Source organism: Macadamia integrifolia, chromosome 11 (assembly GCF_013358625.1).
Source record: "Macadamia integrifolia cultivar HAES 741 chromosome 11, SCU_Mint_v3, whole genome shotgun sequence".
NCBI lineage: Eukaryota > Viridiplantae > Streptophyta > Magnoliopsida > Proteales > Proteaceae > Macadamia > Macadamia integrifolia.
The window spans coordinates 14,798,375-14,870,463 of record NC_056567.1 but is presented as its reverse complement, the minus strand read 5'-3'; the positions used below and the strand labels follow the sequence as shown (position 1 = coordinate 14,870,463).

The 72,089-nt window shown below is 40.2% G+C and overlaps 1 long non-coding RNA gene and 1 other non-coding gene across 2 annotated transcripts; both read left to right on the top strand.

Moving 5' to 3' along the window:
* Positions 1-32,680: 32,680 nt before the first annotated feature.
* LOC122092850 lies at positions 32,681-56,316 on the top strand. Its single transcript, XR_006144351.1, has 3 exons — positions 32,681-32,933; positions 33,935-34,009; positions 56,138-56,316. It is a non-coding gene; the product is annotated as an uncharacterized LOC122092850 (long non-coding RNA).
* Positions 56,317-70,522: 14,206 nt separating this feature from the next.
* Positions 70,523-70,629, top strand: LOC122094527. Its single transcript, XR_006144842.1, has one exon. It is a non-coding gene; the product is annotated as a small nucleolar RNA R71 (small nucleolar RNA).
* Positions 70,630-72,089: the final 1,460 nt, after the last annotated feature.

Sequence of the window (72,089 nt, the reverse complement as noted above, 5' to 3'; positions counted from 1 at the left end):
TTAGGGTCTTCCCACTTCTTATTTAAGCTAAAGAAATCAATTTTTCACTGAGTCATTTGGGAGATATGACAATTAAATGGTTGAAACTCCCAACTTGGTCAAAATGTTGCCAAAACTTGATTGGCTTGGTTTGAGCTCAACAAATACATGGGTGAGTGCATTACACACTATCCCAATGGCCGGAAAGCACTGAGGCTGAGGCTCACTATTTGAGATTTAAAAATAACCACAAGTATATGGATCAGTGTAGCTAATAGGTCGAACACAAGGAGAGAAACCACTTATTTTAGCTTCTTTTAGTAATGCGAAAGTGTACGGTTTGATGATTTTGATCTACTCCTAACTACCGCCCTAAAACACATGCATCTAAAAGCATCCTAACCAACACATCTAGGGAAATTAGAATTGCAATTGAAATTAAAAACCTAACCATTCGTCATCTAGGAATTTAAATACTCAAACTACATAAATAAAAAGTAAAAGAAAAGTGCTGAAATGAAATAAATAAAATAAAAAGGGGAATCAAGCTAGAGAGAGGCACACAAGTAGGTATCTCTACTTATCCCGAGGGATGCACCATAAATAATACGAGCTTTCCTACTTGACCAGAGAGTACTCTTACAAGGGCTTTTCTACTTGGCTTTAGGGAAAGGGATGTAATATAAATAATAAAAGTAAAACGATGGTTCCATAGCTAGATAGAGGCAAAGCCAACACATGCATCTAGCCAAGGACCTTGGGGAAAAGGAAAAATAACAAAATAAAACTAAAAATTAAAAACCTAAATTAATAATGAATGGGTAGTAAGAAGGGGGAAAGAGAGGGGGTGTGAGAAGAATTATGTAGAAGCCTACTTACCTGAACTTCAATCCTTGAATTAAACTTGATCGATTTGAAATACTACCAGCCCTAAAAACCAGATCTGGAATAAACCAAATCTGAAATTGCTAGGCCTGAAGAAAACAAATCTTGACGAAAAACTTGCACTTGAACAGAGATGCTTCAAAGCTTGGTTCTTGTCACCCAGATCTAAGCCTTGAACTAGTAAATTAAAATTATTACACCTTTAAATAACTTGAATAACATAAACAAATAAAAGTAGAAGACATTGCATTTATTAAATAAAAACCAAATACAAAAGTGTTTAAAGAAAAAACAAAAAACTAGAACTAGAGCTAAAGAGAGAGCATAACAAAAACTAGAGGAAAAATAGCAAGAGAAGGACTAGAGAACAAGAGAGGGATGCCCCTTTCTCCTTGGTCGACTCCCTTTTTATAGAGAATATAAAGAGAGGAGGACATCCAAGGGTGGATCCCTTGGACGATTTTGTGTGATGAGGTGGAGGGAAGAGAGAAGAGAGAAAAGAGAGAAAATAGGAAAGAGAAGGGGAGTATGTTTTGGGAGGTCCCTCTTGACTTGGTCGATTGTGATGTGGAGGGTAGGAGAGAAGAAAAAAAGGAGAGAAAATGGGGGAGAAAAGGAAAGAAAAGGAGTTGATTAGTGGGTTTCCTATTTGGTGTAGATTGGGAGAGATAGGGAGATAAAATAGGAAACTTTTATTCCCTTTTTTTTTCTCTTTTTTTTTTCTTTTCTTCAAATGTGGCCAGCCTCCTCTGTTGGACAATTTTTCAAGATTTGGATAATCTTCTAAATTATTTGGAATTTTTGTCTATGCCCATTGTCTTTAAGTGGAAATTAGGAGACAGAAAATCTTCACAAAATCTCCAAAAAGAGAGAATCGCCCAAGGTGAGAGAAGGTGGTGCCCAAGGTGGGTCTCTCTTATTTTGTTGGCATCTGGAATGTTCTCTTGTACCCCTGGGACAACTGCAAATGGACTAGGCCTACATCTTAGTTCCCACTCCACCCCAGTCAAGGGTATCAATCTCACTAATGTAGAGAAATAGGGCCACCATACGGATATCAACCGCACCTCAGAGGTTGCTAAAGAGACACTGTCTGACGGCATATAGTAAAAAGGGATGAAGGACTTGGAGGGTCTTGATAGGGTCCAGTAGCCCCTGAGACACATCCCACCATCGATTAACAATATCACCCAAGGAGATCACTCTCTGGGATGCAGAAATACGGATCCCTATCAGGTCCAGGAACTCGCTCGCCTCCATGGTCTCGAGTAGGACAAGGAGCTTGTTGCTAAACAAAACACTCGTCAAGGCATAGAAACAGAAGGGAGTGATCCTGACCTCACTAATTGGTAGGTGGAAGGAGTGCGTACTAGGCCACCACTGCTCGATGATCTCCTAAATTAACTCGAGGTCTAATTTTCTATTCTCCAGTGTGACCAAGCGATGCAGGCATGTGTTATCGACCTGGCACATAAGCCTCGGAGCAAGTACACTAAACCATTCCTGGAATTTTGTTGGGCTCAAATGTAAGCCACACTAATTATACAAACCGCATGAGCACAGTGTCAGCTGTAGCTACGAGTTGAACTCAGGGAGGCCAAATGCTTAACTAACACACTTCCAAATTAGGCAGAGTGTAAATAAAAAGAGATTTGACTATACTAGTTTAACTAAATGTGCAAGATAATTATAACAATAAAATATCAAATTAAATTAATGCAATTAAACTAACCAATGGAGAATAATGGAGTAAAACTAATGGGGAAGATTCATTCAGGATTGGGATTCACCATGGGAATAAATTGAATTAACAATAGGCATGGGGCTATATTACACATAATATGATCTAGGTCTATGGGAGATGCAGTAATGGCTAACATACCCCATGAGTATCACCATTCAACATGCAATATTAAGATAAACATCATAAATCCTAATTAGTGTCACTATGGCTACAGCGGCTATCATGTATATGGTCCTATTGGATGACATACACAATGCGATAGTCAACCGTAGTAAGTCTAACTAGGTTCATGTCCATTAAAATAAAGTATGCCCATTATTTATTCATACTAACTACCCATGGCTTTACCCAAATCCCAAAAGAATGGATTTAGCTAGCCATGGGGGTGGTGGTGATCATGCTACTTGAATAAAAAATAAAAGATATAGAAATTAAAAATAAAAGAACCTGAATTGAAGAACAATTGAAGAATTTTATTGGAGAAGAGAATAAATTTCAAGCTTTCGCATATCCAAATTTCAAAGATGTTTCTAAATCTTCAATTACAACTTTAATGGCTCTAATGAAATTTTTCAGAGAAAGTAAAAAAATAAAAACTTGTAAGAAGAAAGATAGGGGAGAGAGGGAGCTTTTTTTTAGAGAGTAGAACTTCTCTATATGTAGAGTTCAGCTACCTAAAGAATGAGAAGAAGAAAAATAGAAAGCAAATAAACATCAAAACCTATAATAGAAACATTCCAATATTTGATAATCCAATTCCCTTTACAATATTTCCCTTAATCCCAAAATAGAATATATGACATGATTCTTCTAGAATATTGTCCAATATAGAAGGTCCATGAATATGGAACTACTAAATTTCATCCTAGCATGTGGTTAAAATCCAAAATAGAAGGTTGACTCAGCATAAACCTTCCTTGTAGAGATCATTCACCTCATGGGAAATCCTTGGAATTTATTTAGCAAATTTTGTCAAGAAGGAATCTTCTAGGCTCTGGCCAGACTGGCTAGAATTTGGTTCTTTGGGCTGAATTTGACACTTGTACTCCACTTGGCCCACTTTTGGCCTGAATTCTAAAAACAAGAGAAAATACATAACATAGCCCTGTTCTGGGAATTAAATGATGTAAATAATTGCCCTAATTTGCACATAAAAAAAAATGCTCAACAACTTTATTTGGGTGTCCATATCGTGCTAAGATTGGGGCCACACCCTTAGGGGGCACCTAATAATAATATAAAAAATAAAAAAATAAAAAATGAATGAATGAAAAAATTAACAGTTAATCAAGTAACAAAAAAATAATAAACAAGGGAAAAATAAAAAATAACTTACCCACTTATTCCATGCGGAATTGCATATGTGGCTCTGCATACCCTGAAGTGTGTGTCCCATGTACTAGGTGGCGGGCCCCTCCGCTCCCTCAACTACTAGGTCATGCCTTAAAATCCCCTCAAGCATGTGAACCCCGTGGGTCCTCTTCCCGATCTCTTGGCCATAAAACTCAAAAATTATATAAAATCCCAAAGAATCCCAGAAAGTATAGAAAATCCCAAAGAATCCCAGAAAGTATAGAAAATCCCAAAGAATCCCAGAAATTATAGAAAATCCCAAAGAATCTCAAAAATTACAAAAAAGCCCAAAGAATCAAAAAATTACAAAAAAGACCAAATAATCCCAAAAATTATAGAAAAACCCAAAAAATCTAAGAAGTCTCAAGACTCTGAAAATCCCAGTAAACTTCACCCAAACTCTGGAGAACTCAGAGAAATCACTTAGAAACTCGGGCAAACTCGGAGAGACTCGAAAAAATTGGAGGAGAAATATGAGCCCAAATGTGGGGGGGGACCCTTTCATAAGGGACCACAATCTGGAGGTCCTTTCAGGACTCCTGGCAACCCCTCCAGGAATCTAGGTGGCCCCTCTGGGGTCTTGGCAGCCCCTCCATCCAAAAAACTAAATCGGTGGAAATTCCCACCCTTATGTCAAAACAAACTAAAAAAAATAAAATACAATAACAAATTCAAGAAAATCAAAAATAAAAAATCAAGTTTCAAAAATAAAAGTTAAAAAATCAAATTTCAAGAATCAAAAATAAAAATCAATCAAGAATCAAAAGATCAAAAATCAAATCAAGAATCAAACTTCAACGTTCAAAAATCAAGTCTCAAAAATCAAATTTCAAATCAAGAATCAAAATTCAATGATAAAAAATCAAGTCTCAAAAATCAAAGACCAAAAAATCAAATTTCATTACTGCAACAGCCCCGAATGGGCCACAATCATTGGCACCGGCCCTAGGAGGCCTGGTTCATTGTATTTGTCCCAGGTGATCAAAATCAAGATATTTTCGGTCTTCTAGTCCCAAGGAGACTATGACCACCTTGCAGCCCCAAAGGGCCCAAAATCAAGACTTAAGTCAAAATTGATCCCAAGCAAGATGCCCGATCCTATGGTCTGAGAGACCTAAGACCAAACCCCTAAACTAGTCTCTGGAGACCTAGCCTAGGAAAACCAAGATCAAGATGCCTGGTCATATGGTGTGAGAGACCCAAGACCAAACCCCTAGATTAGTTCGTGAAGACCTAGCCTAGGAAAACCAAGATTAAGATGCCTGGTCCTATGGTCCAAGAGACCCAAGACCAAACCCCTAGACTAGTTCATGGAGACCTAGCCAAGGAAAACCAAGATCAAGATGCTTGGTCCTATGGTCCGAGAGACCCAAGACCGAACCCCTAGACTAGTCCGTGGAGACCTAGCCTAGGGAAACCAAGATCAAGATGCTTGGTCTTATGATCCAAGAGACCTAAGACCAAACCCCTCGACTTGTCCATGGAGACCTAGCATAGGAAAATCAAACCATTTGTTTGCTAACATCTTTTGCAAGGAAGGCTCAAATCTCTGCAAATGATGGTGCAAGATCAAAATCATATACTAACATCCTTTGTAGGGAGGGCTCAAATCTTTACAAACGATGGCTCAAGATCAAAATAAGATACTAACATCCTTTGTAGGGAGGGCTCAAATCTCTACAAATGATGGCTTAAGAACCAAATCAGATACTAACATCTTTTGCAGGATTGGGAGGTCTCAAATTCCTTCCTATAATTGATGGTTCAAGAATGGCATGATTAAGGATTGCCACTCAAATTCCAGGTAAATGCTAACATCTTTTACAGAACCGAAAGGGCTCAAATTTCTTTCCTATAATCGATGGTCTAGGTATGACTCTAAAACTTTGAGTAGTTAAAAGATATTTCCTGCTACATTTGCACCTCTGCCATCCTTGAGCAAGATGACGGCAGTATATGCTCTGGATGACAAAATCTAATCGTTCTTTTCTTTACCCTTTGGCTGTGGCACAGGCACAGGCCTCGACCAAAGAGGGGGCAATCTGTAGACACCCAATTTTGTCACCCTCCCCCGGCTATGATGACTCATGGATCATTGATGCAGCCTTTCACTTCCAATCAATAAAGATGATAATTGGCTGAGGTAGTCCTGCCCCGACACCCTCCCTCTACATCGGAAACCCTAAAACTAAAGAAAAAAGAGGTCCAATTATGACATCACATATACGAAGGAATCTGGTCCAAAGTGACTATACAGATGGATAGTGCTCAGAATTATGATTCCAATGATATATGGTACATCAAAATTGAACCATCGAATCTCCCATAATCATTCTCAAAAGACTGAACCTATAAGAACCACTAGATCGGGATCTGGGAATATTATGTAAAATATTCCCTCGCGGCCCCTCCAACACCCCATGCGGCCCCTCCAACATCCTATAAGGCCCCTCCAACACCCTATATAGCCTCGCGACCCTTGCACCCCTTCCAGCACCTACACGGCCCAATAGGTGCACCCCGCGGCCCTACTACCCTTTTGGTGAAAATTCAAAATTTTCACCCCTTGGGATCCAAGAACCTATAAATAGGGCACTATTCAGCTCCTAAAAACACACTTGGTTGGTATACCTACCCCCCTCCCTTGGGTGATTTGATCCCATCCCCCTCTTACCCTTGTTGGCACCCCTTCTAGCCCCTCCCCTTGGCCAACTTAATCCCCTCTAGCCCCTTCCCTTGGCTTGTTTGGCCCTTCTTTTGATGGTTAGATTTTTGGGATCCGTGCTGGGATGTTAGTTACTAGACCCATGGTCTAATCAGATTTTGAAGTGCCATCCAAGCCTTGGCCTTCTAATAGCCCTCCCCTAGTTGACGCTCTGCCTAAGTGCCACCTAAGCCTTAGCCTCCTAGTAGCCCTTCCCTAGCTGAAGCTCTACCGAAATACTGATCCCAGAACTAGCCTTCCCTAGCTAGAGCTCTGCCGAAGTTCTTCCAGACTACCAACTTGGGAATCACTCTTCCCTCGCCGAAACTTTGTCCAAATATCCAAAGACCAACACAATCAACATCTCTATGATACCCTACTTTTAAAACCTGGTTTACTTATACGGTTGACCCGGTTTAACCATGTAGGACCTGAACCAGAGAGGGTTAAGGCGGGTTCCCTATGGACCATGATGGCGAGGGTGACATTGAACACAGGTTGGCCAGACAAGTCCGAGTCAGTGCCAAAGGAGATGGGTGTACCCAAGTCGTGTACATGCACGTATCATAAGGCCATGTACGGGTAATGCTGGTATGTAGTCGTATCCTAAAGTGTATACATACTATATATCTTGTGCCGAGAGTGAGATACATGCTGAGAGTTGAATTCCATCGAAATCTTAATTGTTTAGCTAAGTTTTGACCAACAGGTGGGTGAACCCGCCCATCAGTATGACCCACCCATGTGGTTACTAAATATTGTCTAGTATAAATAGTACTTGTTGTTTTTTTTTCTCTCATTTAATGCCTTAAAGAGTGGGTGAGAAGAGTAAAGAAGCGAGAGAAAAGAAAGGAAGAAAAGAGAACGAAGAAGAAGAAAGGAAAAGAAAAAGAGGAAGAAATGATTTTAAGCGACGCCGAGGTTTGATTTTCTCATTCCGGAACCGGAAAAGTGATCTCCAACACGAGACCTACGATTTGAGGTGAGTGAAGGCTATACTTCTTAAACTTTCACAAAACCCCAAGTGAAACCCTTGATTTGGGTAGAGTTCCATGAGATCTTGTTAATCCCACTTGAGAAGATGAATCTAAGGTTTAATAGATGGTCCATATGTTGATTTTGAAGGTTTAAAGAAGTGTTTGTAATATTTGAGAAGCATTAGTGATTTCTCGAGTTAAAAGGTGATTTTGGGATTTTGGAAGAGTTCTTGAGCAAAGAAGGTAAGATTGCTTTTCAATCCTTAAGATTGCTTTTCAATCCTTAAATCTAACTTAGATCTAGGTTAGAATCATCTTATGAGACCTTAAATGTGTGAAAAATGTGATTGGAATAGCCCCATTTGATTTTCCCAAGGTTGAGGAGTGTTTTAAGAGAGAAAACCAATTTTCACACCAACAGGTGAGTGAAGACTGCTGGGTGAACCCACCCACCTATAGGGGCCTGCCTGTTGGGGTAGAACCTTTATTCCAACAAGTGGGCAAGGACTGGCGGGTAAGCCCACCTACCTGTTGAACCGGTGGGTGAAGACCAGTGGGCCATCCGGCTTGCCTGTTGAACCGGTGGGCGAAGACTGGTGGGCCATCTGGCCCACCTGTTGGCCCACCTGTCATATTTTTTAGCCCGAATGGGCCCAAAATGGGCGGGCAACCTTCTTTTATGATTTTAAACATGATTTAAACATTAAAACTCATTAGTTTTGACCCAAAGGTGGTGAAATACTAACCTCATTCGCTTATGATAAGTTCCACTAGAATTTACATTTCTCACGCCGGATCTCACCTGTACCGAACATGAGCTTTTGGACCCAACAATAAGTGGGGAGAGGAAATTTGAATTCATTTTAAGGTGTGTTTTTTGCATCATTAAATTGTATCTAGACTAGCCATATCATTAAGCAAATTATGTGTAGATTAGTCATCCTCGTATGCCATTCGCACGCATTGTTTGTGCATTCTAAACAAAAGATTTATGATATGTGTGTTGTGTTTTACATTTTCAATGCTAAATGATTGATGTGCTTATGTGATGAATGGTTGGATTACTGTGCGTGATGCATTATTAGACTAGACGCCATAGTCGGTTTGAAAACGAATGCATTAGTGGGCCATGGTATGGGGCGCAGTGGCACTATGCAATCGTACTTTGTCATATAGGAGCATACGGTTTAGAATTATCATTCCCTATGCTACAACCCTTCCTAATAGGGGTTGAGGTGTTGGGTTATCACTTGGGGGGAACCAGTGGTCACAGTTGTCAGGTCATTGTGGCGGTTAGACATACGCTCGACTGGTCATTAGGACAGTCGGCAACCTCAGTGGTATATTCAAGAGGGTCAATTGTACTACTTTTAAATTGTCGGGGTCGACACCTTTACATTTCTGTCATTTACTTTTATGTTGAGAGCCGGTGGTCGACATGCTTTACTTTTCTGAGTACTCATGGTGGGCCTTCTCTGACAACCCTATGGGCGTATCGCGGGATGGAGTTCATGACTCGTTCCCAGGGCATTAGCTCACTGTGGGTGTGAGTAGCACATAACCTAAGACTTAGTAATGTTGTTTAGGTGGATAAGATTAAAATAAATCCCATTGCATATTGTGCATATGGATGTGAATGTTTGTGTGGTCTTTCTTTTTCACTTACTGAGCTAGTGAGCTCATTCCACGTGCACACCTCTTTTAGATGATTTTTCAGGTCACCCACCTGAAGATCACGAGTCTGACCCCACAGTCGAGTTTTCTATTGGGGATTGGTGGGTCCCTAAGGAGTATGAGCATGTTGTTGATTGCATATGCGAGGGCTGTGCTGTAGGACCGCAGTAATGACACCGTACAGGATTTCACTTATTGATTTTTGATGATCTCCCCTTTTGTGTACTTGATATGTAAATTGTTATTCTTTTTGTGTAAATATCATGCCTGCAGGCCCACATGTACTTAGCTATATACTACAATTTGGGTATCAAGTATATTGGGGATATTTATAGGTAATTTAAGTCTCTCACTGAAATTTTGAACACTTATCTTAAATGTCGGTATGCTATGGTGGGGTACTGTATCAGATGATCCTGGTAGGTTTTGGGTTAACCAGAGTTAACTCGATCATCGATCCGGTTCTGTGTGAACGGGGGTGTGACAACGGAGGTATCAGAGCATAATGCTCTATCCACTCACAGCATACCATTTAAACCCCATAGAATCTATAATAGGAAATGGGGGTTGGGTAAATGTAAAACACTTTAAAGAATTAAAAAAAAAATATCATTGCATTTATTTATTGCATTTCATGCCATGCATGAGAGAAAGTTTGCTTGGAATAAATAAAGATTAGTTATTTGATTGCATTACCCATCGAGTACGGATTTAACAAAATTTCGGCAGCATAACAACGCTAAAATAAGATTTTCCAAAATTTTCAAATATAAGCACCTGATAGACAACATACATATATAAATAAGCATAATCAACAAAGGCTAACTAACGTTGTTACAACCAAATTACAATAAGTTTATCAAACAGACAAAACTAACCAAAAGTCACCAACATCATAACACCGTACTAGCAAGTCCAAATCACAGAGAAAAGTACAAAAAAAAAAAATAGTCCACCATAAACACATAAACAACATAGAGACAAGTAAAAAGCTGATTAGGATAGGCAAGCTAAGTCCTCAAAGACCCTTATCATCATCTAGCTTTACTACTCCATCCCTCCTAGGTCTCAATCTAACATTGAGCCGACGGTGATAGTAATCAAACCTCGCATTCAGTAGTTGCACATCCCTCCAGAGTCGGGTAAAGTCCACTGAAATAGTGTTGGTCGTTGTGTCCAAATCCTTGCTCAATCTTAGGAAGGAATTCTCTAATGTAGCTTGCCTTTCTAAGATATTTTCCTCTCTAGTAGCACTCTCATCTAGTCTTCTCAAAAGCTGATCTTGTCCATATTTTAAGGCCCTCATGCTGGTCATCATTCTCTCAAAGTCAAATGCACCACTCTCATATGGTGGGGCTCTATGTTGTGGGTCTGCAGCCCTAGCAAAGTCAGGATCAACATCTCTCAAATCAAGAGGCTCCTCCTCGAGGATATCCTCATCTAGAAATTCCTCCTCCTCGAATTGAGGAATATAATCCTCATCCTCCTCACTATTCTCCTCCTCCTCCATAGGGACATTCTCTCTGTTCTTGACTCCTTGAGCTCCTGCCCTCTGAGGTACATCTATAAGAGCTTGGAGACCCATCCTGCGTAGATTTTCCCTGCTAAATTTTTCCGCTGGTGTCTTTCCCTCCTCACCACACAAACCCACGCCAAAGGACTCGAAAACCCTGGTGAGGGTCCTACCATATGGGAAACCTCCATCCTCAGGATGTGTGGCATGATGCTTCATAGTCTTAAGCATGATGTAGGGAAAGCATAAATGCTCGGCACCTCTCTCCAAGGCCTTATAGATGCAGAAGGCTATATAGGCTACCATGAAGCTCACTTGGTTCCTTTGACCTCCTCTAGGGAGAAAATTAAACTGAACCAAATGAGCAAATACATGAGCCTCTGGGTTGTATGTTGCCTCAGAATCTAGACGCACCTTGCTGCCACTAATGGTCTCGTAAATGTGGTCCTACATCTCCGAACTTAAGGATGGGCCCACGGGCTTACTCCTTGGGGGGCTATAGAATTGATGCCCAACTGATAACATATCTAAAATACTAGCAAGAATGTCCACAGTCAAACGAATGTTCACCCCTTTCACCATGCTGGTGATTGAGTACTCCCCATACTGGTAAGAGACCTCCAAATTATAATAAAATCTTCGAACAAAGTGTTTATAGCATGGGCGGTCAATATTAAGGATGGACTGCCAACCCAGTGCAGTAAATCTCTCTTGTAGTTGAATCTTATTGAAATCACAAACTACCATAGTTTTCTCCATCATTACAAACCTTTTTAGGAAGGTTTGCCAATTCATTGTTGCCCTCATATTCCGGAAGAGTCTCTCATCATAGTCTAGAAGATCTATTGGGGCATGTTCTTGTTGTCTTGTGCGATTAGCTAAGAAACTAGTCCCTACACCTTTCCTTTTTAAAGTTGTGGCCCTACGTCTATTAGAAGAGGATGCAGGTTTCTTACCCTCACTAGAAGACATCCTAGTAAGAAAAGAGAAGAAATAGTGATAAGTAAGAATGTTACATGACAAAGGAAGTAAACAGGAGGGTGAGCAGGCACATGTAAATGCATCCAAATACATAATGTGGATCATTATAAAAAGAGGGTTGGTTAAGCCATGGAGAAATGAATAGAAGGAAATCCCCAAACATGGCATCCACTAGCATGTTGCAAAATAGAAGAGTAACAAAGGAGTATAAAGCATGGCAAGTGAGAAGTGATGAAAAGCCTTATAAGAATTTCCTCAAGTGGGGTAATTAGTGTCAAATGGTAGAAAGACCCCAATGTTAATGTATAAGTTCAATCCAAGAGAATGAAAATCCCATAAAAGTGTGGAAATTGAAGCTTACATGTCGCTTACATGTCAATGATAGTAATACCTATCATTATACAACCAAGAATATGTAAACATTTCTATTATGACATTGAAGTGCAAGGAATGAGAAAGAGATTTCCAATTTTGGAGAAAAAATAAAATAAAATTCATGATCATAGGGGTAATAGAGGCATACAACCAACATGTGTAAATCAAATATCATTGCACCAACAATTAATGGCAAGTGATTCAAAGTTGTTCACAAGTATGGAATGAAGTGAAGAGAATCATAGAAACCCTAAAATTTTTTTTCTCAAGAAACCTAACTCAAAAGAAATGGATTTTCATAGAAATGAGATGGAATTTCAAGCATATACAAGTTTCCATGATCTTTCTAACAATGTAAGTGCAAATCAAGGATAAGATATCCCAATTGAGTTGTTAGTTGGGCAGAAAAGAGAAGAAATAGAAGAAAACCACAAATTGGAGGAGCACCACTTGGTACGACACCACATGAGCAAGCCAGAGGTACACCTCCAATTCTGCCACTCAGCACTCCTCCATATATGGTGCCCCTTCCGTACCCTTACTATCCGGCATATGCACCCAGTTACCCATCGACGAATAGTACTACAAGGGTAGTGGAATCTTTCAAGAAGAACTTGCCACCTGTATTCTCTAAGGTGGGGAGTGATCCTCTAGATCCAAACCAGTGGATCCAAGAGTTGGAAAAGATATTTGAGGTAGTTGAGTGCACTGAGGGGCAAAAGCTTATTTGTGCAGGGCTGCAATTCAAGAATGAAGCCAACTCTTGGTGGCAAGTCTCTAAGCCTATATTGTTTACCGCACATTCAGAACCCATATAGGAGCAGTTCAAGGAGTTGTTTTTGGAAAACCATTACCCTCGTAGCTTCAGAGACCATAAAGAGACGGAATTCATGGCCTTAACTCAAGGGAATAAGACTATCCTTGAGTATCAATTGCAGTTTGAAAGCTTGTTCCATTTTGCCCCTAAGCATATGAGGTCAGCTGAGGAAAAGGCTGCAAGGTTTCTGAAGGGATTAAAGGCATCTATTGGGTCAGTGATTGAGGTCTTAGATTTGACAGATTATGGCCAGATTATGCAAAAAGCTAAAACCATAGAAGATAAGCAGAAGGGAGAACAATCCCTCACACCTGGATTGTGGAAGAGGACTAATCCATTTTCGGACATGGGCAACTCATCCAAGGTATACCGTGGGTCGTATAGTTCTAGGCCTGCATACAGATAGCCCTATAGGCCATCTGGATACCTTCCTCGACCAACTAGTGGTCCGGGCTCTACATCTTTTTGCCCGAACACTAGTACGGTGCCTACAGTCACAAGGCCACCCCATCCCCCTTTTACATCAGCTCAAGTACAATGGGTCCCTACCCTAGTTTCGGCGTCACAGAGCCATTGCTTTAATTGCCAATCTTATGGGCATTTTACCAAAGATTTTCAAGTCAGACCAGCCTTACCATCCAGTCAGCCCTTTGTGTACAGACCTCCCTTAACTCGAGGGAATCAACCACAAGGAAGAATGTATGCCTTATTAGCTGAGGAAGCTGAGGCCAGCATAGAAGTGGTAGCAGGTACATTTTAATTTAAGATTTTCCTTATGCTAAATTTTGATGATCTACTATACTTATATGCATTGTTACACTAGGTGTTCTACCTATATCGGGTATACCAGCCTATGTCTTGTTTGATTTAGGAGCCACACATTCGTTCATATCTAAGAGATTTACTGAGAAACTTGGTATGTCACCCAGGACACTAGATCATGAGATGATTGTTAGTATGCCTATAGGTAAAGTTACACAGTTGAAGGAGGTGTATGGGCCATGCCCAATTGAAATCAGTGGAAAGAAATTGGATGCACAACTTATCAAATTCAACATGCAGAATTTTGACGTTATATTGGGCATGGATTGGTTGTCGGCCTATCGAGCAAATGTGATGTGTGCCAAAAACTAATTAGGGTGACAAATGAGGAAAGGAAAGAACTAGTATACCAAGCAGATAAAATAAAATAGGCTAGAAAGTTGTTGGAAAGTTGATGTCAGGGTTACTTAGCATTGGTACTTGATGTTGATGCAAAGGTTACACCTCTAGTAAAGGTAGAGGTGGTTAAAGAATTTCCCGACGTCTTTCCAGATGACCTGATGCAGCTACCGCCTGATAGAGAGTTGGAATTTGCCATATACTTGATTCCTGGAGCAGCTCTAGTGTTTAAAGCTCCATATAGGATGGCACCAGTCGAATTGAGGGAGTTACAGACCAGTTGCAAGAATTATTAGAGAAGGGGTTTATTCACCCAAGTGTTTCACCTTGGGGTGCCCCAGTATTGTTTGTCAAGAAGAAGGATGGCAGCTTGCGTATGTGCATCGATTATCGGGAATTGAATAAGGTAACCATTAAGAATCGGTATCCATTGCCATGCATTGATGATTTGTTTGAACAACTACAAGGTGCAAAGGTACTTTCAAAGATAGACCTTAGATCAGGCTATTATCATCTCAAGATAAAGAGCAACGACATACCCAAGATAGCGTTTAGGACTCAGTATGGTCACCATGAGTTCCTAGAGTTATCTTTTGGGTTAACCAATGCACCAGTAGCATTCATGGATTTAATGAATCGAGTATTTCATGATGTCCTTGATAAATGGGTAATTATTTTTATTGATGACATCTTGATCTACTCTAAGAAGGAAGAGGAGCACACTCAACACCTGAGGATGGTATTACAGAGGCTAGAGAACAACAATTGTTTGCCAAATACAGCAATCGTGAATTTTGGCTTAAGCAAGTTGGATTCCTGGGACACATAATGTCTAAGGATGGAATCGAGGTGGATCCTGATAAGGTGAAAGTAGTAGTAGAGTGGGAAAACCCTAAGAACATTATAGAAATTAGAAGTTTCTTAGGTTTAGCTGGGTACTACCGGCGCTTCATTGAGAATTTTGCTTGGATCTTAGCACCAATGACTAAGTTAACCGAAAAGGGCTAAAATTTGAATGGACAAAGGAATGTGAGAAGAGTTTTCATGAATTGAAGAAACGGTTGGTGTCAGCCCCTGTGTTGACCATCCCTGAAGGCACAGGTGGAATGACAGTCTACACTGATGCTTCTAAGGTCAGGTTGGGTTGTGTTCTTATGCAATGCGGTAAGGTGATAGCATATGCATCTCAACAGCTAAAGGAATATGAGAAGAACTACCCCACTCATGACCTGGAATTAGCCGCAGTCATTTTTTCCCTAAAGATTTGGAGACATTATTTGTATGGGGAGAAGTGCGAGATATACAGTGATCACAAAAGCCTTAAGTACTTTTTCACCCAAAGAGATTTGAATATGAGGCAGAGGAAATGGCTTGAGCTCATGAAGGATTATGACTGTGACATTCATTATCATCCTGGCAAGGCTAATGTAGTGGCAGATGCGTTGAGTTGGAAGGCACAGACTGTGTCACTCTCACACTTAGCAGTCAGCCCACAACTCATACCAGAGGCGATGCTAATGGATGAAACCCTCTTATATGAAGGAGAAAACTTAGAGCTTGAACATCAGCTAGAAAACATTAAATGGTTAACTATATCCCTGGTAGCTTTACCGGTGCATTCATCTATTAGGCAAGAGGCGATAATGAAACAACCTTTGGATCCTGAGTTACAATGGATCAGAGTCAAGATTCAAAAGTAAACAATGAATAACCCTGACTTCGTTTTAGCCAGCGACGGGGCATTATTGTTTCGAGGTAGGTTGTGTGTGCCCAATGATTTGGAGATACAAGACAAGATAGTGTAGGAAGCACATAGCTCTGAGTACTCACTCCACCCAAGAAGTACAAAGATGTATAAGGACCTCAAACAAAACTACTAGTGGCCAAACATGAAAATCACAATAGCCCTATATGTGGCGACTTGCCTTACATGCCAAAAAGTAAAAGCTGAGAGGCATCAACCTTATGGTGCTCTTCAGCCACTCCTAGTACCAGATTGGAAGTGGGATAGGATTATGATGGACTCTGTCACTGGACTACCACGCACACCTAAGGGGATGGATGCGATTTGGGTGATAGTTGATCGGCTTACTAAGACTACCCATTTCATTCCCATCAAGACCAAATTCTCTATGGCCAAGTTAGCACAACTTTATATGGATAACATAGTGCGCTTGCATGGAGTTCCAGTGAGCATTGTGTCAGATAGGGACCCAAGATTCACTTCTAGATTTTGGAAAAGTTTTCAAGATGCTTTGGGATCACAAGTGAACTTGAGTATTGCTTTCCACCCACAGACTGATGGTTAGTCAAAGCGAACCATACAGATATTAGAAGACATGCTCAGGGCATGTGCAATGGAAATGAGTGGTAGTTGGGAAGAATATTTACCCCTTATAGAGTTTGCTTATAATAACAGTTATCAAGCTACAATTGGGATGGCTCCATATGAGGCATTATATGGTATGAAGTGTAGAACTCCTCTGTATTGGAATGAGGTAGGCGAACGCTGAATGTTAGGACTCGAAATGATACAGATGACATGTGACAAGGTCGATGTTATTCGAGAAAGGATTAAGGCAGCTCAGTCACGTCAAAAGAGCTATGCAGACACCCGCAGGAAAGATATTGAGTTTCAAGCAGGAGAAAAGGTGTTTCTTAAGATTTCTCCTACTAAAGGGTTACATAGGTTCCATAGAAAGGGTAAGTTAAGCCCGAGATACATTGGCCCATTTGAGATTTTGACTCGGGTTGGTTCAGTAGCCTACATGCTTGCTCTTCCACCTTCGCTCAGAAATGTTTATAATATATTCCATGTATCCATACTGAAGTGGTATGCTCACGATCCATCGCATGTGTTACCCATGGAACCAAAATATCTAGAAGCTAATATAACCTATAAAGAATAGCCAGCCGAAAATCTTGGACCAAAAAGTGAAAACCCTTCGCAACCGCTCCATTTCCTTCATAAAGGTGCGATGGGCTAACCATTCACTTGAAGAAACATCTTGGGAGAAAGAAGATGAAATCCAAGCCAAGTACCCTCATCGTTTTGAACAACCAAGTACGCTAATTTCGACAATGAAACTTTCAAAAAGGGGGGTAAATGTGATACCCTACTTTTAAAACCTGGTTTACTTATACAGTTGACCCGGTTTAACCATGCAGGACCCAAACCAGAGAGGGTTAAGGCGGGTTCCCTATGGACCATGATGGCAAGGATGACTTTGAACACAGGTTGGCTAGACAAGTCTGAGTCAGTGCCAAAGGAGACGGGTGTACCCAAGCCGTGTACATGCACGTATCATAAGGCCATATACGAGTAATACTGGTATGTAGCCGTATCCTAAAGAGTATATGTATTATATATATTATGCCGAGAGTGAGATACATGTTGAGAGTCAAATTCCATCGAAATCTTAATTGTTTGGTGAAGTTTTGACCAACAGGTGGGCAGTCACAGGTGGGTGAACCCACCCACCAGTGTGACCCACCCATGTGGTTACTAAATATTGTCTAGTATAAATAGTACTTATTGTTTTTCTTTTTCTCATTTAATGCCTTAAAGAGTGGGTGAGAAGAATGAAGAAGAGAGAGAAAAGAAAGGAAGAAAAGAGAACGAAGAAGAAGAAAGGAAAAGAAAAAGAGGAAGAAATGATTTTAAGTGACGCCGAGGTTTGATCTTCTCATTCCGGAACCGAAAAAGTGATCCCCAACACGAGACCTACGATTTGAGGTGACTGAAGGCTATACTTCTTAAACTTTCAAAAAACTCCAAGTGAAACCCTTGATTTGGGTAGAGTTCCATGAGATCTTGTTAATCCCACTTGAGATGATGAATCTAAGGTTTAATAGATGGTCTATGTGTTGATTTTGAAGGTTTAAAGAAGTATTTGCAAGATTTGATAAGCATTGGTGATTTTTTGAGTTAAGAGGTGATTTTGGGGTTTTGGAAGAGTTCTTGAGCAAAAAAGGTAAGATTGCTTTTCAATCCTTAAATCTAACTTAGATCTAGGTTAGAATCATCTTATGAGACCGTAGATATGTGAAAAATGTGATTGGAATAGCCCCATTTAGTTTTCCCAAGGTTGAGGAGTGTTTTAAGAGAGAAAACCAATTTTCGCACCAACAGGTGGGTGAAGACCAAAGGGCGAACCCGCCCACCTGTAGGGGCCCGCCTTTTGGGGCAGAACCTTAATTCCAATAGGTGGGCAAAGACCGACGGGCGAACCCACCCGCCTGTTGGGGCAGAACCTTAATTCAAATAGGTGGGAAAGGATCGGTGGGCTATCTGGCCCGCCTGTTAAACCGGTGGGTGAAGACCACTGGGCTATCCAACCTGCCTATTGAATCGGTGGGCGAAGACTGATGGGCTGTCTGGCCCAACTGTTGGCCCACCTGTTAGATTTTTTAGCCCGAATGGGCCCAAAACGGGTGGGCAACCTTATTTTATGATTTTAAACATGATTTAATTATTAAACCTCATTATTTTTTACCCCAGGGTGGTGAAATGCTAACCTCATTCGGTTATGATAGGTTCCACTAGAATTTACATTTCTCATGCCGGATCTCACCCGTATCAAACGTGAGCTTTTGTACCCAACAAGTAAGTGGGGTGAGGACATTTGACTTTATTTTAAGGTGTGTTTTTGCATCATTAAATTGTATCTAGACTAGCCATGTCATCATGCAAATTATGTGTAGATTAGTTATCCTCGTATGCCATTCGCACGCATTGCTTGTGCATTCTAAACAAATGATTTATGATTTATGATATATGTTATGCTTTACATTCTCAATGCTAAATGATTGATGTGCTTATGTGATGAATGGTTGGATTACTGTGTGTGACGCATTATTAGACTAGATGCCGTAGTTGGTTTGGAAACGAGTGCATTGCTGGCCCGTGGTATGGGATGCGGTGGCACGATGCAATCGTACTTTGTCATATAGAAGCATGCGGTTTAGGATTATCATTCCCTGTGCTATGACCCTTCCCAACAAGGGTTGAGGTGTTGGGTTATCACTTGGGAGGAAGTAGTGGTCTCAGTTGTCAGGTCATTGTGGCGGTTAGACATACGCCCGACTGGTCATTAGGATAGTCGACAACCTCAGTGGTATATTCAAGAGGGTCAATCGTACTACTTTTAAATTGTCCGGGTCGACACCTTTACATTTCTGTCATTTACTTTTATGTTGAGAGCCAGTGGTCGGCACACTTTACTTTTCTGAGTATCATGGTGGGCCTTCTCTGACAACCCTATGGGCATATCGCGGGATGGAGTTCGCGACTCGTTCCTAGGGCATTAGTGCACTGTGGGTGTGAGTAGCACATAACCTAAGACTTAGTAATGTTGTTTAGGTTGATAAGATTAAAATAAATCTCATTGCATATAGTGCATATGGATGTGAATGTTTGTGTGGTCTTTCTTTTTCACTTACTGAGCTAGTGAGCTCATCCCACGTGCACACCTCTTTTAGATGATTTTTCAGGTCACCCGCCTGAAGATCACGAGTCAAGCCCCACAATCGAGTTTTCTATTGAGGATTGGTGGGTCCCTAAGGAGTATGAGCATGGTGTTGATTGCATGTGCGAGGGCTATGTTATGGGACCGCAGTAAGGACACCGTACAGGATTTTTCTTTTTGATTTTTGATGACCTCCCCTTTGTGTACTTGATATGTAAATTATTATTCTTTTTGTATAAATATCATGCCTGCGGGTCCACATGTACTTAGCTGTATAATACAATTTGGATATCAAGTATATTGAGGATATTTACAGTTAATTTAAGTCTTCCGCTGAACTTTTGAACACTTATCTTAGATGTGGATATGCTGTGGTGGGGTACTGTATCAGATGATCCTGGTAGGTTTTGGGTTAACCAGCGTTAACTCGGTCACCGGTCTGGTTCTGTGTGAATAGGGTGTGACAATCTCTAAACAAAGGAAGTTGGTGGTCAAGACCACCTTCCCCTAAGCCAAGAGAATTCATGAGAAAACCCATTTTCATACCAATTGGGAGCCCACCCCTCTTTACCCAAAACAGGGGTTAAGCTCAGGTATAATCTCTCACTCAAGTTAGTATAATGTAGACTCTTTATTGACCCTCTTTTAGTGTACATATATAAATATTTTTTGTTAGTGTATGTATATGACATAATTTAGCCATGCATATGGTATAGAAAAATTATGGAAAATGTTCGTTCTTAAGCATCTAGTAGGAGATCGGTTGAACCTGGTAGATTGGGTGCCTAACACCTTCCCAATTGTACAACCTGACACGTATCCTATTCTCTAAACTAGACCAACTTTTGGTCCCTTTCCTTAGAAATTGGGCCCACCCCTGGGTCCTAGGCCCATAATCCTAGGTGGCTACTCTAAACCCCTTTTACATGATCCCAATCTCCAATTGGACCATCATCAAACCATGAGGGTATACCTCCAAACCACTCCTTTCAAGAGAGAGAGAGTGGAGCCCTACGAAATAGGCCCCCACGTATCTCCAAGCGGTGACATGGCAATACGGGGCCCACGGAGGTAGAAATCAGAAGAGAAAGATATAGAGAGAGAGGAGAGAGGGCCAGGGAGATTCTCTAGCCGCCACCCTCATACCAGTGTTGATCCTTTGGGAGTTGCATTGGACACTTTGGTAATTATTCCAGATGATGAGGTAGAGCCTGGACTCGACTATGGTGTGATGATTTTGCCTTTAGAGGATGGAGTTACTGAGAGTCTTATGATTTTATTTTGTTTTATATTCATGTAATATTCTGTTGCTATATTATATACTCTGATGGAAGATGAATATGTATAACCATTGGAGATGGATCTATGAATTACCTTTTGGAATGTAATATATAATCCTTATCATATAGTTGACACTGGACATATCTATTGAATTTTCTATGTACATGATTTTTATCTTGTGGTATTTGTGGATGTCAGTCCCTAGCTTTGTGATCCTGGAGAATTAGGCTGTTTGGATACAGTAAGGTGTCAAGTGCTACATCCCTTTGCTAGATAAGGCAGGGTGTGACAAAGTGGTATTAGTGCAAAGGCCTTGGACTAAAAGACAAACACACAAGATCCAGGGTATGACAAAGTGGTACTAGTGCAAAGGCCTTGGACTAAAAGACAAACACACAAGATCCTAAGATTGCTAGTGTCATAGGAGTATAATTAAATGCTTCAAAATAAGGCATAAGCTTCAGTAAACACCCAACGAGACTACCCTAGGTGTTAAAGTCATTCAGTGACAATAATAAAAGAGCATAAAAGGGAGTACATAGTTGGAAATAGAAGAGACAAAGATAAGGGAACAAATGATTGAAATATATAGGATTATGCATTCTTTAACTTATATATATATATATGTTAATGTCGAGCATGTTGTGTGATTAATTATATGCTAAGATATATGTTGAGCTATCTGGGAATATAATCATTTTTCTATCCGATAGGAATTCCAAAAAATGCGAAAGTGTGCTCAACCTCAGCATAGTCCATAGCAGAGAAAGAAATGTTGTGCTACAATAGCCAACCCAAACCCTCCAGCTGACCTTGAGAAAAAAGCTAAGAGTGGAACTGCAGTTAGGGTAGTATCACCAGTACCATCTATTGTACCTTCTGCAGTACATGTACAACCTCCTGCCCCACCAGTGGCGACTGCCTAAGATGTGGTTTCCATTGTCACAAATATGATGCAAGGATTCCAACTAGGCATTCAATAGAGCATACATCAACAACATAGAGAGGTGCAGTAGCAGCATAGGAAAATGATGACAAAAATTGCTACTGCTATCCATGCCAGAGATCCACCATTGGTACATACTCTAGTGGCACCACCTGCATTTGCATCACCTGCCCTTGCTCCTATACCTCCCATTGCACCTAGAGTTCCAGCCACTACACAATCACCTATTGGCCAGTCATCTCAAGCAGTACCAGCACTTGAAACACCATTAGGGCAACAGGCTCTAGAAACACAACCAATTGTACAGATGTGGACTGATACCAATAAATTGATGGAGAAATTTTAAAAATATCGGCCTCTTCATTTCAGTGGGTTAACTCAGATCCATTAGTACCCGCTAAATGGATAAAAGGTGTAGAGAAGGCTTTTACAATGTTGGGATGTACAAATGAGTAGAAGATCTTGTGTGCCAGTTATTAGTTGCAACATGAAGTGTCACATAGCCCCACACCCTACCTTTTATATGGCATAGGCATGGCGGCACTGGATACCTTATTGTACCCAGTCAGCCTGCTTACCCCAAAATCCTACTCTAGGAGAGTCCACAACACCACAACCAAATGATATAAATAATTCAAAATCAAAAGAACTTGCAGCGGATAATATACAATCAAGAAAGGATAATACTCACCCAGGGCATCTATGTGGTATTTGATAATATATGTACAAAAAAATTTCAGAATTTACTTATAGTAATCCATTATAATACAATAATCTAAGTATCAAAATATATGTACACAAAAAGAATTCTTCCACCTGTCAAACCATCAAAAACTGGTCTCTTCCTCCATCCTCATATATACACAAAATGAATCATAATATCATATCTCAAGAAAACTGTCCACCATATACACAATCACCGCACTCGCAATCAGGTCCATGACCGAAATCATCAAATTCCAGAGTACATGCCAACTAATCCATAACCATAGCATCACGCTTAGTACTAGTAGCCTATAGGTGACTGCTCTCCTCATCTATAGATCAAAGGAAAATGGAGGGTGAGCACTGGTAATTCTTAGTGAGGGGTGGGGTAGAACAAACACACACATCCATATGCAATGCATGTTCCACATATAAAGATGATGCTCATGAATTCATTTATTTAACTATACAAGTTCCCTAGTCCTTTACTAAGTCTCATCACCTATGGGTATAGTGCTACACAATATAGGTGGCATTCCCTACCCTGTACATTGGGTCCTCAGGAATACAAGCTCATTGCAGGTAGGAGCTAGTCGGTCCCGGTCAAAGCCTTGATCCCCCAGCTAACTCCTAGATGGTAAAATATCCACCAGGCATACAGTATGTCATATCTTGTCCAAATCCACAACTAATATCACACATCTCATCACAAAGTGCACTGTTGATCAAGCAGCAACATATGTTGAGATTAGTCCATACCTAACCCCCTATGGACAAGGGGTGTACCACTTGGGGTTGTGATACCTAGCGGGCATATGAAATGATGCATAATCAATCATCCAAACCACACATGCATACATGGGCACCTGCTCGTGACTCATCTCACTTGTCTTACCTTCCACATTTCCATCACCATCAATTCCATCATACCACAAACATGAAAGTAGTTGCAAATGAAGAAGATAAATGCATACGCACAAACACAATAGGTAATGTATGAACAATCATAAATAAACACACTAAAAGAGGTAAGGTAGAGGGGAACCCACTCACCTGGACAATCTGAATCAGTTTCCACTTTCCCAGGTGCTGAACTTGTTCACTCACAGTTATTTGAATTTCTAAAAATAAAAAATATTATGTATATTTATTAAAATTATACTTTAATTTAATTTACACCCTAATTGATTCACTTTATATTCCCCTATAAGCCCTACAAGTCCCTTCTCAGACCCACACTTTGCTGTCAAAAACTGAGGGCAAAATGGTCTCTGGAAGCTTAACCGGTTGGGAACCCTGGCCTGACCGGCTGGCTGGATGTCTCCCACCGGTTGTGCCTTTTCTTCAAAATTTCAATTTTGTTAGCTCTCCCTGTAGATTTTTCAATAATTCTGGTCATTTTTGCCTTGTTCCTATACTGAACTTCCACAATAGTAATACACCACATAATTTCCATCACTCTATTAATAAATTCATTGACCCACTACTTAATTCTGATTAACTATACAATTCAGCAGGAATCTCCAAAATCATACTTCATATTTCCATAATCTCATTCACATGTAAGGATTAGAGTAAAAACTTCATAATCATACCTAAATCTCCTAAATCTAAGGTTGCATGCATGAAATTCATCTCTAGTTTCACTTTGCATGTAAGAAATTCAACCTCAGTCATCATGCATGAACTCTTACAACCTTAGAACAGAAAATTAAGGTAGGATTTCTCTAAATCCTCATGTATTATTTCTATTTTAAGAATCTGAGTGAGAATCCTCACTCTCAAGTCCGAATCGGCCATGGTAAGTGTGCATCCTTACTCATCTTTCAAATCAGTTCTTCAAATCAGGAAATCAAACTTCATAGGATGAAGATTCTACTGAAATTTTTCCAGAATTCCTTCCTTACAATAGAATTCAGTCCCACCCTTCTCTATTTCTAAATTCTTTCTTACTACATGTTCATTTAAGTGAGAAGTACCTACCTCTTTGCTGAATTATGCAGAAATCTTCCAAGTAAGTCAATCTCTCTCTAATCTTCTTCTCTTCTTTTCTCTTCTTCTCTTCTTTTCTTCTTCTTCTTTCTTCTTTCTTCCTCTTGCTGTCCAAGTGATTAGTGGGGCTCTTATATAGCCCCAATAACCCCATAATATATATATAATATAATATATATTTATATTACCTATACAATATGATGTATATATATATACATCACTACATAATTAAAACTAATTATGTTCTAAAATTAAATTAATTTTATGATTTTACTAATTAACTCACATAATCATGTCAAAGTCATGGGAATAGGTCCACATGTCAAATTTACAAGAGTGGGACCCATTTCAGAAAATTCTGGCTATTCTATTCTGCCTGTCATGTCCAGAGCTCTCTAATCGGTTGAGCCAGACTTGCTCCACTTTGGTTCTATTGTATGCCCTATCATATCCAATCTATCTTAAGGGTTAATAATCACCTGTTAGCCCACTTTGCTTGCTGACTCTTCCAACACTATTGGCAGGAGGCACATGTATGTGTTAGGTCATCCTTCCCTTCCTAGCATTCCACTACTACCAGCTAAGCTAGTGTTGGCCTCTCCAACTTGCTACTCTTGCCTGTTCACAGTCAATATAAAGAGGTAAGATTTGGGGTGTTACATGAAGCTCATGCATGGTGCAGAGATACCAGACCTATACTATTGGCCACCGATCCTAACCCCACCTGGTAGCAGTTTGTAGATTCTTTGGGAATTACTTTCCTATGACTATTAGAGACAGGAAGGAGAAAGAATTCATGGCTCTGACACAGGGGCCAAAGTCAATTCTTGAGTATCAACAGAAATTTGAAGGATTATATTATTTTGCACCAGAGAACATGAAAAATGACAAGGCAAAGGCTAAAATATTTAGGAAGGGACTGAGAGCTAGTATTGGAGCTTTGATAATTTCTCATCAATTCCAAACCTTTCCGGAAGTAGTACAGATAGCAAAGTCTATTGAAGATAAACAAAGGGAAAATTATCCGGTTCAAGCATCCAAGAAAGTAGGGACAATGATTGGTGGAAGAGATTTTGGGAGAATAGTTAGGGGAGCTACATCTACTTCCCCTATACCCAGGAAAGTTGAAGCAAGTCAAGTATCTTTACAGTCCTGACCAACAACAGTGACAACCCAACCTGTAGCTATGAGATGTTATTTATGTAATCAATTGTGTCACTTTGCTAGATATTGTTCACAAAGGAAGCCGAGAGAACCTCATGTAACATATTCAACACCAATAGTAAGAAAATCACCAGTTCAAGGAAAAGTGTTTGCCTTGTCAACAAAAGAAGCAGAGACCACTATAGGAGTAGTTACAGGTACACTGTTGATTTCTATGAAGCCTGCACATCTGTTATTTGATTATGGTGCATCTCACTCCTTTGTGTCATTAAAATTTGCAGCAAGTTTGGGTGTGGAGCTGAAAAAGTTGACACATAAGCTAATGATTTGTATTATGGAATTAGAAGATGTGTATGAACCATGTTTGATTCAAGTATGTGGCCGAGAGATGATAGTTCATTTGATTCAGCTAGACATGAAAGATTTTAATGTAATCTTGGGAATTGACTGGTTATCTGCTTATAGAGCTTGTGTGTTATGTGCAGAAAATAAATTAGCCTTTGAACCTCATGTTGGGGATGAATTTACTATTCAAAATTAATAATTTCTACCATCCAAGTTTAGAAATTACTTGATGCAAGTTGTGAAGCATATTTGGCTTACGCAATGAATACCACAAAGAAGGTTACATCATTATAGGAATTAAAAGTAGTGAAAGAATTCAAGACTTATGTAATGTGCCTCTGGATTGGGAGATACCAGGAGCTACACCTGAATCAAAGCTCCATATTGGATGGTACCTTTAGAGTTGAAGGAATTGAAAGAGCAACTATAGGATCTATTGAAAAATGGATATATCAGGCCCAGTGTATCTCTATGGGGAGCACAGGTCCTATTTATGAAGAATAAAGATGGTTATATGCAGATGTGTATAGATTGTCAGGAACTGAACAAGTTGACTATTAAGAACTAATATCCATTACCATGCATTGATGATCTCTTTGATCAGTTGCAAGGTGCCACTACATTTTCCAATATAGATTTGAGGTTTGGATATCATCAGCTATAATTCAAGGAGAGTGACATATAGAAGACAACTTTCAAGACTCGATACGGGCATTATGAATTTGTAGTTATGCCTTTCAGTTTGACAACCAACAACTTTTATGGGGCTGATGAACAAGGTATTTCATGATATGCTAGATCAGTATGCTATTATATTTATTGATGATATTTTGATCTATTCCAAGAGCAAAGAAGATCATGCAGTCCATCTGAGATCTGTGTTACAAAGACTAAGGGAGAAGCAATTGTAGGCAAAGTTCAGTAAGTGTGAATTTTGGCGCTCACATATGATTTCCTTCGGCCATGTTGTATCTGTGTGAGGTTTAGAAGTGGACCCTGGGATAGTCAAGGCAATGTTGGACTGGGAATCACCTAAAAATATTACTGAAATCGGTATTTTCTTGGGATAGCAGGATACTATCAGAGGTTCATTGAGAACTTTTCTTAGATATCTACTCCTATGGCTTAGCTGACCAGGAAATGAATCAATTTTGGATGGACTGAAGAATGTGAAAGAATTTTTCAAGAATTGAAGAACTGACTTGTAGCAGCTCCAGTGCTAACTATTCCAGATGGCACTTTACGGATGGGTTGTGTGTTAATGTAAAATGGGAAGGTGATAGCATATGCATCTAGACAGTTAATCTCACCAAAAGTCAACAGAGAAGTCAACTCCTAGTCCAAGTAGGATTTAAATTTTGAAAAATAGAAAAGTCCTATATCAACCCTAAATATCATATTAGAACTAATTTGGGACTTATAATCTCAAAACTCTACTATTTTGTCTTATATGGAAGTAGGCCCCACACCCTAAACAAGCCCCTAAGAAACCCTAATTTCTGAAAGTTTCTGGCATTTCCCTAAATTTGTTTCTAAAGTTTATTGGGTTAGTTTAGGATTATTACATTTTTTAGCATATGAAAATTCACTTGTTAGACTGTTCATTTTAAGTTAACAAATAATAGGGGTAAAATGGTAATTTCTAGGTTTTCACAAGGCATTCAAGTTTTCACACAAGCTATGGCTAGAGGAAAGTCTCTGCTACATGCATATTATAGAAACACCATTAGAAGAATCCAAAAGGTATCTCCAGTCATCCTGCCCTGCATTAAGTTAAAAGACAGAATTACCACTAGTTCGTAATTTAGGGTGTCACAACTTGTGGTCCTATGAGGACAACTAACACCTCAGGAGAGAGACACATCATGTTGTTTGTTGATGATCGTTCAAGCATGGTATGTGTGATGCTCTTGAAACACAAGTCAGAGGCTTTAGAAAGATTTAAGATATTTAAAAAGCAAGTTGAAAATCAGACAGGGAAGAAGATAAAATGTCTAAGATCTTACAGAGGAGTTGAGTACAGTTGGGATGATTTTGAAGAATACTGTTGTAAACATGGTATTAGGAAGCAAATTTCAGCTCCAAGAACACCCCCAACAAGATGGTGTTGTAGAGAGAAAGAACAAAACAGTACAAGACATGGCTAGAAGTACATTGCAGAAAATGGCATTGGTAAAAATTTCTAGGAGGTAGTTATAACTATAGTGTTCCTAATAGGTGTATATTGAGAACATATGAAAGCAAGACACCCTATCAAATCTGGTTCGGTAGAAAGGCTATATCCATAATAGCATCTTTGGTAGCAAGTTTTATATTAAGAACACAAACCAAAATTTGGGAAAATTTGATGATTAAGCTGATGAGGGCATTTTTCTGGTTACTCTACTTCAAGTAAGGCATACAAATGCTACAACAATAAACTTGGGAAAATTAAGGAGAGTGATGATGTCATAGTTGATGAGAAAAGGGATGTTCCCTCTGGCTCAAGAAATAAACTCCCAGATTTTGAAGATCTTAATGACGAGAATGACATAGTTGATAGTAGACCCAAAAGCATATATATGAGGTTGAAGATGAGAAGGTTGAAGCAAATTTGGATGAGCAAAGAAGACAAAATAGAGCTGATCATTAGGGAACAGATGAGTTGATCATTGGTGACCCCACTGCAGGTGTTCTGACTAAAAGAATGAACACCAACACCAACTCTCTTCTTTCATAGATTGAACCAAAAAAATTGATGAAGCAAAGAAGAATGAGAGTTGGATGAAGGCCATGAATAAAGAGCTTGATCAAATAGAGAGGAATCATAGTTAGATTCTAGTCCCTAGGCCAGTTGATAATAATGTGATTGGCATCAAATGAATTTTTAGAAATAAACTCAATGAAGATGGTCAAGTTGTGAGGAACAAAGCAAGACTTGTATGCAAGGGATACGCTCAACTGGAAGGCATTGCCATTGAGGAAAATTTTACTCCCATGGCAAGACTTGAAGCTATTAGAATATTTTTGGCTTTGACAGTGTACAAAGGTTTCATAGTCTACCAAATGGATGTCAAATCATCTTTTCTAATGGAACTTGGAAGAGGAGGTTTACATAGAGCAACCTGATGGATTTCAGCTGAGTGAGGACCCCACTCTTGTGTGCAGGTGGAAGAAGGCTTTGTATAGGCTGAAGTGAGCTCCAAGAGCATTGTACTCTAGATTAGAATTCTACTTGTGCAAGTTGGGATTCGTGATAAGGCTAGTGGATAGCAATCTCTGCATCAGAATTGAAAAAAGTAGTTAGCTTGTGGGTGGTTTTGTATGTTGATGACATAATTTTTGGGGGCCACAAAGATGAGTTGAACAGAGATTTTGCAATGAACATGCAAGATGAATTCGAAATGTCCATGATGGGTGAACTCTAATTTTTCTTGGGTTTGTGAGGGAGATGTTGAAGAGATTCACCATGAAGGATTGCAAGTTTGTCAGTACTACTATGATGATTGGGTGTAAGTTGAGCAAATAAGATGACTCTCCAACAGTTGATCACACCTCTTATAGGTCAACAATTGGTAGCTTGTTGTATCTAACAGTTAGTAGGCTTGACATCTTACAAGGTGTTTGTATGGTAGCAAGATTCCAAGCAGGACCAAAGGAGACACATGTGGCACAAGTGAGTATGGGTTATAATATCCGAAGGTTAAGAGCTCACTTTGTCAACCTTTTTTTATGCAAATTAGGCAATGTGCTTTGATGTCAGGATGAACACTAGTGGTGGTGCATTCTACCTGGGGAGTAGTTTGGTGGCTTAGCATAGTTAGAAACAAGAACCAGTTTCTCTTTCAACTTCAGAGGCAAAGTATATTACAGCTACATCCTGTTGTACACAAATGTTATGAGAGATCAGAATGTGGAAGTAGAGCATGCAGTTCCATTGTATTGTGACAATACTAGTGCAATCAATATTTCTAAGAACCTGGTGATGCATTCAAGAACAAAATATATTTCTATCCGGTATCCTTTTATAAGAGATAAAGTCATGGAAGGTGAAGTTTGAATGGAATTTATTCCCATAGCAGAGCAGATAGCTGGCATCTTCACTAAACCACTTCTCAAAGAGTAGTTTGTGTTCCTCATATGGAAGCTGGGAGAGGTGGTTCTTCCCAAGCATTAGGGGCTTGGTAAAGGGGGAGCAAGTTGCTTGTTGATGCTACCCCCATATTGGACTCAAGGGAAAGTCCTTTTGCCTCCCTTTATACTTATTGTCAAAGGGGGAGAGAGATTTCTCATCGAAGGTTTGGAGTGTGTATGGTGATGAGATGGTTGCCAACAACTCCAAAGGGGGAGATTATTGTTTTATGGTTGTCCTTGTTGGCAAGCTTGGCCACATGGCAGTGATGACGTGGTCAATTTGGGTGACTTGACTAAAAGAGGTGGCATGGAAGCATATGATCTCTCTGATGAAATGGTAGTGATGTATGAAGTGTTTGAAGTGATCTGGGTATGCATAGTAGGTGGGGTAGATTTTCTAACCAAAACTAGAAAATTTTTATCTATTTACATTTGGGGGCATTTTTGACATTAAAGTTGATTTTTTGACAGATGGATCCTCATGTAGCAAGGAGAACCTAATTTATTCTTTCCAAAGCACTTAGTTTCATCTGTTTCGATATCGTATGAAGAAGTTATGACATCTATAAGGTTTAGGGGAGATTTGATCTTTTTGCATGGCTGTGTTTGATGATCGGGTCTTCTAAAAAATTATAGATATTCGAGTCTTAGTACATACCCTTTTCATTTTGACTCAATCTGAAGAAGTATGAAAAATTTATACCCGTTTCTGGGTGATCGGTTTAGAAATTCCAAACTGGAATTGGCCAAAAGCTTTTGGTGTAGGAGGGGGAGTTTCAGCATATGTCATTTTTTGACGAGTTTATTTATAATTAATAAATATTTTGATTGTGAGGGTTTTTAGCATAGAAAATTAAAGCAGAGGGGCTTATTTGTTATAAGGGAGAGTGAGGGAGATCCTTAATTGACGGTTGAGAACTTACCATATAGCCCTCGCACCAGAGATTCTAATCCCAATGAATCATATGTTTTGTGCGTGCATCATCAATCATGAAGATTCTAATCCCTATGATCTGGTTGATCCATATCTAAAGAAGTTGATCCAAGGGAAAATGTTAAGTCCTACTTTCAACAACCCATCAGACAACCCTCCTTAAAAGGTGTTGAGCCAACCTATCACACTGTAACACCCTGATTTGATTTAACTCCTACTATGAGCTTAGGTAAAGAAGCATAGGAGAAGAAGACACCCTGATTTGATTTAACTCCTACTATGAGCTTAGGTAAAGAAGCATAGGAGAAGAAGACAACCTGGCATTATTGGCAATAGTGGACTGTTAGGAGTGCAAAAATGACCCCACTTGTCAATGCCCAGCCTACTAGCACCACTGGAGAATTTATCAAGAAACATAAGCATACAAGTAAAGTTTTAACCCACATTGGACCAAGCACCTTGAACAGCAACACAAGCCAGATTGGACCTAAAAAGACTGCAACCGGTAGGTCCAACCGGTGGGAATGCTAGAATGCAAAAAATTGGGTTTTTTCTTAGTCATATCCACTCCTCTTTAGCACTGTTCCCCATACTTACACCATGTCTAGAAGTCTGTTTGGGGAGTAAAACCCATATTTTACATCAGTGGGTAATAATGGATAAGTAAGGTTATAAATGAATAACCTAGCCAGTTATAATATGTGGTTTATATTGGCCTGGCCAAACTGACCCTTAGGTCTATTTTGGCTGCCATATAAAAAAGGTTTTAGGGCTGAGATTTCTCACCCTAATCATTTGCTGCTAGCAGTAAGGAGTGGAAGAAGGAGATGAGGAGAAGAAGAAGGAGAGAGAAGGGAAGAAGAGATGAGGACGAGATTGAAAGGGAGCTATTGTACCTGAGGTTACTCCTGGATAGCGTTCTACCCATGTGAGTTCTACTACTAAGTACAGTAGGGGAAATTGGGTAATTTCTATGGAATTAGTAATTAGGGTTAGAGATTTCAGTCCAGTAAGGACTGTAATCAGATGTAACACCCTGATTTCATAACCCCGAGTCCTAGAAGTGAAATTTTATGAAAAAGGGTACTTGGTGGAAACAAATAATAAATTAATGGAGTAGGTGAGAGATTGAATCTAAGATCCAAATGAAGGTCTTGAAGGGGGCTTAGGAGTGCCCATAATAATGAAAGGGTCTAACATAAGGTGGGAAAACTTGGGGTAGAAGATGGACAGCAACAGGTTGGAGAAGGCACAATTGGCTGGAGAGATTCTGTCTAACCGGCCTGCCTGTCATGAAGGCAGAATGCCCAGAAACTGATTTTTTCTTTTGTGAGCCCCACCAATTGGAAGGGGTTTTCCACTCACTTTTTACCATAGGTAGAGGAATGTTTGGGGGTGATTATGCAGGTGATTTATATCAATACACATTTCCTATTCTAAGTTATTAAATTTTAAATGGTTAGAAAGAAAATAAGATTTTATGAAAAATTGCCCAGCCAAACAGATCCTAGTTTGTTAGCCTATAAATTGGAGGGGAGATATATTTCTCTCCTCTCATTTTCTGTAAACAAGAAACGAAATGTAAAAGAGAAGAAGGAAAGGAAAAAGAGAAAGAAGAAAAAGAGGTGTACAGTAGCAGTCTTTCTTGCTGTTGTATACTCTTCTGGCTGCTGCTGTCTAGCCATGGCTGCTGTAGATATGGGTGCATGCAAGTGCCTTGTGCTACTTACAACAAGAAGGAGCTGGTTGGGTCTTGATTCAGCTGAGATTTGGAGAGGAGGGCTGATTCAAGCTGTATGCATGCACCAAGAGAACATCAATGGTTTGTAAATCTGAACTCCATCTGTGAATTAGGTTAGTATGAGAATCAGTTGGGGCTAAGGGCAGTTAATTTATGAAATTAGTAAAGAAAATTTCTGTTGGAGTCAGGGTTTAACTAACCTAATGAAAACCCTCACTCACATGCCCAAATATAGAACCAATTTCTTTATTGTTCTCCCAAACCCATGGGGTTTTCCTAATTTCAGTAAACTTAACATGAAATTGAAGGTGGGAAACACTCACGCAAGGTGGGAAATTGGTATAAATGGTGTTAATTCCACCTGGAATAGAAAATGCTCAATTTTCTTCTCTGAGAAGCAAAATCTGGAATTAAAGTAAGGATTTTGAAGTTGATATGAAGCATGGAAATTTAAATTGAGAAGGAAAATAGTTTTATTAATGTAATTAAGTAGTATAAACATGTTTTAAGAAGTAGAATTTACTAAAATAAATCTGTCATCAAAATAGGTATGTAGAACTGTAGAAAAACCTATTTTGCCAGTCCAATCGACTGGAAAGTTCCAAGCCCGACAGGCCTACCTGTAAGAGCCAGGCATAATGAAAATTTTCCAGTTCTTTGGTTTGTAATTGGGTCAGACCTGAACAAAAGTGTTCTAAATTAATTTAAATGCTAAGAACAAGTTATAACCATGAATTTTGACTTGGTCAAAGTGAAGAAAAGGGTAGAAAAGAAGAGAGAGAAAATATAGGATGAAAATGATCTTTTTACCCCTATTATGGTAATGCAAGTGATTTTGGGGGTAGAAGCTACCCTAACATATCCAATATGTTGGATAAGGGTTAGGAAACTATAGGACCAGCCCAATAACATAATGTGAAGCCAAATGATTGTGTGGGTTGGATGCATGCCCATTTAACTGAATAGGGAGAATTCAGTTATGGCTGAACCTAAACATAGACTTTAATGAATTTAGGGAAAATAATTTTTGGGGATAATTACATTGATGATTAACCCATATGTATATGGACCTTGTTGATTAGGAATCTTATAACTACATTTGTTGAGGATACGCGAGGCTAGGAAATTGGTGAAGGATTTCAGATATGAGATTTCAGGTGAGAGGTCTTCTGTGTTTAGTTGTGTTTTGGGTGCTTTGTTGTATTTTGTTGTGTTATGTTATATTTTATTATACTTTAATGTGCTTGCATGCAGTTTACTCTTATTCTTGCTGAATTTACTTTGGTAATGCCCATATATTGGATGAAATGTATGAAATCTGATTGTTGAAGCATGTGTTACTGTATAAATGATATGATGATTTGTGGATGTATAATATGAATATGGATGTGATGTTGGGTGTAATATTGACTGTCTGTGGCACGGTGTGGCCGAGGTACATTTCTGGTTTCTTGGGCTCTGAGGTCAGTCTTACATCTGGGATCACAGATGTGTGTTGTGCGTGGTGATGTTTGTAATATTGACGGTTTGTGGCACGGTGTGGCCGAGGTGCATTTTTGGTACCGTGGGCTCAGAGATTATTCTCACTACTAGAACCACATGTGTGTGTTTGTGGAAGTAGAAGTAGAAGTAATAGTGATGGTCTGTGGCACGGTGTGGTCGAGGTGCGTTTTCAGTTCCGTGGGCTCAAAGGTCAGTCTTACAGCTATAGTCACAAATACATATTGGATGACTCTTGTATGTAGTTTGCATATAGTTAGGCACACAACCCCAGTGCTATAACCTCTTGCCAATAGAGGGTTAGATATTGGCTAATCCCACTTGGTGGTATGTCATGTAGGACTACTACGCTGGAATACAACGTACTATTGAGAGGGCACAACATGGTATGGTGTTGCATATGCATGACTGTCAGACACATGGGGGACCAAGGCTCTAACCGGAACTGGCTGGCTCCTGCCTTCAATGAGCTTGTAATCCTGAGGGCCCAACGTATAGGGTAGGGAATTCCACCTATATTGCTTATAGCCCTTAACCCATAGGATGAGACTTAGTAATTAGAATGGAATTAGATTAATAAATGAACCATGTGGATGCTACATTATGCGTTGATTGTTATGAATTGGAAATTTGGTATGATACATGAGTTAATGTTATGAAATTTGAGATACTGTATGTTGATGGGTTGGTGATGTAGACATGTGCTGCAGTATGTTGAGATATTTATCATTATGATTCTTGTAGGCTTATGGGATTGTAGACATGAAATAAAATGCTTGAATTATAAATTAGTTATAATTTCTGCATGTTTGTGTGCTTGTATGCCTCCACCCCTCACTGGGCATACCCGTGCTTACCCCCCAATCTTCACTCCTCCTTAGGTATTGAAGCTGAAACAAAAGTGAACAGGTGATTCATTGGAGATGAAGAAAATATTAGGGAGTGATTATAGACAAGGATTTTGATACTTTGTGTTTTATATTGTAAATTAAATGTAAGTGGTATTATAAATTTGGTTGTAACCTCTGGATGTAATAAATGGGCATGTAATATTATAAAGTTATCATTGTAGCTAGTCACCACATGTATATCATGACCTTTATGGAATTTTACATATACTCTGATTTTACAATGCGTTAGGTATGGGTTTAGTTATTACCTACATCCGGATCTTGGTGTTGGTTGGCTTTTTGGAATGGAAATTCTAGTGCCTCATGCCCATGCCATATGGAGGGTTGGGTGTGGTTATGTGATAGAGGTGGTATCAAAGCACGATGCTCTATCATAACCTAACCCAACTAAGAGATTTAGGTATATGGCGATCAACAGGTAAATTAATAAAAATCCATAAATAAAATGCATAGGTGGGAGAGATAAAAGAGATAGAAGTACTTAAAATTTAATAAAACTTCATTACATTAAAGATAGTATTCAAGAGGTTAAATATGCCCGAGAACTAAAGTAGATACAACCTTGGTAGTAGAGATAGAGAAAGAAAAGAGAGAAGAACCCCGAAGTACAACATGGGGTTAAACATCTGAATCTCATAGAAACATAAGTACAACCTAGAAATCTAAAGGAACTGAACTAGGTCAGTCTTGTACACAAAATAGGAAGAAAATAAAGACAAATAAGATGGTGAAGGAGAGCCAATGAAGATAGGTGAGCTCTATCGTCGAGATTGCCGCTGGGGATCAAAAGAAGATGAGGCCAGATCAATCTTGATAGCAGGGAGGTCAAAATTTTGGTGGAAGATCAAAGCACTCTGTCAAACCCTCAAAAGTTGACTCCATGAATCCTACTCTGGTAGACATTGAGGCAACATGAGACTCTAGATCATCCAGCTGAGTAGTAATTTGAGCAAAGGCTTTGTCTACATGCTCTAGTACTACTTGAAGGATTAAAGAATCTGAAATAAGAGAAATAAGAAATTAGTAAACATAAGAAAGGCATAAGAGGAAATATAAGAAATACTAAAGGATAAAAGAAACTAGATAATGTGTAAGAGTTACCTCCAGATGAAGTAGTTTGCTGAGATGGATCAGGAGCAGTCTCAAAAGGAGTCTGAGTATGGAAGGAGGTGTAACCAGCTTGATGAGCCTCCTCTATGGTAGGAATGGTGCCATGAGTACTACCCTCAGGATTGGGTATAGGTGGGATACCCAAATTTGCAAGATCCTCTTCAGTGAGAACCGCATTAACGTCACTAATATTGAGGTCACGAAAAGGGTTCTCATGCCCTACCTCCTCTTCCTCTCTAAATTGTACATCTCCCTCATGATGTTCCTCCTCATCCATGTATATATCCTCTTTATCCTCATCCCCATCTCGAGGTGCATCCTCATCACATCCATCCAAGTTTTCCTCAGCTGCGGGTGCATCCTGATCACTACCCACATACTCATGGAGACTCATTTTCTCCAAGATGGCATGGTCAAAAGGAACGACATGGGTATTCATCTTTTCCTCACCCTCTAAGTCAATACCCATGTGCCTAAAGACGTTGGTAAGTACATTACCATAGAAAAGATAACCATCTGTTGGATGAAGGGAACGAATTACCATCTACATCATCATTATGTAGGGCAAGCTGATCCTCTCCCCAATGTACAAGCAGGAAGCAATATATGCTTGCATCAGAGAGACTTGGCTGAAATGACCATGAATTGGGAGAAGATTGTATTGTACAATCCTGCAAAATACCTTAGGAGTGGGCCTCCAGTTTGCAAATTCAGCCCAATTCGCCGTATCACCTACAACGATATTAGCCCTAAAAAAGGCCAACTTTGTACTCTTGAAAAAGCCCTTGGAAGAAGTATGAGGTGGGCAAAAGATCTTGGTACCTTCAGATGAAACACTGATGATTTTCCCGAACTCAGTTGAGGTGAAAGTGATATCACGACCACATACCCGGTTCTTATCCTAAACTCCCCATTGTGGGGATGCTTGCTCGTAAGGTTGCAAAAGAAGGCGCGTACTAGCCATGGATAAACTTCCTCATCCACATCTAACATGGCTTCCCACCCTAAAGCCGTAAACCTTTCTTGCACATGAAAGGCTTGAAGGTCATACGCGTGTATTGGACGCTCTACAATGACGGCTCTAAAGCAGAACAGTCCCCAATTATTTTGATCCACAGTTGTTCTAAACCAATAAGGGTCAAAGTCCTCCTCTCCTGCCATAAGTTGAGATTAAAAGAGAGTGCTTCTACTTCTAAATGCAGTAGAGAATCCACAAGAAGACCCTACAACATGAAAGATATATTTCAGGTAAAAAAAGAAAGTAATAGATATTTGAAACTATAGACAAAACAGAACATTTTAACACAGCAAGACAAATTTACAAAGAACTATAATAGGTTAATAAAACTTTCCTAAAGTAAATTTCGGAAGGGAGGAGATCATTTGCCACATTAGAGAAAAGAAAGCACATGCAACAAGTAAATATGCTTTGTGTAAAACAGAGAATACTTGGATAGCAAGAATTCCTATGGAACAATTCTAAGTTCAAAAATTTCTCAAAAAGAGATCGAGAGAGGTAAAATCGATTATCACAATAGGGAATATTTAATAACAAATAAGTAGCAGATGCCATGTGAAGGAAAATAGAGAGAAGAGAAAGAGATTTGAAAAAGAAAGAAGAAAAATTTTAGTAAAAGAAATGAGAAATTGAGAACAGGAGTTTTAGGTTAGAAATTCTTCTCTACAAATGAAATTAGTAGAATAGAGGAGAAATCAATATCCTGAAGTGATTTGATGCAAAGAACTAGAAGGAATCGGTGGGAGGAAGTGTAGACCGAAGTTTGGAGGCAGACCGGTGAGTGAAGAAGAAGAAATGAAAGTTTTGAGAGTGTTTAAAACGCTCTCGGGTTCTGCAGAAACCTGTTGAACCGGTCGGCCGGTTGTGGAAATTCACCCACCAGTTGTATCCCGTCGGTTTGGCTAAAATGGTTTGATGAACACCAAATTTTTAGGACCTGTTATATGAGGTCGTAAGGGGTGTTTAATGCTCAGAATAGGCTTTTACTAGTCAAGGTTTTGTGAATCAAGAAAGAGGATATCTATGAGTATGATGAAGGACCAGAGTACTGAGCATTATTAAGGGAAAAGTAAATTGATAGAACAAATTGAAGAATCTAATTAGAGGGAATGTTCCAAGACTAAATGTGAAGACCTAGACTACTCAAATCAGATTTAATTGAACTTGATGCATTGAAGTTAGTTAAGAGAGGCATTTAAGATATATGAAAATTTGAAATTCTTAAGAGGGAATAAAAAGAAGAATATGACTGGGGTGACCATGTAAATGAGTAGAGTTAGATTCATACAAGAATGGGTGGATGAATATAAAAGAGTGGACATGAATATGGCATTCGAAGTTAATTGAGGCAATAAGCTGTATTGGAATATTAGAGTACTTTAGAGAGAGAAAATCCTCAATTTTGAGAGGAAATTTTATAAGTTTTGAAGCCTATCAACTAATGTTGAAAATTGGAGAAATGATTGGGAATAAAGTATAACATACTTCTTATTAAGGAATTGATAGATGATGATATAATAATGGTGTTCAAATTATTAGAACAAGGACTTGAGTAGCAGATACTGATGAATAGGGGTTAACGGGTCAATTTATAAACATATACAAATATAAAGATCAGAAATGATAGAAGAACTAAATCATTCATTTAGTGAGGTCATTGAGACTTTGGAACTGAGAAAATTGTGAAAAATTCATTGAATTTTGATGAAATGATCTAAAGAAAGAAGAAAATTATAATGATGACGAAGGAAGATGAAGAAAGCAATGAGATGGATGATAACTGTTCATACATTTAAGGAAGGTGATTTGATCTTAATATGATCATACAGTCATGTGATTGGAATTAGCCCATTAATGTACTATCCGCAAATAATAGTGAGGCTGGATCAAGAACAAATGAATGGTAAATGAAAATGGGGCAGGAAAGATCAATTGTATTTAAGAACTAATTACCTTAAAATTTCGAGGATGAAATTTTTGTAAGAAGGGGGGAAACTGTAACACCCTGATTTCATAACCCCCAGTCCTAGAAGTGAAATTTTAAGAAAAAGGGTATTTGGTGGAAAGAAATAATAAATTAATGGAGTAGGTGAGAGATTGAATCTAGGATCCAAATGAAGGTCTTGAAGGGGGCTTCAGAGTGCCCATAATAATGAAAGGGTCTCACATAAGGTGGGCAAACTTAGGGTAGAAGATGGACAGCAACAAGCTAGAGAAGGCACAACTGGCTAGAGAGATTCTATCTAACCGGCCTGCCTATCATGGGGGCAAAATGCCTAAAAATAGAGTTTTTCTTCTGTGAGCCCCACCAATTGAAAGGGGTTTTCCACTCACTTTTTACCATAGTTAGAGGAATGTTTGGGGGTGATTATGTAGGTGGATTTATATCAATACACATTTCTTATTCTAAGTTATTAAATTTTAAATGGTTAGGAAGAAAATGAGTATTTATGAAAAATCTGCCCAGCCAAACAGACCCTAGTTTGTTAGCCTATAAATTGGAGGGATAGTTATTTCTCTCCTCTCATTTTTTGTAAACAAGAAACGAAATGGAAAAGAGAAGGAGAGGAAAAAGAGAAAGAAGAAGGGAAAGAAAGAAGAGAGAAGAAGAAGAAGAAGAAGAGGTGTACAATAGCAGTCTTTCTTGCTGCTGTATACTCATTTGGATGCTACTGTCCAGCCATGGCTTCTGTAGATATGGATGCATGCAATTGCCTAGTGCTACTTACAACAAGAAGGATTTGGTTGGGTCTTGATTCAGCTGAGATTTGGAGAGGAGGGTTGATTCAAGTTGTATGCATGCACCATGAGAACATCAAAGGTTAGTAAATCTGAACTCCATCTGTGAATTAGGTTAGTATGAGAATCAGTTGGGGCTAAGGGCAGTTAATTTATGAAATTAGTAAAGAAAATTTCTGTTGGAGTCAGGGTTTAACTAACCTAGTGAAAACCCTCATTCACATGCCCAAATAGAGAACCAATTTCTTTACTGTACTCCCAAACCCATGGGGTTTTCCTAATTTCAGTAAACTTAACATGAAATTGAAGGTGGGAAACACTCATGCAAGGTGGGAAATTGGTATATATGGTGTTAATTCCACCTGGAACATGAAATGCCCAATTTTCTTCTCTGAGAAGCAAAATTTGGAATTAAAGTAAGGATTTTGAAGTTGATATGAAGCATGGAAATTTAAATTGAGTAGGAAAATAATTTTTATTAATGTAATTAAGTAGTATAAACATGTTTTAAGAAGATGAATTTACTAAAATAAATCTATCATCAAAATAGGCTTGTAGAACTGTAGACCTATTCTGCCAGTCCAACTGGCTGGAGAGTTGCAGGCCTGACAGGCCTGCCTATAAGAGCCAGACATAATGGAATTTTTCAGTTCTTTGGCTTGTAATTGGGTCAAACCTGATTAGAAGTGTTCCGAATAATTTAAATGCTAAGAACAAGTTATAACCATGAATTTTGACTTGGTCAAAGTGAAGAAAAGGGTAGAAAGAAGAGAGAGAAAATATAGGATGAAAATGACTTTTTTATGCCTATTATGGTAATGCAAGTGATTTTGGGGGTAGAAGCTACCCTAACACATCCAATGTGTTGGATAAGGGTTAGGAAACTATAGGACCAGCCCAATAACATAATGTGAAGCCAAAAGACTGTGAGGGTTGGATGCATGCCCATTTAACTGAATAGGGAGAATTCAGTTATGGCTGAACCTAAATGTAGACTTTAATGAATTTAGGGAAATTAATTTTTAGGGATAATTACATTGATGATTAACCCATACGTATATGTACCATGTTGATTAGGAATTTTATAACTACATTTGTTGAGGATACGTGAGGCTAGGACATTGGTGAAGGATTTCAGATATGAGATTTCAGGTGAGGAGACTTCTGTGTTTTGTTGGTTTTGGGTGCTTTGCTGCATTTTTTGTGTTATGTTATATTTTATTATACTTTAATGTGCTTGCTTACAGTTTACTCTTATTTTTTCTTACTTTAATGTAAGAAATATGATTGTTGAAGCACGTGTTACTGTATAAATGATATGATGATTTGTGGATGTGTAATATGAAAGTAGATGTGATGTTAGGTGTAATATTGATGGTCTATGGCATGGTGTGTCACACCCCACTCCCGGCCATTAGGAATACTGGCGGTGTGAGTAAGACACGTGCCTGTCTTACAAACCTACTAGGATCTCTTATAGTAGTACCTTAACATTTTCACAATCGCACAACACAAACCAACATAAGCAGCGGAATCAGAGTATAGTAGCGGAATTATAAATAAAATGGAGAAACATCTAATGGTAATATAATAGCAATAACCAAGTTATTCTGTTACATTCATCCATGACATATAATATAATCTCAAGAAAATATACAATCCACAACTATATCCAAAAGTATCAAAATAAGATGTACAATCTGACGGTGCGGCGTAAGCACAGTGATCGCAAGCACAGTCCTTATCGTGCTTCTCCACTTCTGACATCCACCAGTCGCTCACACCATACTCCGACCCAGAAGATACTGGGTCACCCACCATTGGCACCACAGTACCTGCATCATCATTTAAAAAGGGGTGTATACGTGGGGTATGCTTTCCAACTCGCTCAGTGAGGGGTGGGATCAAGCACATCCAAGTAAGTCAATAGTAGTAGTAATTTATGATGCATGCAAGGATTAAAGTATCGGTAGCGGTCGTCATATCGGTCAGCCAAAATTAAGATACGTATCGGAGGGTATCGTATCGTATCGGAGATATGCTAAGATACGCTAAAGATACGCACATAAATGAATAGGAAACACTTTTTTATACACTTTTGCATAAAAAAATAGTTAAAAAAAGTTATATATAACATGTATTATGCATAAACAGTAAATTGAGAGTATCGCACTAAGAATCCAAGGTTTGTAGTTGTCCCATAAATGTAAAATCGTTGTTCCCAACCTTGATTTCCACTTTAGTTAGAGAGAAAAATGGTTGGCAGCAACTTTGGAACAAAAACACCTCAAAAAATTGTGTTTTTCTAAAAAATTACCCATTTTGGCCATTTTATGACCGTATTGGTACGTATCGGTGTGTATCGATCGATACACACCGATACGCATCGATACGTACCGATACATATCGAAACGTACATTTCACTTCAATTTTGAATTTTTCATAGAGTATCGGTACGTATCGGTGAGTATCGGTGCATATCGGTGGTGTATCGGTGTGTATCGGTGTGTATCGTAAGATACGTATCGATACAAAAGGGTTTTAAAAATTTCATGTATCGTATCGGTAAGGACCGATACGGATACGTATTGGCCGATACGGATCGATACTTTAAACCATTGATGCATGATTGCGGAAGTTAAACACATAGTCGACAATGCTCGTGATGTAATTCATTTGTTTATTATCCACCTAACAATACAAACTAAGCCTGGTAAATGCTACTATAGCGCATTAGGCTGTATCCCTCGTCTCGGAAATGACATCGACTACGTAGCGATACAAACCTTAGCCATGATTAGAAGCCTGTCAGTCCTTGTATGCGTCCATGGGTCATCCAAAAAACCCCTGATAAGCCCCTCCTGGCAGTCACGGCACTGGTAACACATCGGCCATGTCAGACAAGCTCCTGCCTCCGGCTACAATCACATCGTACCACGGGTGTGGCACTTCGGAAAGGCACATCAAACATACCACAATGGGTTATCCAACACCTCAACCCTTATTGGCAAGGGTGTGTAGCATAGGGAGTGATACCTAACCATACATATACTACATGCCTTCATAATGATACTGTTAGTATGGATTACACGATACCGGAGAGATCTCAGCCACAAAGTATAATCCATTTCCAAATACAGTCTCGAGTACACGATACCAGCGAGACCTTGGCCATAAAGTGTAACCCGAGACCGTTTACCTAATCTAGCATACATATCATAGTTGAGTATGGACTACGCAACACTAGTAAGACCTCGGCCACGAAGGGTATCCATTTCCAAATGTAATCCCGGGGTAGACGATACCAGCGAGACCCTAGTCACAAAGTGTAACCTGCAACTACAACTAACTCTAATACACATAATCAATGCATGAATGCAACATACATACGGCAATCACAGCACCGGTACCACCTCGGCCACACTGGATCCCATCATACATTTCCATACAATTCATATCAAAATCCTAAAATGACAATGTAGCATATCATAATCGTATTTGAATAATTACAATTAAACATATAATTCTAAACATGTAAGCAATTTAATGATAATAAACATTTTAGAAATAAACACAGTCTATCCCTCACCTGTTTTATGATCGGGTGTGTTCGGGTTCAAGTACGGTCACCGATCGATCAATTCAATTCTGGCTTTGGGGCATGTACACGTCACTGTCCTAGACACAAATGGAATCGTACATCAGTACACGTTGAACACATTGAGAGAGACCCACACAAGTCACCCCCAAAGGGTACAGACACAGTTCTTAGGTGACAGTACTGTCACCGAAAACAGAGCATTTCCACCAGAAATATCAGTCCTGTTTTCGGTGGAGGTGATAGAGAGCACTTAAGGCTCATTTTTCCATTGGAAATAACCCATCGAAAATAGCTACAATGTTTCCTATGCCATATTTTTATTGGACACAGAAAGGTCCAACTTGAATTGGGGCTTTCCGGCTCAGGCCCAATCACCGGGATTTGTTCCATGGAGTTTGTAAGGGATGTTCCTAGCATCATTCTAAGCCAAGAAAATTCCAATTCCATCAAGCCATTTGGGAGATACGTCGATCGAATGATTAAAACCCTAGTCGGTCTTTTGGCATTACACGTTGGCGAAGCTCACTAGGCTTGGTTTGAGCTTAGCAACAACACCGGGGGGGTAGAACACCCATCCTACAACCTTAACATGGTGTGTACACCAAGATTCCATCCATACCTAGCTTTGTCTAGGTCGAAATGAAGAGAGAGAGTGGCATGGGAGATTGTACTTACTTTCGACAGTGATTTCGGCAACAAGGCGGCAGTCGGCACCAAGGTAGGCCTCCAATCCCCTCCTTCTTCCTCTTCTCTTCCTTCCTCTCGTATTTCTCTCCTATCCTATGTTGGGCACAAGGGAAATGAGGTAATGAATTCTCATTTCCCAACTTATAACTTAAGTGGGCCTTAGGGTCCGTTTGGTTTGGACCCCTTTTGAACCGATTGGGTTAAAATGAAATTTGAGGCACGAGGACCACACATTTAGGTCCATAAGGTACCCACATCAAGAGGAAAATGTGGAGGATGATTTGGGATCATCTAAAGTCATTTACGATGCGAGTGGTGGGAACCATGGGCATCGAAACCTCGACCTCAACTTGTCAACCCACCGAAAATAGGCACCGAATTCAGACCCAAGCTGCTTCCAGTGGCTTGTTTTCGGTGGCCAAGACAGCTTGCTATCTTGACAGCTTGCTGTCCCATGGTTGGCTTTGCACGAGTGGTTACCCTCGGCCATACCCAAGTCCTTTGGCAATTACGATATGTGTTGGAAATCAAGTGTGGGGAGTCAGGTCACTTACCATGTGGGATCGAAAGGTATGAATCCCCTCCAGTTAGATAAGCATGCAATGCATGAATATGTGGGGTCATCTCTATCCCTTTGGCCATGTGCAGCCACAAGCCAAAACCTGATCGTACTTTTGATCTCTGATCCGAGGCCTGTCACAACATTTTAAATTAGACTGGATTGGGGCACGAGTGTAACACCCCCCTACATTACAAGAATTTCATCCTCGAAATTGAACATACCTGGAAAGTCAAACAATCCAGGATACTACTTCATCATTTCATCTTCTCGCTCCTAGGATGCTTCCTTTTCTGGGTGGTTCATCCATTTCACCTTGATGAAGGAAATGGTGCGGTTGCGAAGAACATGGTCCTTCCGATCAAAAATCTTCTCTGGATACTCCACATAGGCAAAGTCCTCATCCAACTCATGAGGTATGTAAGTCAAGACGTGAGTCGGGTCAGGAATGTACTTCCTCAACATAAACACATGGAAGACATCATGTGTATGTTCCAACTCTAGCAGCAAAGCTATCTAGTAAGCTACCAGTCTAATCCTCTCCAGTACATCATACGGTCCCATAAACCTTGGACTAAGCTTTCCCTTCTTGCCGAACCACATCATCCCTTTAACTGGGGAGATTCGCAAGAACACCTTGTCTCCAACACCAAACTCCAGATGCTTCCTCCTAACATCCGCATAGCTTTTCTGTCTGGTCTAAGCTACCTTGATCCTTTCTCTGATCACATTCACCTTCTCACTAGTAGCGTTTATCAAGTCTGGATCTAAAATATGCAGCTCACCAACCTTATCGCAATAGAGTGGAGTTTGGCATTTCCTGCCATACTGTGCCTCGAATGGGGACATTTTGATGGTGGCCTAATAATTTTTATTGTAGGAGAACTCGATAAGGGAAATGTGCTCATCCCAACTATAACTCATATCCAAGGCACATGCTCGGAGTAGGTCCTCCAATGTCTAAATAGTCCTCTCCGATTGACCATCGGTCTGAGGGTGAAAGGCAGTGCTGAAAGCCAACTTTGTGCCCACTTTGTGCCTTTTGCACACATGTCCAAAACTTGAAAGTGAACCTGGGATCTCGATTAGAGATGATACTAACTAGTACACCATGTAACCTGATGATGTTAACAGTATGCAACTTGGCCAACTTGTCCATAAAAAATGTGATCTTGATTGGGATAAAGTGAGCTGCCTTAGTCAAGCAGTCCACAGCTACCTAAATGGCATCTATACCCTTCTGTGTATGGGGTAGGCCTGTGATGAAGTCCATGGTAATATTTTCCCATTTCCACTCTGGAATAGGTAGAGATTGCAATAACCCATGGGGTCTTTATCTCTCAGCCTTGACTTGCTGGCATGTGAGGCATCTAGACACATGCGTGGCCACATTATTCTTCATTCCTTTCCACCAGTAGGAGCCTTTGAGGTCCTTGTACATCTTAGTGCTTCTGGGGTGAATGGAGTATGGAGAGCTATGTGCCTCTCTCAAAACTGTGTCTCTTAAATCACCATCACTGGGCACACATAACCTCCCTTTGAACTTGAGAATCCTGCTTTTAGTCATCTAGAAATCTGGGTCCTTTTGGGTTCCTTCCTGGCATTCAGCCATTAGCTTCTGCAGCTCTGTATCAGTAACCTGAGCTATAATGATCCTATCCATCCAACTAGGTTGCACCACCAATGCTGATAGTGACAAGGTGCCACCCTCTACTAATAGCTCCAAGTCTAGTTTCCTGGCCTCCTCTAGGAGATACACATTGGTGGTCAATGATGCAAGTGTCAGTGACTGGGATTTTTGACTAAGTGTATCAGCTACCAATAGTGGATAGTATAATCATAATCCTTCATCAACTCTAACCAATGCCTCTATCTCATGTTTAGCTCTTTTTGAGTAAAGAAGTACTTAAGGCTTTTATGGTCACTGAAGATCTCACTCTTCTCACCATATAGGTAGTGTCTCTAGATTTTTAATGTAAAAATCATGGCTGCCAACTCCAAATCATGGGTGGGGTAGTTCTTCTTGTAATCCTTCAACTGACGAGATGCATAAGCAATGACTTTCCTGTGCTGTATCAATACACAACCTAATCCCAGCTTGGAGGCATCACTATAAACAACCATACCACATGTACCGGTCGGGTTAGTCAAAACTGGAGCTGATACCAACTTTTGCCTTAGCTCCTTGAAGCTCTTCTCACAAGCATCAGACCACTTAAATTTTACACCCTTTCACATGAGCCAGGTCATCGGAGTAGCAATGCGAGAGAAGTTCTCGATAAACCTCCTGTAGTATCCGGCCAATCCCAGAATACTACTTATGTCTGCTACACTCTTGGAAGTCTCCCATTCTAGAACTACCTTCACCTTGTCTGAGTCAACCTCTATACCCTTGGCTGAAACAATGTGGCCTAGGAATGCCACCTGTGACAGCTAAAACTCACACTTGCTGAATTTGGCATATAGTTGTTTCTCTCTCAACCATTGCAGTACTAACCTCAAGTGAACAACATGTTCCTTTGCACTCTTGAAGTAGACCAAAATTTCATCAATGAATACTATCACAAACTTATCTAAGACATCCTGTAATACCCAATTCATCAAATCCATAAATGCAGCCGGTGCATTGGTCAACCCAAATGACATTACCAAGAATTCATAATGTCTATACCTTGATCTGAAGGTTGTCTTACTGACATCACTATCCTTGATCCTGAGTTGGTGGTAGCCCGATCTAAGGTCGACCTTGGAGAACACCTTGGCACCTTGCAACTGATCAAATAAATCATCTATCCTTGGCAAAGGATACCGGTTCTTAATGGTTAGCTTACTAAGCTCCCGGTAATCGATACACAATCTCATACTTCTGTCTTTCTTCTTGATGAACAATACCGGTGCTCCCCATGGAGACACACTAGGTCTAATGAATCCCTTCTTCAGAAAGTCTTAAAGTTGCACCTGCAATTCCTTCAAATCTGTGAGGGCCATACGATAAGGGGCCTTTGACACTGGTGCCAAGCTAGGGAGTAGGTCTATAGGAAATTCTATCTCTCGATCCAGGGGAAAACCTATCAAATCATCAGGGAATACATCGGAAAATTCCCTCACCACATCTAGCTTGGTCAATGGCCTAATCTCTACCTCAGTATCCATCACAAATGCTAAGTAGCCTTGACATCTCTTATCTAGTAGCTTCTTCATCTGGAGTGTGGATATGATAACTTTCTTAGGTTTCTTGGGCTTATCCCCTTGGAACTCAAACTCATCATCATCACGAGGTCTGAAAATGATAGCCTTCTCTGCACATAGCACACTGGCTCTATATGTGGATAACTAGTCCATTCCTAAAATCACATCGAAGTTGATCATATCCAACTCGATCAAGTGGGCATTCAACTCATGATCACCTATGGTCATTGGGCAAGGCTCATAAATATGGTTCAAACCCACCACACTTCTTGTAGGGGTGCTCACAGCCAAACATTAAGTCAGTTCCTTAAGTGGAATTCTCATCTTCTTCACAAATGCCAATGACATGAATGAATGCAAGGCTCCTAAGTCAAATAATACATGTGCAAGCAATAATGATATCAATAATGTACCTGTCACTACACCGGGTATAGCCTCAGCATCTTCTGCAGTCATAGTAAACACTCTGCCCTATGGTCTTTGGCCCTGTAGGGGTTGTGCTGGTCTAGGGGCTGAATATGTCTGTTGGGACCTAGGTGGCATAGTGTAGGGTGCATCCCTTGGCCTTCAGTGGGGGCATGTCCTCGCTATGTGGCCCAGCTGATCACAATGAAAGCATCTCGGGCTCGATCCCGAAGACAGAGATACAGCACTAGATCTGGAGGGCTGGGAAGTCTGACTAGCATCAGGCCTCCTAAATTGCACTGGAGTTGGGGTTAATATAAGGCACTCAAAAAGGTTTGCTGCCTCCCCTAGAATCAGTAGATCCCATTGGCCTCTTTCCCATTCCTTGCTGAGCCGTATAGTTATCCCTATATCGGTCTTTAATAGACTTGGCCACTTGGACCACCTCAGCATAGAAACAGTTTCAACCCCACAATGGTTGACCCAATACCTGGCCTCAACCCTTTCTCAAATTCTTTGCTTTAGCCCTATCACCTCTGAGATGCTCAGGAGAAAAATGGAATAGCTCCTCGAAGCGCTGCTGATACTCAAGCACAGATTAGGAACCTTGAACCAACTGAGAGAACTCAATCTCTCTCCTATCCCAAAAGCTTTTCTTAAAATAGTTCTCAAAGAAGGCCCCTTTGAAGTCTACCCAAGTAGGGTTCGGGTTACTAGCCCTCAGAATAGGCTCGGTGGCACTCCACCAATCATCTGCTTCATTCTATAACTGATAACCCGCACACAAAATTTTTTTCTCATTGGTGCAGCCCATCAGTCTAAAAACCTTCTCAATTCCACCAATCCATCTTGATGAATACAATGGGTCTTGCCCCACCTTAGAGAAACATAGGGGCCTAAGCCGTTGAAACTTCTCCATCATTTTTGTTAAGTCTGTCTAGCCCTCTACATAGGCTTGAGCTTGTTTCGGCATCGGGTCTTGCACATGCCCATGCACTTGTGCCCCACCAGATGTTTGAAGGGTAGTCAATACAATGGGTATTGAAACAGGTGCCAGTGGAGTAGGAGGTGCGGGCGGTGCATTGTGGGCTTCCATTGTCGCTTGGATTCTATTATCGATCCCGACCATAAACTGGTTTTGCCTTTCTTTCACTTCCTGCATCATGTTATTCATGATGGATGCCACATCCTGGGCTGTAAGTACAGGTGGAGTTGGAGGTGCATTACGGGGTCTACCCTGATTCCATGTAAGGGAAACGAGAGGCGAAGGGCGTGATTGGGATTGGGATCGGGTGTTCTGGCATGACATGATTCCTGTGAAGGAATCCGATTAGTGCACATGCATAAACAAGGTTGTATGTAAATGGAAACACATGCATGCATAGTGGGTCCCACACGTATACAATAGTCAAAATTAGGGTTAGGGCATACATAAGTGGGGTCCACACACATTAGAATCCAATCGCACATGCATCCCAAAGGGTCACACCATTAAAGTAACCAAAATAAAATTTTAGATTTGAAAAAGTAAAATGATTTACTTTCCAAAAGAGTCCACCAGAAATAGGGGGTCACACCACCAAAAATATCAGTGGTATTTCCGGTGGGCAAAACAGAGGGCAAAAATCAAATTTTTACTTCACCGAAAACAGACACCAGAAGCATGCCCAGTGTTTCTGGTGGGCTGTTTCTGGTGGCACCAAATCGGCCATAAATAGGCTCGGGTCTTGGCTTCTTCATACAAAATTCTATTTGCTCTTGTGAGAAAGGTGTGGAAACGGCCAAGAAATATTTTGCTACCCATTCCCTACCTTCCTCTCGCTATTTCGAGATCAATCGGCCTGCATTCGCATCCAAGGTATGTTTTCTCTCTATAACCCAGTGTTTGTGATTTTCTTCTCTGTGAGTTTTGCATTCATCCATTTAACTAGGTTTTCCATTCCAATTCCTTAGCAATCATCTGCAACGATGTCTGGACGCCATGTACGTACCCGACATGCTCTTATACAAGAGGAGCAAGACGCCACTGAGCAGTTCAACCCCATTCTGTTCTGCTCTTTGGCTGAGAGAGACCATTGGAAACTTTTCAAGTGCTGTAATGTGGACCCGGGAGTCTATGTGAGGACCAATGACTTTCACGTATTCTGTCTCCGTCAATGGTTTGATGAGGTTGGGTGGTACCGTATCTTAAAACCAACAAGTACTACTACCCCACACTAGTCAGGCTATTCTACTCTAACTTATAGTGCGTGAACCGGGGTACCGAAGAAATGTGGATCACCTCCTATGTGAAGGGGGTGGAGATCTCCTTTGACATGGGGCAATTGGCCAATATTCTGATGGTCAGCAATGCCGGTGACCTAGTGTACTACCCACCTTGGACTCCGGCATATGAATTTTAGAGTCCCGATACCTTTCAAGAGATCAGTGACATGCTAACTAAGGAAGCCAAGGGATGGAACTGTTCAGTCAACTACTTTGCTACTCCAAAGGTTGTCTGCCTTGCAATTCAGCTGAATGTCCTCCCCACTTGTGGACATTATGATGAGGTATCCACCCTACAAGCCTATGTGACATACTGCGTACTGCATGTATATGGGGGCACAGATATGTCTCCCTTATCTCCTTATGTGGACCATAGTACTTCGGTCTGAAGGAGTGGATCATCGAGCGGGAAGCCTATGCTATAGAAGGATACTCACTGACATTTTCTGCCACTTTGGGTTGGAATTGGAGGGAGAGGCTCGATTGGGTGAAGAGGTCACAAACTTCAACCAAGACTCTCTGAGGAAGATGACCATAGATCCGAGGGAGGTGACACCTATTCCAAGAGAGGGTCAGTAGCCTATGGAGGTAGATGGTACCAGTGCCGGTGATGTTGGTTGAGGTCCTGGTGGGGCAGGAGGAGAAGCTGTTGGGGTTGGTGGGGCTCCACCACCTGATCCCCAGGCTATGGGCTCGATGGTAGATTCTACATCTCAGAGTACTAGGGGTGCGATGGCTTACGATCTTAATGATGTTATGGCCCATCTGGATACCACTATGTCACTGATGAGGAGCATGGACAGCCGCCTCGAGAACATGGACAAGACCTATTGTCTTATGGATAATAGAGTGGCCTCGCTAGAGGCTCAGATGCAGGTTATGGTCTTCCACCTTAGTATTTTGGTGCCTCCTCCAGGAACGCATGATCCTAACCAGACTCAGGGCCAAGGATAGAACCAGCAGTAGTAGTGGCAAGAGCAGTAGGAGTAGTGGCATGTTTGCCACTATAGCTTTTAGGATTTCCCTTTCCATGTTTTATTTCAGTTTGATGTTTTAGGTTTAGTTGAAATTTTACATTATGTCACTTGCTTCAGTTGTTTAATTTCCTAGACCTAGGCTAGTTAGGATTTCTTGCTTTCAGTATTTTATTTTTCTTATGAAAGTGTAAGTTGTGTATTCAAATTCTCTATTATAATGAAATAGCTTTAACACCTATACTTGTCCCCTAATTGTGCAAATTCTATTATTGCTGTCTTGAGATTTTTATTTAATCCTAATTTCTCTAAAATCATGGTTTGGCTGAGATTGTGAGTTAAGGCAGAGTATCGCCACTCTGATACCATAGCTGTCACACCCCACTCCCGGTAGACCCAACTTACCATTAAGAATACCGGCAGTGTGAGTAAGACACATGTCTGTCTTACAAACCTACCAGGATCTCTGATAGTAGTACCTTAACATTTCCACAATCTCACAACACAAACCAACATAAGCATCGGAATTAGAGTATAGTAGCGGAATTAGAGTATAGTAGCAGAATTATAAATAAAATGGGAAAACATCTAATGGTAATATAATAGCAATAACTGAGTTATTCTGTTACATTCATCCATGATATATAATATAATCTCAAGAAAATATACAATCCATAACTATATCCAAAAGTTTCTAAATATGATGTGCAATATTACGGTACAACGTAAGCATAGTGATCGCAAGCACAGTCCTGATCATGCTCCTTTGCTTCTGGCATCCACCAGTTGCTCACACCATACTTTAACCCAGAAGATACTGGGTCACTCGCCATTGGCACTATGGTACCGACATCATCATCTAAAAAGGGGTGTATACGTGGGGTGAGCTTTCCAACTCGCTCAGTGAGGGGTGGGATCAAGCACATCCAAGCAAGTCAATAGCAGTAGTAATTTATGAAGCATGATTACAGAAGTTAAACATATAGTTCATGATGCTCGTGATGCAGTTCATTTATTTATTATCCACCTAACAATATAAACTAAGTCTGATAAATGCTACTACGACGCATTAGGCTATATCCCCCACCTCAGAAACGACATCGACTACGCAGCAATACAAACCCTAGCCATGATTAGAAGGCTTCCGATCCCTGTATGCGTCAATGGGTTACCCAGCAAACCTCTGATAAGCCCCTCCTGGAAATCATGGCACCAGTAACACATTGGCCATGCCAGATTGGTTCCCGCCTCTGGCTACAATCACATCGTACCGTGGGTGAGGTACTTCGGAAAGGCACATCAAACATACCATAATGGGTTATCCAACACCTCAACCCCTATTGGCAAGGGTGCATAGCATAGGGAGTGATACCTAACCATATATATACTACATCTTTTCATAATGATATAGTTAGTATGGATTACACGATACTGGAGAGACCTTGGCCACAAAGTGTAATCCATCTCTAAATACAGTCCCGAGTACACGATACCAACGAGATCTTGAACACAAAGTCTAACCCGAGACCATTTACCTAAACTAGCATACATATCATAGTTGAGTATGGACTATGCAACATCGGTAAGACCTTAGCCACGAAGCGTATCCATATCCAAATGCAATCCTAGGGTACACGATACCAGTGAGACCTTGGCCACAAAGTGTAACCTGTAACTACGACTAGCTCTAATGCACATAATAAATGAATGAATGCAACATACATACGACAATCACGGCACTGGTACCACCTCAGCCACGTCGGAGTCCGTCTCACACATACACACACATCCAAAAACACATGATGATCATGGTACTGGTACCACCTCGGCCACACCGAATCTCATTATACATTTCCATACAATTCATATCGAAATCGTAAAATGACAATGTACCATATCATAATCGTATTTGAATAATTACAATTAAACATATAATTCTAAACATGTGAGTAATTTAATGATAATAAACATTTTAGAAATAAACACAGTCCATCCCTCACTTGTTTTACTATCGGGTGTGTTTTGGTTTAAAACCGACCATAGATCGATCAATTCAATTCTGGCTTTGAGGCACATGCACGTCACTATCCTAGACACAAATGGAATCATACATCAGTATGCATTGGACACATTAGAAGGGACCCACATAGGTCACCCGCAAAGTGTACAGACACAGTTCTTAGGTGACAGTACTGTCACCAGAAACACCCGCAGGAAATAAGGCATTTCCACTGGAAATATCAGTCCTATTTTTGGTGGAGGTGATAGAGAGTACTTAAGGCTCATTTTTCCATTGAAAACAACCCATCGGAAATAGCTACAGTGTTTCCTATGCCATATTTTTGATGGACACAGAAAGGTCCAACTTGAATTGGGGCTTTCCAACTCGTGCCCGATCACCGGGATTTATTCCGTGGAGTTTATAGGGGATGTTCCTAGCATCATTCTAAGCCAAGAAAATTCTAATTCCATTGAGCCATTTGTGATATACGTTGATTGAACGATTGAAACCCTAGTAGGTCTTTTGGCATTACATGTTTTCGGAGCTCACCGGGCTTGGTTCGAGATCGTCAACAACACCGGGGGGTAGAACACCCATCCTACAATCTTAACATGGTGTGTACACCAAGATTCCATCCATACCTAGCTTTATATAGGTCAAAATGAAGAGAGAGAGAGTGGCATAGGAGGTTGTACTTACCTCTGGCAACAAGGCGGCAGCCGGCACCAAGGTAGGCCTCCAATCCCCTCCTTCTTCCTCTTCTTCTTCCTTTCTCTCCTCTTTCTCTCCTCTCCTATGTTGGGCATAAGGGAAATGAGGATTCATTTCCTCATTTCCCAACTCATAACTTAAGTGGGCCTTAGGGGTCCATTTGGTTTGGACCCCTTTTGTACCGATCAGGTTAAAATGAAATTTGGGACACGAGGACCCGCACATTTAGGTCCATAAGGTACCCACATCAAGAGGAAAATTTGGAGAATGATTAAAGATCATTCGAAGTCATTTACGATGCGAGTGGCGGGAACCACGGGCATCGAAACCTCGACAACAGCCTGTCAACCCATTGAAAATAGTCACCGGATTCAAGCCCAGGTTACTTCTGGTGGCTTGTTTCCGGTGGCCAAGACAGCTTTCTATCCCATGGTTGTCCTTGCATGAGTGGTTGCCCTCGGCAATGCCCAAGGCCTTTCGATAATTACGATACGTGCCAGAAATCAAGTGTGGGTCGTCAGGTCACTTACCATCTGGGATCGGAAGGTATGAATCCCATCCAGTTAGATAGGCATGCAATGCACAAACATGTGGGGTCATCTCTACCCCTTCAATAATGCACAACATTAAGCCAAAACCCAGTCGTACTTCCGATCTTCGATCCGAGGCCTGTCACAACAGTTCAAATTAGACCGGATTGGGGCACGAGTGTAACACGGTGTGGCTGAGGTGCATTTTTGGTACTATAGGCTCAAAGGTCTATCTTACATCTGGGATCACAAATGTGTGTTATGTGTGGTGATGGTTGTAATATTGACGGTCTGTGGCACGATGTGGCCGAGGTGCGTTTCCAGTATTGTGGGCTCAGATGTCAATCTTAAAGCTATAGCCACAAATACATATTGGATGACTCTTGCATGTAGTTTGTATATGGTTAGGCACACAACCCCAATGCTATAATCCCTTGCCAATAGGGGGTCAGGTATTGGCTAATCTGACTCGATGGTAAAGACTACTACGCCTGGATATGTCGTGCTTTATCCTAAGAGGGCACAACATGGTATGGTGTAGCATATGCATAGTTGTCGAACACATGGGGGACCGAGGTTCTGACCAGAACCATGGTGTCGGGGTTACTATTTAGGGGTTAGCCAGGGGACCGAGGCTTTGACTGGGACTGGCCGGCTTCTGCCTACAACAAGCTTGTATTCCTTAGGGCCCAATGTATAGGGTAGGGAATGCCACCTACGTTGCTTATAGCACTTAAGCCATAGGATGAGACCTAGTAATTAGAATGAAATTAGATTAATAAATGAACCATGTGGATGTTGCATTATGAGTTGATTGTTATGATCTGGAAATGTGGTGTGATACATGAGTTGATGATATGAAATTTGAGATACTATATGTTGGATGGGTTGGTGATGTAGACATGTGATGCAGTATGTTGAGATATTTATCATTATGATTCTTGTATGCTTATGGGATTGTAAACATGAAATGAAATGCTTGAACTATTAATTATTTATAATTTCTACATGCTTGTGTGCTTGTATGCCTCCACCCCTCACTGAGTATACTCGTGCTCACCCCCCAATCCTTACTCCTCCTTAGGTATTGAAGCTGAAGCTAAAACAGAAGTGAGCTGGCGATTCATCGGAGATGAAGAAAAGATCTGGGAGTGGTTATAGACAAGGACTTTGATACTTTATGTTTTATAGTGTAAATAAAATGTAAGTGGTATTATAAATTTGGTTATAACTTGTGGATGTAATAAATGAGCCTATAATATTATAAAGTTATCATTGTAGCTGATCACCACATGTATATCATGACCTTTATGGAGTTTTACGTATACTCTGTTTTATAGTGCGTTAGTTGTGGTTTTGGTTCTTACCTACATCCTGGTCCTGAGTGTTGGTTGGCTTTCTAGAATGGAAATTCCAATGCTTCATGCCCATGCCATATGGAGGCCTGGATGTGGGTTATGTGACATCAGATCCTTGTGTTCTAATCAGGTTCTCAGTAGAAGTATCCCCAAAATTTGACAGGGTTCTGAGACCCAATTCGTATGAAACCCATCTCTGTAAACCCTAGAACACAGGGCTTTTAGCAATTGGGTCAATTCTGGCAAATTGATGAGGGAATTAGGCTGACTGGAGCTTGACTTTAGCAGTATAACAAAACCATAATTTAAATTGAATTAAAATTGGATTTTTTTTTATGTGTTGATCATAAATTCTTTCCAAAAATCAAGTATGGAGCTCAATTGGAGATAACATGGGACTTTAGTATACTTTAACCTAATATTACAGTCCTAATTTGGTGTTTAAGAGGGGGAATTGATTCAATTCTACTCAAACACCTAAATTCCCATCTAAAGACCTAGGTTAGATAATTGAATCCCAGAGGTGGGTTACTATGATGCCCACATAAGCATACAGGACTCCCCATACAAGGGTAGACCAATTAGGCTAGAAAGGGAATCAGATTCTGTGCTTACGATGTACAACTACAACATTAGCAGAATCTTATTCTGCAGAAAAAGGAGACACCGATAGGTTCGAGCGACAAACCGGTGGCTGCCCAGCTAACCCTCTGGTGAGTGCCTGTGGCCAGCCAGTGCAACCCATTGGTGGAGTATTTTCAGGTCTGATTAGTCCCTGTTTCTGCTGATTTATGCCCTACCCCTTGTGGGTTATGTTCCTTACCTTTGTACCTAAATTTAACCCATGGGTAAGGGTAGCTTGGGGGGATTTTTCAAGGCTTTAGTTGGAATTAGTATGTGGGCTGTTGGGAGTTGTATTGGGTTCAACAATGAACTTGTATAGAGGCATATTATGTGTTATAAATGTTTAACAACATGATACACCATTCACTAGGAACCTAAACAATTGGGTAAGGACACGAAGTTGATCCCAAGGGATCTATCGTACTTTTTGATTGGATTTTGAGGTGAGTGGGTGTTTGATTTATTTTATGGAGTGTTTCTATATTTTCATTCTATATGCCCATATGTAATGTGGTTGAATCCTTGTTTCGGACGTATTTTATATAATTTATATATACATTGCACATATGCCATGATTTTACCAAAATTGTTGTGATCGAGATTTTGTGGATGTGTAGTTCTATACTTGAGTCATGGTCTAAGGCATGGTGTGGCCAATGGACGATTCCGTTACCGTGAGCTCAGAGGTCAGTATTACATTTATGGCCACATTAGATGAGTGGATGTTATGGATTGCTATGGATACATATAGATTGCATATGGTTAGGATTCACAGACCCTGGTGCTACACCCCTTTCTAGTAGGTGGTTAGGTACTAGATAATCCCAAGGGGTGGTATGTTATTGAGAGTACTATATCCCTAGTACAACGTACTGTACTAAGAGGCAGATGCAACACGGGTGACCGAGAGGTTTTTTGAGACAGTGGTTGTCCCATATGTGTAGGATTTCGGGACCTGCAAACTTCTGCTTGCAACGAGCTTGTATCCCTGGAGCCCAACGTACTGAGAGGATACCACCTACATTGTGTAGCACTAATACCAAATGATGGACTTAGTGATGGAAATGGAAAAGTAGTGTAGCAAATGGATTCATACATATCATATGTATCTGTATGAAATATGCATTGTATCATTGTATTGCGTGTGCTTGCATGCACATCACTCACTAGGCTTGTAGAGCTCACACCTCGTGGATTTATGTTTTTAGATGGTGGAGCCAATGCTGGGGCAGGATTGGATTTTAATAGCGGTTGTGAGGCTTCTGTCTACTAGACATTGGGATGCTAATGGACTTCACTTTTGTTGTTTCAATTATTTTCTTTTGATGTATATATATATATATATATATATATATATATATATATATATATTGATGAAATATGTAAGAGGTAAATATTAAACATGTGGGTTGTTAACAAACGGATCTTGTATATTTGTAATTTATCATGTAGTGGATCACCAGTAGTAATTGTATGAGTTTATCAGCGTACTCTGATTTTGGTTGTGATATTGGTAGCATTTGTGAAATTAAGGTATTGTAATACCCTAATTTAATTTTACCTCTAACCAGTGTACAGGCAAGAATGCAGAGCAAAGGAAAGCAACCCTGGCATAGCTGGTAGTAGTGGAGTGTCAAGAAGGCAATAATGACCCCACCTGTCAAAGTTCAGTTTGCCAGCATCATTGGAAAATTTACCAAGAAAGATGGGTGAATACGTAAAAACTTCTAATATGTAATTAAGATCTCATAGATCCCAACACAGACCAATTGGGGCAAAAAATGCTACAACCGGTGGGTACCAACCGGCCAGCCAGTTTTACTAACAAAATGCATTTTTTTTAGGGTTTTGCCTTGTGGGGCCCACATCTCCACAGCACAGTTCCCCATATTTTTTCCATAAGAAGAGGCTTGTTTGGAGATTTTAATCCACCATTTACCTCTAGTTTCTAGTATTCGATGAATTACAAGGGCTAGCGGGTCTATTTTGGGCAGCCATATGAAAGGGGTTTTAAGGGTTTTAGGGATGAATTCCCATCCTAAAATTCATCTGCTGCAAATAGAAGAACAAAGATGGAAGAAAAGAGAAGAAGAAGAAGAAAAGAGAAGGAAAGGAAGGAAGGAAGGAAGAAGAGGAACTATTGGACCAGTGTTGTCCCCAGGTAAGTGATATTGTCTAATACAGTAGGTATTTCATACTAATTTCACAAATTGGGTATGTAGGGTTTAGGGTTTAGTCCAATTGGAACAGCCAGGGAATCCCTAGGAGTTGTGTAGTTACCCAGTAGAAAAAGCCCCAGATTCTGAGGGTATACTGGGATCCAATTGGTAAAAATTCTACCCAGCTAAACCCTAGGACCAATGGTTTTACATATTTGGTGGAAATTTTATGAAATTAGGGCTAGAATAGGGCTAATTAAGTAGGAAAATTTGTTAGAACCTTTGAGCAGAATTTTCTTCAATTTCAGGATTTGGAATTTATAAGAATTGATTTGAATTCCTTCCTGAAACTTGTTGCAAAGATTGATTAGGGTTGGAATAAAAATTTCATTACTGTAAACCTATTAATTTGACCCTAATTAGGTGATTAATTGGGAGAAAATGGGTTCAGATTTCAAATTAACCTAATTTATGTTAAATTCTAAAATTTCTGTAGAAATTGAATACATAAGCTTAAGTAGTCAATTGGAACCCAGAAATGGGTCAACATGAAGTCCAACCCATCTCATATTGACCAGCATGTATAACAGAATTATAGAATGGAGGTTTAACCCAATTAGGAGTATAACAGTACACAGAACAACATTGGCAGAATTAAATTTTGCAGAAATATGGGAACCGATAGACTCGACCGGCCAACCGGTTGCTATCCAACCAACCCACCGGTTGGAATTCCAGAGCCCCATTGGGATTTTGTGATGGTCAGTAGGCTCTGTATGCATTATTGAGTTCCATTGATTCTAGGGGAGCCAACAAGCTTTCCAAAAGCCTATATCTCAATATGGCCCTAGTTCAGTTTAGAAAACCAGAAGCAAGCCTAGTCCTCTCACTCTAGTGGTGTATCTCAGTCTGTGGGTTCAAACCCTAGGTGCTTCCACAATGACCAGCCGGGTCACTTAGCCAGGACATGCCCCCACCATCTATCGGGAGATGCACCTTATACTCTACCATCGAGGCCCGAGTAGACATATACAGCCAATAGACCAGTACAGCCACCACAGGGCCGGCCAGAGACCATAGGGAAGGGTGTTCACTATGACAATGAAAGATGCAGAAGCTACACCAGGTGTGGTGATAGGTACCTTATTGATTTCATTATTACCTGTACATGTGTTATTTGACTCAGGAGCGTCCTATTCATTTGTCACAGACATTTGTGAGAAAGATGGGAATTCCACCTAAGAGCTTGACTCAATGCTTAGCAGTCAGTACACCCATAGGAAATGTGGTGGATTTGAATTATGTATATGAACCATGTCCGGTGACTGTAAATGGACATAACATGAATTCACACTTGATCGAGTTGGACATGACCAACTTCGATGTGATTTTAGGGATGGACTGGTTGTCCACTTACAGAGCCAGTGTGCTATGTGCAGAGAAGATGATAATATTCAGACCTTGTGATGAGGGAGAATTCACCTTTGTGTGAGACAAACCCAAGAAGCCCAAGAGGATTATTGTATAAGCCCTCTAGATGAAGAAACTACTGGATAAAGGATGTCAGGGCTACTTAGCATCTGTGATAGACATTGAGATAGAGGTTAGGCCATTGACCGAATTGGATATTATAAAGGAATTTCTTGATGTGTTCTCGAATGATTTGATGAGACTAGCCCTAGACCGAGAGACAGAGTTTGTGATAGACTTACTTCCAGGGTTGGCACCTGTGTCGAAAGCCCCTTACCACATGGCTCCCATAAAACTAGAGGAATTACAAGTACAGATTTAGGATCTTCTGAAGAAGGGATTCATTAGACCTAGTGTTTCCCTATGGGGAGAACCGATACTGTTTGTCAAGAAGAAGGACGGGAATATGAGATAATGCATTGATTACCAAGAGCTTAACAAGCTGACAATAAAGAACTAGTATCCTTTTCCAAGGATTGATGATCTGTTTGACCAATTGTAGAGTGCTAAAGTGTTTTCCAAGATTAACCTTAGATCAGACTACCACTAGCTCAGGATCAAGGATAATGATGTCAGCAAGACAGCCTTCAGATTTTGGTATAGACACTACGACTTCTTGGTGATGTCATTTGGGTTGACCAATACACCATCTGTATTTATAGACTTGATGAATCGAGTATTCTAGGATGTCTTGGATAAATTTGTGATTGTGTTCATTGATGACATCTTGGTATATTCTACCTAAGACTGGTATTGTAATGTCTGAGAGAGAAGCAACTCTACGCTAAATTAAGCAAGTGTGATTTTTGGCTTTCATAAATGGCATTCCTAAGTCACATTGTCTCAGACAAGGGTATAGAGGTCGACTCAGAAAAGGTGAAAGCAGTTCTAGAATGGGACACTCTCAAGAATGTGGCAGACATTTGTAGTTTTTTAGGATTGGTTGGATACTAAAGGAGGTTTATTGAGAACTTCTCTTGCATTTCTGCACCAATGACCCGACTCACACTAAAGGGTGTAAAATTTGAGTGGTCTGGTGCTTATGAGAAAAGATTCTGAGTGCTAAGGCAAAAGTTGGTATTTGCCTCAGTCTTGACTATTCCAACTAGTACAGGTGGTATGGTTGTGTACAGTGTGATGCTTCTAAACTGGGATTGGGTTGTGTACTGATGTAGCAAGGGAAATTCATTGCTTATGCATCCTACCAACTGAAGGAGTATAAAAAGAACTACCCTACCTATGATTTAGAATTGATAGCTGTAATTTTTTCCTTAAAGAATTGGTGGCACTACTTGTATGGTGAGAAGAGTGAGATATACAGTGACCACAAGAGCCTTAAGTACTTCTTCACCTAAAAGGAACTCAACATTAGATAGAGGCGTTGGTTAGAATTGATGAAGGATTATGATTGTACCATCTACTACCATCCAGGGAAGGCTAATATAGAAGCTGATGCACTCAGTTGGAAATCACAGGCCATGACTCTTGCATCATTGACCATTAATGAGCATCTCATCGAAGAGACTAGGAAACTGGATTTGGAGCAACTAGTGGAAGGTGTCACCTTCTCATTATTAGAATTGGTGGTGCAATCTAGCCTAGTGGATAGAATTACTACAGCTTAGGTTACTGATGCAGAGTTGTAGAAATTGATAGTAGACTGTAAGAAAGGGAAAAAGAAGGACTCGGATTTCTCCTTGACCGAAAGAAAAATTCTTAAGTTCAAGGGAAGGTTGTGCATGCACAGTGATGGTGACTTGGGAGATAATATCTTGAGAGAAGCACAAAGCTCTCCATACTTCATTCACCCTGGTAGCACTAAGATGTATAAGGACTTGAAAGGTTCCTACTAGTGGAAGGGAATGAAAATTGAAGTGCCCACACACGTGTCGAGGTGCCTCACTTGTTGACAAGTCAAGGCAGAGAGACAGAGACCCCATGGTTTACTATAGTCACTACCTATTCCAGAGTGAAAATGGGAGAACATTACTATGGACTTCTTCACAGGATTGCCTAGCACCAACAAGGGTATGGATGCCATTTGGGTAGTTATTGACCGCTTGACCAAAGCATCTCACTTCATCCCAATTAAAGTCACCTTTTCCATGGACAAGTTGGCCAAGTTGTACATTGACAACATCATCCAAATGCATGGTGTACCAGTTAGCATCATCTCTGAACGAGATCCCAGATTTACTTCTAAGTTCTAGACACGTGTGCAGTGTGCAGAAGGCCATAGGTACACAGCTGAATTTCAGCATGGCATTCCATCCACAGACTGATGGGCAGTCAGAGAGGACTATCTTGACCTTGCAGGACTTGCTTTGAGCATGTGCTCTAGATATGAGTTATAGTTGGGATGATCATATCTCTCTTATTAAGTTTTCCTACAACAACAGCTATCAAGCCACCATCGGTATGTCGTATTTTAAAGCACAGTATGGAAGGAAATGTCAAATTCCTCTCTATTGGGAAGAGGTTAGTGAGCGGCATATCCTAGGTCTGGACTTGATATAGGCTACTAATGAGAAAGTGGGTGTGATCAAATAGAGAATCAAAGCAGCTTAGTCCAAACAAAAGAGTTATGCAAATGTTAAGAGAAAGCATCTGGAGTTCAATGTGGGAGACAACGTATTCTTGTGGATCTCCCCAGTGAAAGGGGTGATGTGGTTCGACAAGAAGGAAAAGCTGAGTCCTAGGTATATGGGACCATATAACATATTGGAGAGGATAGGACTGTTGGCATACTGAATAGCCTTACCACCAGAATTGGAGGGCACACATAATGTCTTCCATGCATCCATACTGAGGAAGTACATACCTAACCCGACTCATATTCTAAAATATATACCCCGTGAGTTGGATGAGAATTATGCATGCATAGAGTTTTCAAGAATATTGTTGACTGGAAGGACCACAACCTTCGCAATCGTACTATTTCATTCATCAAGGTGAAGTGGATGAACTACCCGGAGCAAGAAGCGTTTTGGGAGCGAGAAGATGAAATGAAGAAGTAGTACCCTGGATTTTTGACTTACCAAGTATGTTCAATTTTGAGGATGAAATTCTCATAAGGTGGGGGCGAATGTTACACTTGTGCCCTAACCCGGCCTAATTTGAACTTTTGTGATAGATCTTGGATCAAAGTTATGGATTACCAATGGGTTTTGGCTCATGGCAGCTCATTGCAAAAAGGGAAGGGATGATCCCAATTACTTGTGCATTTCATGCCAGTCCTACTGGAAGGGATTCAAACCATCCGACTCTAAGCGGTAAGTGACCAGACACCTCCCTACCCAAGTCCCGGCATGTACAAAAATTACCAGAAGAACATAGTGATAACATAGGGCAACCTCATATGTAATGACCAAGAGGGGACAACAGCCAGTCAAGGCACAACACTACCTTGACCATCAAAAACAAGGCCACCTGAAACACCTAGGGCTGAATCTGGTGGCCTAGTGTGCTGCTAGTTGGGTTCTGATGCCCATGGGTCTCACCACCCTCATTGTGGCTAGCTTTGGATGACCCCACACACTCTCCCACACCTTCCCCCATGACTTGTACACCTATGAGTCTAAGGAGGTGGACCCACGTGTCCCAAATGGTGGATTAACCTACTTGACTCAGATAAGGGCCAACCAAATAGACCTTAAATATCCCACCTACTATAAATAGAACTTCTCACTTGTCCAAAACATGGGAAGGAGAGAAAAGAGGAGAGAAAGGAATAGTGGGAAGGAGAAAAAGAAGGAGAAGAAGGAAGAGACTCATCCTAGCTCTTGGCTTAGCACCTTGTTTTCGAAATCTTGTCAGAAGTAGGTACTAACCTCCCTTACCACCTCTTTTCTTCCATTTCTAGCTTGGCTTTTGAGTAAAGTAGGGAACCATTGGGTTGGAGGGGTAAGCCTTGACCCGGCACCTCCCGGGGGTCAGTGAGTGTACATCTCACTCCCCCTTATGGTTACCGAGCTCAAACCAAGCCAGGTGCACTCCGGTATCACTTGTGACCAAATGGGTAGTTAGGCTTTCAACCGTTCGATTTTCGTATCTCTCAAAAGGGTCAGTGGAATCATGATTTTGTTAGCTTAAAAGAGAGGCAAGGGGACCCCCTACAGACTCCATGGTAAAGATCCTGACATTGGGCCCGAGCTAGGAACCCCAATTTCCTTGGATCATTTTTGGAACTCCACCAGAAACAACCACTGGAAACACCTGGGCTGGATCCAGTGGCATTTTTTGGTGAAGTCCAAGCTCATAGGGGCTCTCTATTTGGCCCACAGGAAACAGAACTGCTATTTTCGGTGACCTTACCAGTGTTGTCATAATTGACAGTGCATATACACTTTGGGGTAGCCCTTTGGTTCCCCCTCTAGTATTTCCAACACCCATTAATGTCCGGTTATCTTTGTACATAGGATGAAGACATGCACGTACAACAAGACTACAAGTGAGTTGATATCCGATTGATGCACTTGGAATTTCTTCTATCCAGGTACAACTAAGGTGAGGGAAGGTTGAATTTCATTTTTGGAGTGTTTATTTAGAAATTGCTCGCATGTTTTAGGAATTTTAAATGATTATTTAATTATTGAAATTATTATGTTGATCTCATGACATGTTATTTATATTGAATCATTATGTTTATGGAATGTGGAAATTGGATATGTGATCTATGTTGAGATGTGGATTATGAGATGGGATCCGATGTGGCCTCGGTGGTTCCGGTACCATGATCGCTGCATGGATGTTGCATTCATGCATTGTGTAAGTGCATTAAGTTTGGATATAGGCGTGGATTGCGCTTTGTGGCCGAGGTGGTTCTGGTACCGTGATCGCCATGTGGATGTTGCATTTATGCATTGTGTATGTGCATTAGGTTTAGATATAGTTGTGGATTGCACTTTGTGGCCGATAGTGATTCTGATATTGTGCACTCCAAGACTATACATGGAAATGGGTATGCTTTGTGGTTGATGGTGATTTCGGTATTTGCGTAGCCCATACTCAACTACTTGTATGCTAGATAGGCTTGGAAATGGATGTGATGTGATCGATAGGTGATTCCGGTATTGTATTCTATACTAACTATATCATTATGCAAGGCATGTAGTATATTGTGGTTAGGTGACATTCCCTATGCTATGTCCCCTTGCCAACAGGGGTAAGGTGTTGGATAACCAATTATGGTATGTTCGATGAATCTTTCCAGAATGCCACTCCCGCAGTACGATGTGATTGTTACCGGAGGTAGGGAATAGTTTGATGTTTGAAATTTAAAAGTAACCGCAAGCATACGGATCAGTGTGCTAATAGGTTAAACACAAAGAGAGCAACCACTTTATTTTAGGCTTCTTCTAGTAATGCAAAAGTATACAAATTCATTATGGTGATCTAATTCTAACTACAGACCTAACACTAGTGCATCTAATAGCATCCTAACCATTCACATCTAGGAATTTAAATACTCAAACCACGCAATTAAAAAAAAACAAATGAAAATAAAAGTGCTGAAATAAAAAGTGTTGAAAAGTAAATAAATAAAATAAAAGGGAAAAAAGCTAGAGAGAGACACACAAGTAGATATCTCTACTTAGCCCGAGGGATGCACCATAAACAATATGAGCTTCCCTACTTGACCAGAGAGTACTCTTACAAGGGCTTTTCTACTTGGCTTTAGGGGAAGGGCTGAAAAGTAAATAATCAAAATAAAAGGATGGTCCCATAGCTAGAGAGGGGCAAAGCCAACACATGCATCTAGCTAGGTAGTTGTTGTTACCAAAAATGAATCTTCAATCACTTAAGGGTGTGGTCCATCGATCCTTGTTAGCATTTAGAATATTTCTTATACCTCTGAGACAACTGTAGATGGGCTGGTTCTACATCTCGGTTTAGTTCTGATCCATTATTCTTTTTCTGGCCCGAAAAGAATAATCACTTGTATGGCTGACCAAACGGATGTATACTTTCAATTGAACATGTCCATCTTGCTTAGAATTGCATCATCTTCACAACTATAAACAGAAATAGGACCTCTTTATTGTAAAATTGGAGATATAGCACTCGATAGTTCTCAAGGCCTTTAAAATTCAAAATCTACAAAAAAAGAGTAAAACCCAAGGTAGCTCTATTCTAAATGTGTAAAATGCATGCTTTACTACATAAGATTTCACACATAAATGTGCTCATCAGAATTCCCCCACACTTAGACTTTGCTAGTCCTCGAGCAAAACAAGAAGAAAAAGAATAAAAAGGAAAAACCTAACTCATTTTCGTAGGAATCACGGTTGCACTTAGCATGTGCAACAAGCCTTTAAACCCCTAGGTCACCCCTAGTGGACGAGTTGTATCTCATGGTATTTGTAGTAAATATACACCCAAAATTCAAGAAAAACAAAATCCCAACCTTGGCTAAAGGTAAGGGCCATACCGATCCGGAGCAAAGATAATTTCTCTTACACTTGATCTATGGACCCCCACCCTTGAATTTTTATTGCCCCATATCAATTCCAAGTACTAGCATATTTCTTAATTTGGAACTCACCTCATCTCTTCCAAAACATCCTTATCTTAAGGCAAAACCACTTGTGAAGAAATAGGGAACCAAGGACTAAGGCGTTGGAGTGTTTTTGACCAAACATGTTACCAAGCATTGATGACATTTGCACATTTTTTTTCCTTTTTAGCTTAATAAACTCTATTCTACTCCACTACTTTTGGCCTAAATGACATGGTGGAGCAAACACCAAACACCCCAGTTACTATGTAGCTTTGCTTTTTGCATATGCCCACATAGATAGTGATGCCAAAGTTTTTTTTTCTGAAGTTTCCTCTTTAAGAGTTTCGATCAAGTCACTACGCTTCCTGAGGCATAATGCCCTGTCTAGTTCCAAGGGAATCAACTCTTACTCTTCCTTATACCACATTTCACACTTCATTTAAAATGGTGCATTTGTCAACTGATGTTAAATTAAAAATAAGGTCTCAACTCCAAATCAGAAGTACAAGGAAACCAAAGACTTACATATGGTCCAACACCATAAAATAGGGATCTCTTATTTTTCAAAAGAAAGTCCCATCTCAAGACACAGGCTTGTATCTTTCTTCTCAACAGGGTTTTTTTACATTCAAGATGGGTACCTTAATCAAAACTTTTATTTTCATACATCAACGGACCGAATGGTATGATCATTAGCCAAAAGCCAAAGTAGAACTTTATCCTTAGTAAGCTCAAAAACAAAAAGAAAAACAAACAAAACAAAGTGAAAAAAATAAAAAAACTGATTTCTCTCCACCACACTTAAGTCATGCAATGTCCTCAATACATAGAAAGAATTAAAAGCAAAGACAATGCAAGGGGGATCATACCTGGATAAAAGTCAGTCATCTCTGTACAGAGGTTCTTGGAGATCCATGACCTCTTCACTAACAGCAGTAGAAAACTCGAGGAAGGGCTTCAACTTATGGGTGATTCCAAATTTCTTCATGAGGGTCTCAAATGATCTATTCAAAAATGCTTGCCCCTGTCAAAAATGTAATAAATGATCCCATTATCCATCCACTTTAGAATTTCTTTTTGAATGGCTTCCTTCATCACTAGGTTAGCTCTCCTCTGGAGTTCCGTTGAAGGTTTGGACCCCTCAATGATGTGAATATGATGTTGAACAATAGAAGGGCTAATTCCTTTGATGTCAGCCATGGTCCAACCTAGGGCTTCCTTATTGTATTTTAAAACTTTAAGTAATTTCTCTTCCTGGCTAGAAGTTAAATCTAAAAAATTATTACTGGAAGAGTCTGGTCAAGCCTTAGGAAAGCATACCCCAAATTAGATGGCAACTCCATAAGATCTAGCTTAGGGGGCTCCAATATAGAAGGTTTGGGAATGGAATTGGAAGGAGGTCCTAAGGGCTCTATAGGTGGTTGGAGACTCCAAACCTCAGACATAATTCCATCATCAAAACCACCCAAATTGTTCCATACACTCTTGAAATTCAGAATCAAAATATGTCTCAATGGAATCTGGAATTTCCTAGAGCATATGAACTTCCTTCTCATAGGGATTTGGTTGCTTACCCAACTTAAAGACATTAAAATCCATAGAAGTGTTGCCAAAAGAAAGTTTCATGGTACCGTTCCTACAATTAATTATGGCATTGTTGGTTGTAAGGAACGGTCTACCAAGAATAATTGGAATCTGATCCTGAATGTTGGCAACTGGTTGGGTGTCTAAAATAATGAAATCAACAAGGAATAAAATTTTTTCAACTTTAAGTAAGACATCCTCAACCATCCCTATAGGAATCTTAACAGATCTATCTGCCAACTGAAGAGTAGTTTCATTGGCTCTCAATTCTCCCAATCCTAGTTGCTTATATACATGGTAAGGCAAAAGATTCACAATTGCGCCAAGGTCAAGTAAGGCATGCTCAATGTAGGTGTTGCCTATGACTCAAGCTATGGTAGGGCTCCCTGGATCCTTATACTTGGCGGCTATAGGCTGAGTAATTATAGAACTAATGTTGCTTGCCAAGAACACCTTTTTGCGCACACTAGTGATACGTTTGTGAGTACGCAAATCTTTCAGGACCTTTCTATAGGTAGGGATTTGGGATATGGCATTCAAAAGAGGGATGTTCACTTCTACCTTTTTAAGACTTCTAAATTTTTTTCCATGGAAGTAGTCTTCTTTTTGTTTACCAACTGATTAGGAAAGGAGATAGGAGGAACATAAGCACTGTTAGGATTTTTTTCTCTTTTTCAGAAGAATCATGTTTGGTTTCCTCACCCAAATCATCTTTAGTTGCTTTAGGTTCATCAGATGAACCTGGAATAAGAGGCACACTTGTGTCCTCAACAGAAGGAGAGTTAACAGGAGTAATAGATGGGGAAGATTTAGGAACACTATGTTGGTACTCTTGGCCACTCTTAAGAGCATAAACACTATGTTTGTACTCTTGGTTGGAAGGCTCTTGTTGTGGACTCTTTTGAATTGAATTCAAATGATTTAGAATTGATTGATTATTCATATTCTTATTCCTGGGATTAGGTTCAGGCTGACTAGGCATCTTCCCTTTCTCCCTTTCATGCGAAACATTAGCAAGTTTGGAGATTTGCTTCTCCATGTTATGTTGGCTTGTCATGAAAGTACTCATGAGAAGTTCCATGCTTTTCTCTAAAGAAGAAAGCCTAGCCAAAATCACCACCTCCTCTTATGAATCTTGGAGGTTGATTTACAGGAGGTGGTAGAATAGCAGATTGAGTGGGGATCCTAAAATTGTTCTGCTGATTGGGGGGCATGTTCCTTTGATTGGCTTATTGGGGAACAAACTACCCCTATCTCAAGGGTTGAAAATTAGGGCATACTTGATTATTGGCTTGATTCCAAGAGAAGTTAGGATGGATCCTCCATCATGGATTATAAGTCTAACTATAAGGGTTGTTTTCGGACATGGCATTCACATTTTCAGAACCTATATTTAAACCATTCCCACAAGAAATATTAGGCCACTCCTCCATCACATGAGTGGGAGATTGGCACCAACTACACATAGGCACAGAATGATTTATTTGTTTCAGTTGGGCAGGTCCTTTGACTACTATGGCTTCGAGTCTCTTAATAAGACTCTCAAGTTGAGCTGCTTTGGCCACAACACATTTTACAAGGTAACCCTTATTTTTCCTCTCAATTTCTTGAGTAGACTCCCATTCTTTGGTTTTCTCAGCCAATTCAAGCAAAAGTTCCAAGCATCGTCTTCAACTGTAAAAGATGTAAAACCTTTGGGGCACATAGACTCTAACAACTGCTTGGTCAGATAATCAATACCCTTATAAATGATTTGACAAAGTTTCCATGTATCAATTCCATGGTGAGGGCATTCCTAAAGGAGGCCCTTAAATCTCTCCATAAATTTAGAGAACGGCTCACTAGGTTTCTACCTGAATTGAAGAATGTCACTCCTGAGTTTATTGGTTTTATGCAAGGGAAAGAACTTTTTCAGGAAGGCTATAGTAAAATCATTCAATGTGGCAATGGAATTGGCAGGCAGACCATAGAGCCATTTCTTAGCTTGGTCCTTGAGTGCAAAATTTATAAACCTTAATTTTACAGCATCATCAATCAACTGTTGAACCTTAATCAGAACACAAACCTCCTCAAATTCCCTAAGGAATAGGTATGCATCCTCAGAAGGTAGCCCATGGAAGTGGGGCAACATAGTGATGTACTAAGATTTGAGCTCAAAATTCTTGCCCTGGGCTTGTGGTAGAACTATGTAGGAAGGTTGGGCTGCATTAGCAAGGTAGAACCTATCTTTCAGAGATTTAGGTGGAGTGCTTGGCTATTGGTCTCCCATATTGAAAGGTATTAATGAGAGTACAGGTATAGGGTCACTACTTTTTGGATCTCTTCTTTCTAACCGATTCTTAGTATCACTTACCCCCTAGCACTCATGCAACAGAAAACTATCTACAACTAGAGTAAGACAAGCACAAATGTATAGAAAGAAAAAAAAAATTTATTTATTTATTTTTTTGATTTTTTTGATTTTTTTTGGATTTTTTGGAGCTTACTTGCAAGGATCCGGGGTTCCTCAATTCAATTCCTGAGGTACTACTACAGGGCGAAACCTATTTTATCATACTATGAGGCTTGACGACCTCCACCGATACAACTATTATTGCAAGCTGTTCTTCTCAGGATTCAATAAACGAAAAATAAAAAACAAAACAAAGCACTCCAATTTACCAAAAGAAAGCAAAAAATAACATGGAACTGTCTCCCAGGCAACGGCGCCAAAAACTTGTTTGAAATTTAAAAGTAACCACAAGCGTACGGATCAGTGTAGCTAACGTGTCGAACACAAGGAGAGCAACCACTTTATTTTATGCTTCTTCTAGTAATGCGAAAGTGCACAAATTCATTATGGTGATCTAATTCTAACTACCGATGTCACACCCCACTCTCGGTAGACCCAACTTACTATTAGGAATACCGATGGTGTGAGTAAGACACGTACCTGTCTTTCAACTTACCAAGATCTCTAATAGCAGTACCTTAACATTTTCACAATCTCACGTCACAAACCAGTATAAGTAGTGGAATCAGAGTATAGTAGCGGAATTTATAAATAAAATAGGAAAAACATCTAATGGTAATATAATAGCAATAACCGAGTTATTCTGTTACATTCATCCATGACATATACTATAATCTCAAAAATATACAATTCATAACTATATCCAAAAGTATCAAACTATAATATACAATCTCACGATGCAGCGTAAGCACAGTCATGGTCATGCTCCTCCGCTTCTGGCATCCACCAGTCGCTCACACCGTACTCCAACCCAAAACATACTGGATCACCCACCATCGACACCACGATACCTGCATCATCATCTAAAAAGGGGTGTATACATGGGGTGA